Below are 72089 nucleotides of genomic sequence, written 5' to 3' on the forward strand. Positions count from 1 at the left end.
TCCCAGGATGACGTCGTGAGAGCATGCCGCAATTATGATGAACTCGACATCGTACAGAACATCCTGAATGACGAAGAGAGCAGTGCATACTGCTGTAGGATGAATACTCTGGAAAGCTCGCAGTACGGAGGGACATCCCAGAAAGTGGCGTCATCACTTTTCGAAGTAAGCGGCAAAGTTTTGCGTCCATCACGGATACAGCGGCTCCAGTGTCGATAAGGGCCGATGCGCGACCACCGTCCACAAACACGTCGATTACATTAGATGGACTTCGCTGAGGGCTTTCACAGTTCGATAGCGTCGCATTCCTTGCCTCCTGGACTGCGACGACTAGTTTTCCTGCTCTCGTGCGACCGAACGTGGCCGCATGGGTGACAGTGAGCGACGTCTTGGAGACGGAGAGCGGCGATTAGCTGGAGGTGGGCGTGACGTCGGCGACACAGGTGGAGGTGGGTCGTAGAATGCACGGCTTGACTGGCTGGTGACAGGTGACGCGACTCGAGGCGGCTGCACGCGTTGGCAATAACGTGCCACGTGACCGGCGTAACCGCAAGCGAAGCAGATGGGCCGGTTGTCGGGGGTGTGCCATCGGTTCGCCGGGGTAGGTCCCGCCCATGTCGCAGGACGCGATTGACGGGTCGGCTGCTCAAATGGCTGCATGGTGGGCTGCGGTAGGGGCCGAGGGATGGCGTCAGCATATGTAGCCGGCACACCTGCTTCAAAGAACAGAGACCTAGCGGCGGCATCGGCGTAACTCATTGGGGCAGCTGCAGGAATTACTTGGGGTGTGCTGGCGACAACTTGATCGTATTTCTGGGGCGCAGGAGCTGAAGGTTGCGGGTGGTACTCAGCAATAACCTCCGCCATTTCCTGCTCAATCGCTCGCCGGAGAGGAGGAAGAAGGGTGGTCGATGACTGTTGAACGTGCGGCGGGTGGGCAAAGGCCAGGAGAGAGAACTGGCGTGCAATTTCCTCGCGCACGAATGACTTGACTTCTGCCAGCAACGCGGCCTGGTCAGATATTGCCGCCAAGCAACCCATTACTATGTTCCAACGCCAAGCAACCCATTACTATGTCCCAAGGCTTCACTACAACGCCATCAATTCGCGGTAGAGGATAGACATCTATTTTTCTTCGTAACTGCGTTTAGACGCCTGTAATCCACGCAGAATCTACAGGAGCCATCTTTTTTCTGGACAAGGATTACTGGGCCTGCCCACGGGCTGGCGAACTCCTAAACGACACCTTTGTTCATCATGTCCTTTACTTGTTCGGCTATAACTTTGCGCTCGGAGGATGACACTCGGTAGGGCTTCTGGCGGATGGTGTGTGCTGAGCCGGTGTCTATTCTGTGGCGAGTGCGAAACGATTGTAGCTGAAGTGGCGTATATCCATGTTTAAAGTCGAATGCAGCAACATGCCGGGAAAGGACCTGTACCAGCGATTGCCGTTCCGTTGTACAGAGAGCCTTACTGATCATACCGAGCATTAGATCTTCATGATGACGATCATCGCAAGGAGAGGAAGCTGTGGTGAGGTCCGCACTTAGTGCTGCTATTGAGCTGCACGAGGATTCATTGAAGAAAGCGATCTTCATACCGCTAGGAAGCACAAGCGGCGTGGCAGAACAATATGTCTCGATATGTGAGTGGAGGGCCCACTTGATTTGAACTCTCTGCCCCGCCATGCCGGGCAGCTCGGTGGGCAATTTCTAGGGCGACCGCGTGAGCGTGGTCATTACCCGGCAATGAGTCATGGTCAGGAGATCAGACCAACTGGATACGTTGTGAGCTGGATGTGTCTATCATTGATGACCTGTGTTGGATGCAGTGAGCCGCCTTGGGTAAGCCGCGTCCCATCAAAAAGGCTCGGCATGCTTGCTGGGAATCGGTTAATATGCACACCTCTCCAGAAATCTGAAGAACGTGTCGTACAGCAAGCGCGACACCAAGGACTTCGCCGTCAGTAGGCATAGAACTCGGCAAAGAGGCGGCCGTAAGTAAAGTTTCAGCGCCGTCCAACACTACCGCTGAATACCCTTTGCAGCGACGTGCAGCATCGCTGTGTAGCAAATTTGTCTCAGGGATCTCACCGAGCATACGCTCGTGTTCCGGGGTAGCGGTACCCCAGGTAGCACAAAACGGATAATTGACGTTTTAGAAACGTTTATCCGAGACGATAAAAACGTTTAGAAAACGTCACGGAATAGAAGTGTCTAGAAAACGTTTTATATCTCGTCTAATGTCCGGCTAGAATCCGTTTTGAAGACCATCTAGAAAACGTCTTTAAGACCATCTAGAAAACGTCTTTAAGACGATCTAGAGAACGTTTTTAAGACGATCTAGAAAACGTTTTAAAAACGTTTTAAAAACGTCGCAAGAACTCCAATTTTTAAAACAGATTAAAATATCCTATTGCATCGTCTTTGAAAAGACGTTTTCTAAACGTTTTTAAGACGTCATGCAGGATCTCTTTTAGCTGTTTTGTTTTGGCGCATGCAATTATAATTGTGCACATTTTAGGAAGCCCTCTCTGTTAGAGTAATTACAGTTACTTTATTCTGTAAATACTATTACAGGGTGAGAGCTCAGTAGATTCACAGACAAAAGTGGTCATGTCATAATTTATTATGTAAAACAGCAACGATTCCTGTACAGCATAGAAACGTAAAAACTATACGACATGAGATATAGCATGCGACTATATAACATTATTCAGAAGCGGCAAAAGAACACAAAATATCGTGGTAATTAAAATGCAGCTACATAGTATCCAACCTTCAAGAACACTCTTTGTTGCACGATTCATCATTCGCAAAATTGTCAGACAACCAACAGCGAAATATGACAAAATTTATGATCTGGTACAGCCATTCTGCAATATGTAAGCGTTGTCTAATTAGCTTCACTTAATCAAACGCAAGAATGAAGTGAAGAGAAATTGTCGAAAAGGGAATGTCGCTGAAGCCAACAACACGACAAGGGGAATAGTTTCCGTCAGGCAGGGGCGTATTCAGAAATTTTTTTCGGGGGGAGGGGGAGGGGGTTCAACCATACTTTATGTATGTAGCAAAACTGAAAATTTTCGAGGGGGTTTGAACACCCCCGCCCCCTTGGCTACGACCCTGCTGTCAGGGCCCTGACGAAGACAAGCATTCATGATGAAACGTTTCCTCAACGCTCCATCTTCCGCTAAACTTTTTTCTTGTAGGAAGGAGAGAGAGAGAAGGAACAGAGCATAGGCAGGGAGGTTAACTAGCGTCCAGTTTGCTACCCTACTCATGGGAGGAGAATGAGGGAGTAAAAATAGAGAGAAAGAGACACATTTCACAACAAACACACAGAGGAGTGCATCACAGGTGGTCACTCAATTTTGTTGCCTTGAAGTACTGCAGGAGGGCTCGTGTGGTTTCCTGGGATGATGTGCTATGAAGACAGACTCCCAAGATCTTTCCTTTGGCAAAAGGCCGACCGTCAAGTCTCCTGAAGGCACAATGGCACACTGGAGAGTCCGGCGATGTGTTTGAAATAACATACAGCGGCACAAATGATGATCGATAGTCATTACGCAGTTGCAGTTATCGCACATTGATGAATCTGCCCTACCAATCCGATAGGTGAATGAGTTAGAAGACGCTACACCGAGCCACAGCCATCACAGCAACAAAACAAAAAGACGTGGACAGTAGAAGTGGACAGGACATCGCTTATACCTGTCCACTTCTACTGTCCACGTTTTTCTTTTTCATTGTGCTTCAACCTAATTTTCCAAGCATGAACGTAAACCAACAGGCCCAACTCGCCATCTTGCATCAACACAGCATTCTAAGCAGGAAAGGAGTGAGCGTCGTGTCCTTCCTGTTTCTTTTGTCCCCGTCCAAAGTGCGCTACCTAACCATATAGGTATAATAATCAGGAAAGGAGGCATGCATCAAGCACCTGGTGTGTGTCTCCCTTCGTTTGAAAACAATCGTTCAGTAGCGCTACTTAAAGACCACAGTTAGTGGAAACCGACTCCAATGTGTTGAAATCACTAATAACAAAACAAAACTGCAAAATAATATTTGGCCCACCCAGCCAAGAATGCGTAATGAAAAAAGAACGTACATTGCTTGCAAAATCACTGTTGCTGAAGTGTATTCACAAAATGAAACTTTTAGGAATGTTCTTACAATATGCCTCTGTTGGAACATTTCTCACTGAAAAAATGTTGGAAAAAACTCTGGCATCGTTACAGAAGTAAGACTAGACGTTGGGAACAAAAGGCGCCATTTTAGACGTTAGCTAAAATATTTGTGGATGCGGCATCCGTGTTTCAAACGGCGCCCACTAAAGAAGTAACGGTTTCAGGCTTCGAAATGCAGCGTACAAAACTTCACAGAAATTATGGTGTGACATCACTAGAGAGCACACAGTTAAGCTTAAATGTGCCATGCCTAGCAGAAAATATGAATACTGTAAATTACAGCAACATATCACAAAAAGTACAACTAAACCAACAGTAGCGCGAAAACAAAACGTATGAACAGAAAACTAATCGAAACGCCCACAAAAATTACAATGAATGAGCCACTTACTAAAACGAATAAATAAAAATAAGGAATGTGAAAATACCAGCCTGATAAAAAAACATCTTTCTTTTATGATGCCCAGTATTAGAAAATGTCAGGCTAAACGAACAAATTAATATAATGATAAGAGACATCACCTAAAGAAATTGGGACTCTTCCCCAATTTTTACTCGATAAGCACACAGCTGTAAACTCAGGATTGTCAGAGGCACATCAGGGTATTGCACTTAGTACATCACATTGCTCAGTGTCAAAATATCACAGTGTGTGGCAAGTCAGCCTGAACACATGGCTTCATGACAGGTACTCGATGGAAATCACTAGGCACATCCGGAAGTCTGCAAAGAACGCTACAAATAGCATACACACGAAAGTTGTTGTGCCATTAGCAGCATGGGGCAGCGTTCCACGTAAATTATATTTTAGCACAATAGCCCTTGTGTGGTTCCTTGAAGAGGCCGACAAACAAAGACGCTCAAAAAAAGTTAACTGCTTTACAAACTGTGACTTTTTGTTTTTGAAAGTTTCCAAGGAAAAGAGAAAAATGTCAATCTCTTGAAAACCATCCATCCATACTAAAACCTGTCAGTCAGCCCATCGAAAAGAAGAAAGTAATCATTTAGTTGGTGTAGCCTTTGTTTCTAAACATCTAGGGCAAGTACCATCTGCAATAAATAGTACAAAATATCATTTCATTATTTGTTATTATACCCACAGGACGGTGTTAAAAGTTGAAAACTCGATAACACCGTACGGCGACAGAGAGCGAGCCTGCTATGTTTAAATAACCAGGCACAAGAGACGCGCAAGAGAACATCTTGGTTCTGCTAAGAGCTGCAGGCTTTACCGAGAAAGGAGGAGGTTAACAGAGTAGGGGAAACATAAATCACAAGTCGGAAAGCGCATCAAGATAGTCAAGGCAGCACAGAAAAAATGCCGAACTCCTCCCCGTGAAACGCATCTTTTTTTTTTTTTTACTCTCATGCCCTCAGAAATTCGCAACTAACAGAAAAGCGTGCCCAGCCTCTCGTTAGTTGCAGCTAGTACTGTGGAAGAAACCATGAACCAGTACACTGTCGCTGCAAAGATTCTCTCATCCACAAACTTTAGTGACACAATAAAACAGAGGACACATGCCGTAACTTCCAACAATGCAGTTTTAAAATTGGGCGCGCGAAGCTTTGCGTTCGTTCATCGCCATTGCGCATGCATTGTAGGCTACGTACGCAACAAACGCTATCTGCGTATCCCATTGTAAAACTGGCTACTCCACATGCTTCATACGCCACCCTCTTGCGTACTCACGTTAAGCGCCGGAAATAGCATATGCGCCCAACGAACGCTATCTTTGCGTACCCTATTCTAAAACTGCTTCTTACGCGGCACACGTAGCTTAAGCTAATGTGTATCTTGAAACTACCTCATCAAGCGGCCAAGAAAAGACAGTCATTTTACTGAAATTAGGTTAACAATATAAATATGGTTTTCGCTCATGTTCGTTCTAGCATGAACGGAAACCATGACGTGCATTTACGTTTAGACAGCTTTATCATGTATGCTGAATAAATTCCGCAGTAACGTACTGCTGAAACATGTCGCACATGCAGCCCGTGATGCAATGGAACACGCTTTTTCATTTGCCATAGTTCTCAAATACTGAGTGCAAATGCAGTAAAAATGAACTTACCTTCAAAAATGACAGAAGCCCGTGGTTTGCAGTATCCGCTAATCCACATAAAACTAATCCCACGTCAAAGTAACCACACCCGTCCCTCGAGCATAGAAGAAAGGAAGTTGCGAGAGCGTCCCGCGCGCAAGCTGATGAGTGAATTTTTCTGCAGGGAATCTTACGGGACTCTAAGCGTCAGCCAGCGTAACAGTCGCTCCACAGAGGCATACTTGCATTCGTGTCCACAAGTTCAACACGCAGGGAAGTACAGTTTTTCACAGCTGCGTTTATAGCCCTCACGAACCACGACACAAGCTCGAAATATAGCAAAAGAGTGCATGACCGGTGAGCTCAACCGCCCGTGCGAAAGCATTGAGCTTAACTGACATTGCAGAACAACGGCCACGCGGATGGATACAGTCAGCGCTAAGGCCTTGGTGCGGAAGTTAGACGGTTATCGCTGCGAGTAAATTACAGTAAATTACGTAAAGTTAACTGGTTAACGAACTTTGAAGTCTTCATTATTGCTGATGCAATGTCGACACTATACGCCTTGATCCTTTTGCGCGTTACTTTCTTTATCGCAATGAGAGATGGCGTGCGCAGGCTCGAGTTCAAATTTCAATTCGCGGTGGTTCATGCATGCCAATGCATGCATGGGCCAAGGGGCGCGCGGTCCTCTGCTGGGCGACAAAACGTCTTGTAAAGTGCGTCCTCTAGACGTCACGAACAAGACGTTTTTAAAACGTCAAAATTGGTTTAGGATCGAACAAACGTCTTGAAATGTACGTTTCAGACCAAAATGGTCTTAAAAAATGCGTTTTCTAGACGTTATCAAAAACGGATATAATACGGCTTTTCTGTGACGTTTTTAAAACGTCGAAATTGGTTTAGAATCGAACAAACGTCTTGAAATATACGTTCCAGACCAAATGGTCTTAAAAAATACGTTTTCTAGACGTTATCAAAAACGGATATAATACGGATTTTCTGTGACGTTTTTAAAACGTCGAAATTGGTTTAGAATCGAACAAACGTCTTGAAATATACATTGCAGACCAAAATGGTCTTAAAAATGCATGTTCAAGACGTTATCAAAAACGGATATAATACGGATTTTCTGTGACGTTTTTAAAACGTCGAAATTGGTTTAGAATCGAACAAACGTCTTGAAATATACGTTCTAGACCAAAATGGTCTTAAAAAATACGTTTTCTAGACGTTATCAAGAACGGATATAATATGGATTTTCTGTGACGTTTTTATAACGTCGAAATTCCTTTAGAATCCGCTTTGTCCCATTTATCCCTAAGAAAACGTTTTCTAGACCATGTGTGCTACCAGGGGTGCACCTTTAAGGTTCTACGGACCCAAGGCGGGAGGGCGATGGCGGTGTCCTCGACGTCATTGGACAAGACTGGGTATCCCAGTCTCGAGAGCAGGTGCCGCCCAGTGGGTGTGAGCAGAAGGCGTTCTCTTTGGCTGCTCCACTGAGCTTCACAGAATGAAGGAAAGAAGATGGCGTTTTAAGGGCTCGTTTTTCTTTGTTAGACACAATATTAGTGAGAACTAGACGACAATAATGCCAAGGAAAGTATAGGAGATGTTATTTGAATAATTGGGATATAAACGTTAAGAATGTAAAGTGGACGAAAAGCTAACTTGCCGCCGGCAGGGACCGAACCTGCGACCTTCGAATAACGCGTTCGATCCTCTAACACTGAGCTACGGCGGCGGTCATCCTCCCGTTCACTTTATAGGGTATAGGTGTGCAATTAAACCTAGGAGTGCTAGTCAGAGCCGATCGCATAGCGGCGAGTGTGGAACACTCTTTTTCTGCCTGTTTAGCGTCACGTAGCAAGTGATTTTTTTTACGAGCTGGCAGCTGACCAAAAATCTCTCGCATACTACCTCAAGGCATCAAGTCTGCCAGAACGAGACCCTTGCTATGAATGAAGGAAAGAAGATGGCTTCTTAAAGGGACACTAAAGAGCAAAGCGATTTTTTGTCGCATTAGTAAAGTAGTCTTCCACGATACCAAAAACACCACGCTTTCTGCGCGAAGACGCTTAATAAGCGAGAAAACGCGCAAAAAGAAAATACAGGTGGCGACGCCACCTTGGAATTCCCGCACGATTTGCCGTGACGTCACATATTTTTGACGGCGCCTGCTTGGGCCTACGTCGTTCCTAATTGGTTCAATCGAAGTACATTGTCCTCTGAGGGGGCCAGACACTTGACATAACGAGTTTGTGGAAATTTCGTCGAGCCAGTGGCGCCAAAATACGTTAAATGATCTTTGAAGTCTTTACGTCACGAATTACAAAGTTCGGCGCGAAATTTAAAAATGACACTTTGAACTTGGTTTTCTCCTCTAATAATAAACCTATGGTGGTGAAATAAACTACACAAGAGTTCTCCCAGCACATTTTATCAATCTAAACCAATTCACTGTTCCTCTTTAGTGTCCCTTTAAGGGCTTGTTTTGTTTGTTAGACACAATATTAATGAGAACTACTTGACAATAATGCCAAGGAAAGTATAGGAGATGTTATTTGAATAATTGGGATATAAGATGTTAAGAAAGTAAAGTGGACAAAAATATAACTTGCCGCCGGCAGAGACTGAACCTGCGACCTTCGAATAACGCGTTCGATGCTCTACCACTGAGCTACGGCGGCAGTCATCCCCCCGTCCACTTTATAGGGTATATGTGTGCGTTTAAACCTAATAGTGTTAGTCAGCGCCGATCGCAGCCATGGCGGCAAGTGTGGAACACTCTTTTTCTGCCCTTTCGGCGTCACCAAACTTCAACGCTCCGCACACGAAAAGGGTGCGCCCAAGACGCCCAAATTCGATTAGGAGGCGATGAAATGAGAGTGTGCGAGCGGGGAGAACTGTAAACGTTTAGTATTATAGGCAACAACTTTTATTGCCTTGAGTAATTATTTGAAGGATTTGATTTAGGATATCGGTGCTTGTAGTGTGGGTGTTGCATGTGATGTTTTTTGATACTAGGGCTCCTACGAGTGGAGAGTTACCCGCAAAAGTGCTGAAGCCGGATAGAGTAGGCGAGCACATCGGCTCCTGTAGGAGAATTATATCTGGAACGTTCGTGGTCATAGCAACGTACTGCTGAGAGATCCCCTTTTTACAGCGAAAGCTGTTATGAGATCATTTCCACTGTCGTTTTTGGCGCCGTAGTTGTCCGCCGCCGCAGGAAACCACTATCGCACGAAAGAAGAAAAAAAGGAAATAAGAAAAATTTCCAGGATGGAACGAGGTTCGAACATGGGCCCCCTGCGTGGGAGCCCAGTGTTCTACCTCAGGGCCATGCCGGTGCTTGAGACTGCGGTGCAAAAAGACACTATACAAGCTTCATGTCGGGAAGGAACCACATTAACATATGTAATGTAGTGTGGTAGAAGAGTAAAATAACAACCAGGCGTCACACAAACGCGAATTCTGTAATCGGGCGTCGCACAATGCAAATTGCGCAACGAGTGGGTTGTTGAGTGCTTCCAACCCATTATAAAGGCCTCTACGATAATTCTTCATTGTCATCAACCACAGCATCAACAAAGTGCACATAATGCCTCACAGGTGTTTAGCGAGTACCACGGTTCTCCGCAGAATGACGAGAAATTGCATAGTGGCTGCTTCCCTACTTCACAAAAATTATGATGATTTATAGCGTAGTGGGTTCCTGGCAAGTGCACTTCTAATGGTTGTCAAGGAAGCCCATAAGGCTCCCATGATCCATTTCCTCAGGATCTCAATAAAGTTAATTCCTTCTCTCTCTCGCTTTCCGTTTCTCTGGTTAACGTATGTTATAAAGCGTGGTGGGACAGTTAAATAACGACCGGGCGTCAAACAATATGAATTACGTAACTAGTGGGTCATTTACAGCTTCCAACCCATTACCAAGGGCTCAGCCCTAATTCTTCATCGTCATCAACCACCGCAATAACAAAGTGCACATAATGCCTCACAGATGGTACCTCGCTTCTCCGCAGAATAACGGATAATGTCGTGGTAGGTGCTTCCCAACTTCCCAAAAATTATGATTTGTGGCGTAGTGGGTACGTTGCTAATGTACTTGTATTAGTAGCCACAAGAGAGTTTATAACGGGCTCTAGAAATGCGGCTCTTCCAGCTTTCGCTGTGACTGTGCTGCGCTTTCCCCGCAGGCCTGGCGTTTTTTGACGGTATCCCCGGCATTACCATTGCCTGATCACGATCTGTTGCTGGCTAAGGGACGCCATCATCATTGTGAGAGGAAGTGGTTGGGCGTGAGTATGGGTGCGTCCTCCTTGCACCTGTTAGTGGTGTCTGAGACCGCATGGCTTGGGGAGGGCATGGCATGGTAGGGGAGCGATGGAGTCTAAACGGGAGACGAAGAGGAAGTGTGTGTGCTCTTCTGATGCCTGTATTACAGCGATGATCTTCCGAAGCGCTAGAGATCCCTGCCGCACATTGTCTATAGCTGCCTGAATTCTATCGTTCGTACTCTCTATTGCAGCGTCCAGCTGCGCATGCATCTGAGCGTGACGCGCCACCATGTCACGGCGTAGCCGCGCAATTTCGGGGAAAGGATCGGTGTTGGTGTTCGGTGGAGGAGAGTGGTGGGATGTGTTATGGGGTGGAGGATTGGGGGGGGAGGGGAATGAGCTATACGGGACCTTGCTCAAAACGTACCTCCCGAGGTGCCGCCATGGTATTACTGTTATCCGAGACGCGTGGCTGCTGATGATCCGAGGTAGCTGTTGAAGTTGCCGGCTTGCCTAGTAGTGCCTTCTTGTAGGGCGATGGGGATGCCTGTGATACCGGAGTGGTAGGGCGCGCTGAAGGGCGCGCTCCTGGATGCGCACTGAAGTCGACTGGGAGCGGGATCGGGAACGGGATTTGGATTTTGTCCGTGTCCTGGACCGGGATCTGGACCGTGTCTTCGCACGAGACCACCCACTTTTCATGAGTGGTCGCTGATGAAGGAGCTGCACCGCTGGATAGCGTCATTTGCCGCCGTTCATCGTCGATGGCTTTTTTAACCCAGGATATGTTGAAGGGCTGTCGCTGACATCGCGGGCAGTTTTTGGTCAGTGGTGGCATAATCTCCTCCACAGGATTTGCACCGTGGAAAGCATGGATGCGACAGCACGGGATTATCGATGCCGCACGGCTCACAAATGTTGAGGTCCGGTGTGGGGCAGTGGTCGGCTCGGTGTCCGAATTTGAGGCACGTTTTGCAGACCGGCTGTCTGGGGCGGTGGGGGTAGCAGCGTAGCTCTGCTCCTAGAAAGCGGACGAAGCGTCGCACGCGAAGCACTTCGAAGGTGACCAGTGCAACGTTCGTCTGACCCATCATCCGAGCCTGCAGTATCTGAATGCCACTCGCTTACATTTCCTATACCAGCGTATGTGAGGTGGTCCCTCGTTCCACTCCCGGGACAATACCTTTGCACGAATCAGGGGGGGGGGCTGCCAGATATGCAGATACCGGGTATGTGCGTTGGCCGAGTGATAGCTCTTGGACCTCCAGCAGGGTTCTTACGACGTGTTCACGATCATTTGAAAAAAGAGAATCGAAACGGGAGCGCGTGCGAAAACACGTCCACACACTGTGGCACCTGGCGGAGTTGTCGATCAAATGAGAGTGCAGCACGCTTAGAAGAGAAAAAGTGAGGACAAGCTCGCGCGTCTTGAGCCACACTTTACTGGTTTGTTTTCTTTTCGGACTATTTGAGTTGACACCGACCATGCCGGATTTTGCTACTCAAGACGTACGTAATGCCTTTGCCTTAATACAGGAATTATGTGTAATTCCTGGGTGAAGTTATGTATAAATGTTTTATTGCGGTGTTTGTACCCACACAAGATAACGCTGCAGAGGCTAATACGAATCTTTCACAAATAGCACCGAACTTAAAACGGCGTCCGGACACATGCTGAATGACATCTCAATCAAATGTCTAGAGTAGTGCGAGAACTTTATGCCAAATAGGCACGCAGGGTTGAGAAATGCAATTCGTAACCAAGTGGCATGTACAGTGCTCAGCGATTGGCAATATACACAGTACAGATTGTGGCCCGAGTTTTTCTTGCGACTGGTTAGCGCTGGGGTGGTGATTGGGTGCATTTTTGTCTAAAATGAAAGCGCATATCTTTCTGATATATGTGAGTGCATTTAGCCCCCTGCGATCAACTAGCCGTTGTAAGCGTCACAGAAATATTACCAGACGATATGCGACCCAAGTATCGCGCTTCACTTGCTGAATACAGAGGGAATTGCAAGTCAAGCGAATGTGGCAGAGCGTTCAGAAATGTGACATGTGGAATGTTTCGCTGGTTGTTCATAAAATGTTCTTCACAAACATTCACAGGGCAAAAGAACATGAAACCATGTTTTCTTCTTTAGCAGTTTAGCCGGAACTTGAATTGTGCATGCAGACGAGATTTCTGTGCTAACCTCTCCAGGGACTGCTAATACAAGTGACTTCTAAGTATGCGCATCCGCTCTTTATTCACTGATGGTTTCGGCTGGAAGTGTCATAATCCTCTTTCGCTTATAGCTTAGTCGAGGAACAAGCCATCTGAGACCAGTTCGGCAAGAAATGATCATCTACATCGGAGACACTTTTATAGAGTGGGTGGAAGTCGTGTCGTGCGTATCGAGAGCTGGGAAAGACAAGCAGTTTCGCTATATGCAGACTTCATCAGGCTGCACTTATGTTTTGTTTTTGTATTATTTGTTCTGGTTTTATTTTTGTTTTTAAGAGGCGGAATTGGTTTAGTAGGTGGTCGCAGTGGAGCTGTTTTGATGACAACACGCCCTGTCTCGAAGCTAACGATTCCAATGTGGTCCGTTTTTTATTCTCTTTTTTTTAGATGCGAACTTGGTATTGATGGCAGTAAGGGTGGAGCAGTTTTGATGAAAACAGGATCTGATTCAAAGGTAACCGTAGTGTACAAGTACGACAATTATGACAAGTTATATTATGAAAAGGTAGGCCAGAATTATTATAATGGCCAACCTTTCATGTATAGATTTCGCGCAGCCTACGTCCCCAAAGATGACAAGGATGCCATTACGGTATGTATCTCATATTCTATGTTACTCTTTCATTAGTTATCTAGATCCTTCACAAAAATTTTAAGTAGCTTAGGCCTTGCACATGTTCATGCGGTAGAGTGCATACTCATTCTTGTACTCATTCTGGCGTGCAGTTGTGCTTCGGCAGCACGCCTGCGCATAATAAACAGCCAACTGAATTCAACGCGCAGCAAAGTTCACCGGTTTGCGCTTCGTGTTTCGTGTTTCGTGCGCCTGCCATTTCATTGTCTCAAAAGCCCCGTTTTTCACGAGGCACACCTAAGTTGCTTTCAAGAAACTCATCTCACTGAAAAAACGCCAGGCCTGCGCTGAAACCGCAGCACAGTTACAGCGAAAGCTGGAAGAGCGGCATTTCTAGAGCCCGTGGTAAGCTCTCTTGGGGCTACAATACAAGTACACTAGAAAGGTACCCACTACTTCATAAATCACAATTTTTGTGAAGTTGGGAAGCACCTACTAAGCCATTATTCGTCAATCTGCGGAGAAGCGAGGCGCCATCTACACGTCTGTAAAGCATTATGTGCACTTTGTTGACGCGACGACTGATGACGATGAAGAATTATGGCTCAGCCCTTTGTAATGGGTTGGAAGCTTTAAACGGCCCACCAGTTATGTAATTTGCATTGGGTGACGCCCGGTCGCTATTTCCCTCTCCCGTCATGCTGTATAACATACGTTGACGTGGGAGAGACACTGGGGGGGGGGGGTGAAGAACTTTACTGAGACCCCGAGGAAATGGATCATGCGCTTATGGGATTCCTTGGCAACCAATACAAGTGCACTTGCGAGGAACGCACTACGCTCTAAATCATTGCAATTTTACTGAGACCCCGAGGAAATGAATCATGCGCTTATGGGCTTCCTTGGCAACCAATACAAGTGCACTTGCGAGGAATCCACTACGCTATAAATCATTGTAATTTTTGAGAAGTAGGGCAGCAGGCACTGTGCCATTTTTCGTTATTCTACGGAGAGCCGTGGTACCTGCTAAGCGCATTTAAGCCATTATGCGCACTTTGTTGATGCTGTGCCTGATGACGACGAAGAATTATGGCAGAGCCATTTGTAATGGGTTGGAAGCATTCAACAACCTACTCGTTGCGCAATTCGCATTGTGTGACGCCTGGTTACAGAATTCGCGTTGTGCGACGCTTGGTGCTTATTTTACTCTTCTACCACGCTATATTGCATATGCTAATGTGGTTCCTTCCCGACATGAAGCCTGTATAGGACCTTTTTGCAAAGCAGTTTCAAGCACCGGCATGGCTCAGAGGTTGAATACTGGGCTCCCACGCAGAGGACCTAGGTTCGAACCTCGTTCCATCCTGGAATGTTTTTCTTATTTCGTTTTTTTTTTCTTATTTCGAGTGATACTGGTTACGGACACCGGCGGCGGCGGCGGACAACTACGGCGCCAAAAACGGCCGGTGAAATGATCTCATAACAGCTTTCGCTGTAAAACTTATTGACTTGCACACGCCTACTCAGAAAAATCTGACTGGAGTACACGCACCTTCATTAAGTAGATTTGTTTGGCCATAAAGGCTTAGGCGACGGCGACAAGAGAGCCTGAAAGAAAATCATCTCGACGACATCGCGACGTCTGTCTCACCTATTGTTCTGGCTTTCGCGCTTTTCACATGGCTTTGGGCATCTGCAGGCGCTTCTCGCTAGACGCAATCCGCTGTCCGCATCCTCACGTGAACGGCACACTCCTGCCTGTCTTCGCGGAGGGCAGAGCAATAGGCTCAGCGACTGCTGGTTGACAATCGGTTTTCACGAGATTACCAATAAAGATAAAAGAAACTTGGAGGACGCTTGAGCTTCGCCTTCAGGAGTAAAATGCGATTGCGCCATCGGACCCCCTTCTCAATTGCTAGCCTACTTCGGTTTTCGGTGCATGGCTTTACCGTGCAGCAAGCAAACAAACGTTTGTACGCGTAACATATGCCGTTTCAAACTATCCTGGAATGCCTGCTGCAAGTACAGTTGGACAGTGCCCACTACGCCATAATTTTACCTTTTGCGAATCATCGAAGGGCCCACTACGCGTTCGTAAGGCAACACGCGAACCTATCAGCTGTTACTGTGTTGATGCTTTTGCAGCTGATGATGATTAAATATGTCTGAGAGCTCTGTAATGAGTGGGCCTTCGAAACACCCACTCCTTGCGCAATTCGTATCTTTTGACGCCTGCAGCTATTCTAAGCATCTGCCACGCAATATTAGATGCGTTAGGGAGACCCCTCCCTCAACATGACATTCATATAGTGTTTTTTTCTGATGCAGTGGCAAGTAATGGCGTGGCTCTTTGGTAGAACACCTGTTTGCCACGCAGAAGGCCTGCGTCCGATTCTCACTCGACTTAAAGATATTTATTTTAAATGCGAAGCATTTCTTAGCGATTCTTAGGCACTTTGAGAGTTTCTATCTATCTATCTATCTATCTATCTATCTATCTATCTATCTATCTATCTATCTATCTATCTATCTATCTATCTATCTATCTATCTATCTAGCCACCTACGCCTGGGTGTTCTCATCATCGGCTCCTTAACTTGGTGTAGACCAAAATTGGCATGGGAGGGTAAGAGGATTTGTCGCGTACCTCGTCCAACCCTTTGCTCCAGGCACGTGTGGCACAAACCCGTTTACCACGGGCCGCGGTGTACGGGTATGCGCCACAGGTGACTGACGGTTTATATCTACGCAGAAACAACGAGAACAGGCACCTGTAATTTAAATGCGAGAGCGTTAAGAAAAACCGACATCGGCAGCGTTGACCAGACGAATGAAAATAATGAAAATTAGGATAGCAGCAGAATTAATCAAAAGGAAGAAATCTAAATTCCCCCTCATTTTTTTACTATAAATTATCTTTTTCGCATATTCCTTTTATTTTATTTTTTCACAAAGTCTACTGCCGCACGCTTCGTGGCCGATCCCACGTAGTGGGTTGAGCTATTCCCCTAAGGAACCAACCAACCACCCAACCAATGGAACACAAGCATTCTTCGTTGCAGTCAGCTATACTACAACAAAGCCAATGCAGGCGTGATGTCGGTGCAACGTCACTTGTGGTTGTGGTGCTGGCTATCTAATTTCATAAGAAAGCAATAAACACTACATATGTACTCCTACGATACAAGCGTCATGTCAGATTAACATCTGTGGTTCCAGTGTTGGCTCCGCTTTCATAGCGGTCTAATAAACGTTACATTTTTATTCCTATGATTCAGCAAGCTATATTGAAGCGTTGCTCGACCCCGCGGAGGAATACATTAACGAATGTTACGCATGATATTCACATCATTTCACCATAAAGTGCACTTCGTTTCGATAATACTGTCTTATGTGCTGTAACGTGAGTGCTGACGTTACGTCGCACCGTAAGTTACTTTTTAAACACCACTGTTGTTGACGTGCCTGGTAAGCCCACCATGTGGCCACAACTACTACACTTACAAAAACCAACGACGCCGATGCCGGAATTTCTGCGAAATGAGCTCCTTAACGCTATCTCGTTAATGATCACGACCGCGACTTGGGAAACATCAACGGCTGCACGAACGCCTGGAGAGCGCTTCCGTAAGGGTACGTACTCACTAGCGGCAAAAACGCGTGCGACACCCCGCGTGCGGCAAACGCGTTCGCGACAGGCGCGTGCGTTCGTGTTCCCATTAGCGTTTATGTGATTCGGCAGCGATGCCTGTAGTCTCGAATTGTCTCGATGCGTTCGATACTTTTCGTGACAACACGCACCCGCGCGCGGCCTTCGTTCAGCCGATTTCGTTTTCGCACGCACGTGTATTTTGCCGGAGGGTGTAAGTCGAAGGCTTTCGTCGGCTGTGCTTCTTTCCGGCCACGTTCAGCGATGTTGAATCCTGACGAGGAGCTACTGGTGACTGGTAATATTATAGTGCTCGTTTGTTCTTTGCTTCTGCGACGCCGACGTGCCCGAAGGCGGCAGAGAAGGTTTTGGGTGCGCCCGATCTGGCGGTACAGGGACAATGACGGCCAGGCTCAAGCTCTGCTTCCGTGCCTGCGCGTGGTTCAAAGGTTCCTTTTTCGCCGAACTGCGCTTTGCCCGGCACCCTGCTTCGCTCACCCGCTCGCGTCTCAGTGGTAGTTTCGGTATCGCGTACTGCCGCGGATGTTTTTCGCGCTCGTGAAAGTCGCTCCGACAGAAAGTTTGGCAAAATGCCACATGCATAGTTTCCTACAATACTTACTAGAGGGAACTCTGGCGCTAGTGTCTATGGGACCTGCAACGCATGACGCTTCAGCCAGCATGGGAATGATGGGTAGTACACAAATTTGTCTAAACTTCGTTCGTTCGGCTCCGTTTGGCTGCGCGTCGCAAAACAAAGTTCAGCAAAAGTCAGCAGTTCCACTTCACCACTTTAACGTTTTTAGGTTCGCCAAATCAAACCTGGTCACGAAGTTCGTAACGGTCCATTCTTTTATCCGAAACGAACGCCAAAACACAGCAATAAACAAAGCCACAAGTACGTTTGAAGCCGCAAGCATGAAGACTAGGCAAATTTGTGTACTACCCATCATTCCCATGGTAGAGTGACCTAGAATAGGGGGAGTGTCCAAAGCGCCGGCTCCCGCGTGGGCCTTTTGTGGTGAACTCCCGCGCCGCGCCGCTGCTGCGCCGGACCCGTGGGCTTTCCGCGCTCGGGAAGCGCGTGGAAAGCCAGGGGCGTCTGCTACACGCTGTAGTTTCTTGCGCTGAGTCTCCGCACAGGGCGCTTGAAGTCAACTTAACTTTAATAATGCGGTGCGGAATGGAGCTTATTCATCTTTAAGCGTTGTGCTAGTGCTGGGACAACAACAGAATGCAAAAAATCATTTGTCAAGTGGCATCAGCGTGGCCTAGTTCCGGTCACAGAGTTCGAGAACGTTGGTGCGTGCGTAAAAACGCGCAACACGGACACGCGCAAGCAAAGAACGAAAAAAAAGGTTATTCGCACGAGTAATCGGGCAATAGCATCACGCATGCAAGAATTAAGAGTAATAAAAAAAAGGTAAATTACAAGCGCAGTAAGCTGAAATACTTAAGCGCAGTGACCGCTTCACACTACTCATGGCCGCCAGTGGTTTGGTAGCCATATGTACACCGCTTTATTCGGCAATTTGTTAGCCGCGCCTAGCACTTTAATATGGACAAAACACTCTGGACATACGCGTAAGAGAAACAACAGAAAGAATAGAGATGGCCATACGACCGCAATGCTGTTGGCTTATTTTTGCTTCTGAGGTAGCGTACAACAACGTTCACCTTGCGCAAACATTTGAAAGAAAAGCAATGCCGGGTGAACTAACCTTATTCCACAAGATTTTTGCACAAAAGGCGTAATATAGAAAATGATTTACAAACATCCAGATATCATGAAATAAAGTTACAATTACACCCATTCTTGCTGTACAAGTTAAATAGCTGCCTGGACGACAATACGGTACGAAAGTTACAAATATTAAAGTGTAATCTCTCGTTCACTTCAGAAAATTGTGCAAATACAGAGATCTCTTATGTACATTGCCTGTAAAAATTCAGCATGCGACTATATATATATATATATATATATATATATATATATATATATATATATATATATATATATATATATATACTAGATGTTTCGGAGCCAGCTGTGGTCACTCATGCGTCGGTCTTGTTTCTATCTACAGAGATCGCTGAACGTCAGTATATGAAAACTTCGCGCGGAGATGCATGCATTGCTTCAAGCCTTCACCATACGAAATGAAAGCAGTTTTAAACAACTCATTCTCAACCTCAGATGTTTTCACGGTTCTCGGAGGTTAGCGTCCGCGCGGTTCAGATACTTTACAAAAAGATGTGGACGAGTAGTTACATAAAATAGAATTGTTTCCGCACCCGACCGCAATTCCCGCTTTTTCCTGATGAGCTGAATATAACGTCCACCACGCTTCCCTACTGAAGCTGCGGATTACCTAAACAGCGTGCCTGGTCATCTCTTTAATACATATAAACAGATGACCAGGCGGGTTAAGCAAGCCTCTTTCGTCCCGCAGACGCGTGCAATCAGCTGGTCTGAGCTGAGAATGACGTTTGTTTTCGGGCGATCGCTCGTAACATGAATTGAGACATATATACACGATGTTGCACTGTTACCATTTCATTTACTTTGGTTTGTCTTATTTTTTAAAAGGCAGAAGCCTTAGATGCCGCATCAAAATTGACCGAAAACTGACCGTCGGCGTCCCGCGTCACCAACACGAGTGATGCACAAAATCATCGCGTGATGACGTCACAGATCGACAAAATCTGTGACCCCACTATGACGTCATCGTGACGTCACTCAACGTGACGTCTTATAATTACGCCATCACATCATACGACCGCTTCGCATTGCCTCCGTGATCTGGGGCCGATCACGGAGGCAATGTAAAATCAGGCGACGTGCACAAAAGCTTGGAATGCCTTCGATCCTGTAGGCAATCCGAAACCACGGTATGTGCAGAAAGTTTTCGGAGAGGGGCGGGGGAGGATCAATGCATCGACTGACGAAAAAGAAGGAGATGGCTGTCGTTTTGGAGTCGTTTCAGGCGAATTGCATAAGGCGCCGTGTTTTTTTTTTCATGTATTTCTTTCGCATACACTTTGCTTATGCGGTATGTTCTTCAAAATGTATGGGTATGTCTTACATGTTGACATCGATATTGGTGACCACCGCGTCTTTATCACCTGACGGAGGCAAATCGTCAGACCAAACGTACATCGCCAGAATTATTTCTGGCCGAAGAAAGTGGGTTTGTGCGCCACACGCCGTAATATTATTGTTAGTCGTTACGGAAACGGCAAGCATGTCAAGTGTGTGGTGCCATGACATATCGATCATGTTAGACATACGGTCAGCTTTCGTCAGCTTTCGTATATACCATGTCAGCTTTCGTATATACCAAGTGAACGAGACGCGACTTACGTTAGTAATTTTTTTTACTTTTGGTACCGCGGCCACGCCGACGGACACATTAGGCTTCGCTTGAAAAAACTTGAAATAGCTGAGCGCGGGAAGGAGCATTGTAAAACGAATCGAACGCATGAACTAAAAGCATATGAAGGGTGCAAACGCATGAGCTACCCATTGACTACGTGCATATCTGCTACGTTCTCCTGGTTACTTCCATTTTATTCTCTCCTGCAGCAAGTTTACGTTCGTCATTCCTCACAAAAGTAAATTAAGCGCCTTCTCTCACGATGAAGTGCGCGCAGAATGCGGTCCTCTAACAGCCACATAAGTGTAGACCATTGCGGTGACAAATGAGCCGAAAGGAAAAATACAAAATCCCCGTTTCACAACGCCCAAACGCGTTCTCTGTGCGATGAGTCCCGGCAGTATTATGTTGCAGTGACGCAGTATTAAATATTGCCCAAATTCTCTCAATTTTGGTTAATTGCGGCCAAATTATCAGGCGCGTAGCAGACGCTCGCCGCTTTGGCGCGGCTTCCGCCGCGGAGAAAGTCCACGGGTCCGGCACGGCAGCGCCGCGGCGCGGAAGTTCACCGCAAAAGGTCCTCGCTCCTCCCATGTATTCGCGCGGCGCTTTGGACACTCCCCCTATTCTAGGTCACTCTACCCATGGTAGCTGAACGATCGCAGCGCCAGAGCCCCTGTAGTTAATTTTTGGAAACTCTATGGCCGCATGCATGTGATGTTGCCGGATGCCCGAATGGCGCACGCCGCCAGTGCACGCCACCGCGCAGTAAAGGCGGGCAACGTTGGGCAGGGCAGCAATGACGTGAGAAACACCACTTTCAGGCGGGTGATTTGAAGTGCGCTAACGCGATGCTGGCCACTAAAACGTGATTTTATTTCAAAATAAGCACTTCCTTGGCACAAACGTAGCACAACGAGGTTTCTGGACTGTTATTTCAACAATCAACGTCGACTTAATATTTGCCTTTAGTGTCCATTTAAGTAAGAGCCTTTTCTTTAAACAACGCTCTTTTCGTTTCTCAATCACATATTCAAGTACGTCCGAAATATGATGGATTTCCAGCATCAATGATAAGAATTTCCAGCTGTAATCGAAACAAATACAAATGAAAATTTGGGACCCCCAAGCTTCGCCTTTAGGAATTGAACGCCACAGCGACATCCTGTCCCTAGTGCGTACTTCAACCACTTAGTGCATACTTTTTATTGTATGATGTCACTCGAGATGCGTAAATTGTGGATTACTACTATGTAATAGATAAATTTGAAAGTGGCTTGTGTCAGTGAAGTGTCTTCTTCTAATCTCACGTGGTATGGATGAAGAATGGAATAATATTTAAATAACCCTTACGTATTTGTTTGTTTCGTATAATATATTTCCATTCCTAGCACAGCGGGTTCTTTGTATTTATAGTTTCTGGTATTTTTTCTTCCGGTGCTTGCTTACCACTCATTATTACTTTGAGTGACTACGTATTCACTCATGTCCTGTTTATGATTAAATACTCGTTCTTTGCTTCCATTATTTGCTATCCGTGTCTGATCTTCCGTTAATTATTCATCTGAACGTCGCTCGTGTACTTGCACGGATCGACCGAACCCTGCAGCGAAGTGTGGACGAACTGCCTTGTCAACGGCCTATTCGGTAGGCATGACTTCCGAGATTTTGCGGCGCACGTGTCGCTCTCCAGTCTCATTTTCGATGGAGGCGAAAATGCTTGAGGGCCGTGTGCTTAGATCAAGGTGCACTTTAAAGAAGACCAGATTGGCAAAATTTCGGGAGACCTCCACTATGGCCTCTCTCATAATCATATTGTGGTTTTCAGACGTGCATTATAATTATTTGCCATTCATTATAATCATTTGCTTGCAGACAGGTAGCGACTCGAATACACGGCTCACTTCTGATTGTTTCTCATTTTGCCGCATGCCACGAAAAATGGGCCTCGCACCCATTTGCGCATTTGCGGCGCGTTGCTGCCGCTTTTCGAGATTCCTGCCGCTCGCGACACCATCGCTCGCCGCGCGCGACGTGTCGCGCGTCTCTTTTCCGCAAGTGAGAACGTACCTTCAGCCAATTTCCTTGTCGCACGCGCGTGTCTTTTGTCGGAGCTGCTCCGCGCCTGCTCTTCCCTTAATCACTCCTCCTGAACATCGCTCGTGCAATTGCACGGGTCCACCGAACCCTGCAGCGGACCCTGCACCGAACCCTGCTGCCGTTTTTTGTGACTCCTGCCGCTCGCGACAGCATCCCTTGCTGCGCGCGGCGTGTCGCGAGCGTTTTTGCCGCTAGTGAGTACGTAACTTAACGCGCGCATCAGCGCGCGTTGTCACACTTCGCGATTATGTGTTGTTTAGTGCAGCTTTTCCATACTTTCTGCCAAAACCCTTTTCTCCTGCGCTTCCTCCGAGATTTCCCGACGCTTGTCATGCCTATCGCCCCTGCTTTCTTGTCCCCGCTGACTAAGCAAGCAGCAGGTGCACGCTCCCCTTGACGCTCACTTTCGCGTGACGGCCGAAGACTTTGGAGGAACATTGTAACATGCACGACTTGGCAGGCACAATCCCCATGCCCCTCTCAATGAGTGTCTTTACCGCTGAAGATGTGGAAGAGCACACGTGCATCGGCCACGAAGCCGCATCTATGCGGAAAAAAAGGCTGCAGTATGTTCCTCTACCTTGCAGGAAAAAGGCACTAGCGGGACTTTGGTTGACAGATGCACGCCAACCAGCGGTACGACTTCGTTTGACCAAGAAGAAGCTGCTTCGCTGTAGCTCCGGCGTCAGTGTCACGTTTTTTGAGTGTATGATCAGCACACGTTCGTGGTTCCCAAGAATCAGTAATCATCGTGGTCGTCTTGCGGCGGTGGGTCGATGGGTGCACGAGACAGGCAGTCCGTGTCAGGGCGCTTTCTTCCGGACTTGTAACGACGGTAATGCCAAATTCTCTAAGGCTCAGGCTCCACCGCTCAAGGCGGCCTGAAAGTTCCTTCAATTTAGCTAGTTAACACTAGACGTGGTGCTGCCTCAAAACTTTCATGGGCCTGCCGTAGAGGGGGGGGGGGGTGAAACTTGGATGCAGCCCAGACGATGGCAAGGCACTCCCTTTCTGTTGTGGAATACTTGGCATCCGCCGTAGATAGCGACCGGCTAGCATAACTGATAAAACGTTCCAGTTCGTCCGTCCTCTACACAATGACGGCGCTGAGTCCTATGCTGCTTGCGTCAGTGTGAACTTATGTTTGGGCGTATTCGTTGAAATGTGCAAGTATCGGAGGCGTCTGGAGGAGTCGTTTCCGATCTTGAAATGCTTCAGTTTCCCTCGTTTCCCACTTCAAATTCACGTCCGTCTGCGTGAGGTGAGTTAGTGACTCGTCGAGCTGTGAAAATTTGAGGAAGCGTCTGTAATAGACGCACTAGCCGAGGAATCGGCGTACGCCTTTCTTGTTGGTGGGCGGCAGGAAGGCAGCAATGGCAGCTGTTTTCCGCGGGTTGGGGACAACTCCACACTTGCTAACGACGTGGCCCGAAAAACGAGTTCCTCGCACGCGAAGCGGTACTTTTCTGGCTTCAAGGTGAGTCCGGAGATCCTGATTGCTTGAAGTACAGCTTCGAGGCGCCAGAGGTGTTCGTCGAAGTTTGCGACAAACACAAAGACGTCGTCCAAGTACACGAGGCAAGTCTGCCACTTCAAGCCGGCCAGTACTGGATCCATACCGTGTTGGAAAGTCGCATGGGCCGGGTAAAGACCGAAGGGCATGACCTTGACGTCGAGTAGGCCGTCTGGTGTTATAAAGACAGTCTTTCGCGGTCTGTCTCGTCGACGTCTATTTCCCTGTAGCCGGACTTGAGGTCCATCAATGAAAAATACTTCGCGTTGAGTAATTGATACACGTCCTTCTTCGTGATTCCCTTCAGACGACGGTAGTCGACGCAGGAACGTAGGGTTCCATCCTTCTTCTTCGCTAACACCATGGGAGACGCCCGCGGACTCTTGGACGGCTGGATGGTGTCGTCGTTGTCTTGTTTTAACACGAAAGTGTTTTATGCCGGGGTCCACCAAGTACATCCGTCACGGATATGACGTTGATAAAATGGATGCCAACGGGTGAGAAAGAAAAAAACCAAGAAAAAGATACCCCGCTGGGAATCGAACCCACGACGTTGCGGCCGCGACGGTAAGCGCCCGACGCCCTACCGAGTAAGCTAACTCGGGAGATGCTAGACACGGCGCGAACGCGCCTTATATCTTTCACACATTCTCTTTCGCGGCGCGCGGAGCGGGGCGGTGCCGCCGTCTGTGAGGCGTGAAAAGAAGTAATGCTTCACGCTCGACACTTACTAACGCTTCCTCCGAGATTGCACGCGATATCGGAGGTAATGGTTAAAGCGTCTCGATACCAGAGAGGTAGACTGGCCGCGCTGGCGTCGCCGAGGCAGCCTTGACGCAGTTACGTTCTTTGCCTTTGGCTTCGTGTTAGCGTGCGTCGGCTCATCGGAGTAGTGCAGCTTCCACGTGCACCAACGGGATTTCTCCGCGGCCGACTGCTTCAATTGCGAGAGCACCGACTAACAAAACTGCTGCAATATGCGTTGCAGAAAGGACGCGATTTCGACGGGCGAATGTCGTGCCTTGGTGGAGCGAGAGCAGCGCCTGCGAGACAGAGGCCAGAGGGACGCACGCGTTTGCGGCTCAGGCTACGAATCTCTACCTCCCTTGTTGTTGAAGCGCAGTGTGTGTTATGTATGCATGAGCAAGGCGTCGGTTACCCATTACTAGAAAGCGCGCACCGTGCGTTTCTCTCCTTATTGGACAACGCTTTGAAGAAGTGCCTACCGGGTACCAATGTTGATTATGAGCTTGTTGATATCATCCTTACGCGGGATTCACGACTCGCTGTGTCCAAATATATGTTCATCCCATCAGCTACCACAACGGTTTAATCATGATCATGGGCGTTAGTAGTCGCGATAGAGACATGCTGTAAACATGGGTGCATCCACGTCAAACGGTGCTATAGCTGCCAAACACGAATAGACATTGTACAAGCTCTCAGATATTTATTTATTTATTTATTTATTTAAAGATTCCTTACAGGCCTCGTTAGAGGCATTGGGTAAGGGGGGCATCACAAAAAATAAATGATCACATATAATGAATACATATCATACAGGATGAGATGGTTCAAAGCACACATGTCCTTTTTTCACTACACAATAAGCACTACTTCTGTGGAGACACGTTTCACTTTCGTGTTATACTGATTCCTATGACGGAGGGATCAGCCATGTTTTTTTTATGGCCTCTCGTTCTCGGCTCGAAACTTCATACGGGATCTGACGGATTGGTCCGGCACTTTCTTTGTTGTGATGCGGTCTTTCTCGGCTGGAGTCTGTCGGATGCATGACGACGACGAGAAGGAATCCTTGAATTGCAAGATCAGGGCTTTGAGCTGGTTTTGCTTGTGCTTCGGAAGGCTCGGATTGACATCGAAATCTTCTTGCGGACCCCGATCCGTCGAAGCAGCTTCAGTAGTATCGAAGTGGGCGAAAGCATTGCTGGCGTCCACGAATTGATTTCTATTGGCGACTGTCGTGCCAATGTCGAGGTGCCTGTATTCGTGGCTCAGGATTGTCAGCATTACCTTCGCTTTGCCATCACGCAGCTCGGCAATGGCTCTTGCGACGCAAATCTGACGGTTCAGAAGCAAGTGCTAGTCGACCTCGATGACGCCTTTTAAGTCTCTGGGTTTACGGTGCAGACAAAAATAATGACGCTGGAGAAAGGCGGAACGCTGACCTGCTCTTCCATCACATTTAAAGCATGGTGACTGATTTTGCTATCCGGCGGGATGGCGTTGCCCACAGAAAGCGTTATGGACTGGGCCCATAAGTCGATTACTGCGCTTTGTTGATTTATGAAATCCATTCCTTGAATGACGTCCCTCTAACGGTGCTGTAGGATCAGAAAGGTCGCCGAAAAATCACATGGTCCCTTGTGCATTCACCTGAGACGACTCGAAGGCAAAATGCATCTTTTGCTTCTCAGTCAATTGAATAGGGAACCTATAAGAACGGCCGGTCATGTAGGCTTGCTAGATTTAGTTATCCTGCCCCACCACCCTCCGAAAGCTTTGTGCACCTAGCGTGATTTCGCACTACCGCCAGGACTGGAGGCACCTGATCTGGTTTTCCAGTGTCTCTGTGAACAGCCCACCTTTGACCAAGCGACGATGTCATGTGATGACGGTGTTATGGACGACGGTTCTTTGCCCCAGGAGAGAAGAAACGCGACGGCTGAACCAGAATCGACGCCAGCAGGAAACACGAGCCGTGGCTTCACGTGCCAGTGCGAAGCACCGTTTTTATTTTCTTCTCTAGGGGTCGCGCGCTCAGCGGTTTTGCTGACTGCCCAAAGGTAGGCGCTACAATGTCATTATGCGGCGTTACGTCAGATGACTGCATGCTAGAGTTTGTGACGTCATGATGACGCCATATGGTGACGTCATCACGTGATGATGATCTTTTGTACCACTCGTTTCCGACACCGCAGGACGCGAGACGCGGGACACTGACGGTCAAATTTGGCGCTATTAGGTGGCCTCCACCTGTCCAGATTTCGCGTCCATACCGAGCGGTCTTTACTTCAGCTTAGGGGCGGACCGGCCACTAACGACGGAATATTCGGGTCCGCTGCCGACCAAAGCGGTGACATTGTGGTAATCGATAAGAACGTCGAGATCGGTGGTTTGTCGTCTTGCGTTACGGTTTCATCGTGGCGTCGGATCACGGCTGCATCGACTTGCTCCGATGCTGTTCCGTCGGGTCGTCAGGTCTTGTTTCGACGGGGAAGTCGTCTCGTGAAGGCGCTATGTGGTAGGCGACGAGCTGGTATCTGATTTCTCGAATTGTCGTCGTCGTCGACAGAGGATCTTCGGTATTTCGTCGTACAGCAACCGCATCTCCATCAGTTGCTGCCTTTAGTTTCCGGATAAGAGCTCGCAGATCGGCCCCGAGTAAGGCCCGTGTACTGCTGGCGTTGCGGTGAGATGTAGCGGCCTAGCAACGGCGAACGGGACGGTCATCGGGACGTCCACTGGGCTCCTGCGATTTAGTGTGCTATGTCGCGTGGTCGTTCACCTCACTGCGGCCGTGGCGCGTTCACGGCGAAACCAAGCAGTCGCATCTCACGGTACTGACAGCGGTGGTACGTGTGGCCGGCTTTTCCGCACTGGTGGCATAATAGGCGTCGGGCTTCCTGGGCGTGTAGCGCTGGCTGACAGTCGGGCGATATTGCGTTGGTGACGGCGGCGGGAGCTGGTGAGGGAACTGCCGTGGTGCGGCGTCTTGGCGCTGTCGCGGGGGTGGGTAGCGAAAGCGGACAGCAGCAGCGTAGGCTTCGGGCTGAGGCTGCGCTGTCTTAGGAGCCCCAAGTGACTGCTGGATTTATTCCCGTATGATTTCTGCAGTCGAGTCCACTTGAGGATGGGGTGAGGGTAACACCTTGCGCAGCTCCTCCAGCACAATCGCTCGGATCACTTCACGCAGGTCATCGGTGCCGACGGCGTGAACAGCTGCGCTGTGTTGAATCGATCGGCGATTGTAGTGGCGGGTGCGCCACTACCGAAGCAGGTGTACCTCTTACCGCCGCAAAAAACTAGGCATGCCGGGAGCGTAGGTAATCAGAAAACTGGGGTGCTATGCAGCATGGCCCGAGTTTGGCGAAACTCGGTATCTTTCTGAGCTCAGTTGACACCCCCTTTTGAACGAGGTAATAGTACGGAAAACAATATGTATATGTATTTTTGAATCAGAAATTATTATGCCTAAGGGCAGACTTTCGAAAAAAAACCGTACGAAAACGTCAAATCCATCCCTCAGCGCACGCTGCGTTCCACTGTTTACGTTTAAATGCGGCGTCACGTCAAGGGCGGTCGACAATGTTGGGTGGTGTCCTCAAACCAAAGGCATCTTCTTTCATTTGTTTGGCATTCCACGTAGTGCTGAAGTGCACGCATGCAAGAAAAGTGTGGGAAGCTTTTACTAACAGTATTTTTTAGAGGCACGGGTTGTTTGAATTCCTTTTCAAGCGTTTAATGTCTGCACTAAGGACCTTTTAGAATAATGAGAACCGCGGGCTCTGAAATTAGCTCCAGACGAGCGCCTTAAAACACCGCGGCCGGAGCTAGTCTCCGAGACCACGTTTGTAGCATCATGGTCGGCCTGCGCATTCAAGCGCGTTGCTCGGCCGGCACGCACCCTCTTCGTGCTCTTATTCATCGTCTGCTCGCTCCCCAAGAACAGGCGCCCGACTGGTTAGCTACCTGGCTGGGCGGTATACCCAGCTAATAAGTCAGGACATGCTATGACCACGCTTTATAAGCGAAGTTATGCAAAGACCGAGCTAATTTGGCCACAGCCTACTGAGATCATGCTAATGAAGCCGTGTAAAGCTAGAACTGAGCTAACAGAGACCATGCTAATTTACGCGACGCTAATCAGAAGCGCGCTAGTTAATACCAAGCTAACTACGACCCCACTCACTAAGGTCGTGCTAATTCGGATGGCGCTAATTAGGATTATGCTATTTATTCCCGTGTTCATTAGCATTTGTCTAATTAAAAACCGAGTAGTTTGTGTCGTGATAATTAAAACATTACCACTAAAGACAACTATTTCATATCGAGTTGTCAGTGTCGGAGCACTGCCGCTCCATGTGTGTGCCTTCTATTGGTTTCTCGCCGCCCGTCGGGCTGTGTTTGTGTCGCCCGTGTGACGCATCAAATCACTGCCGAAAGAAGTGCGTTCAAACTCACGTGTTATCTACCAGTGTATACTACCTGCTCACTGCCTCCAGTTTTGTGATCCCCGTGTGGACTCAAAGTTTATCTCGACCGGATGCCACGACCCGATGCCGCCTGGCAAGTGAGCTCCGAGGCACGATCTCGAACGGATCGCTAGGCAGCCGAATGAACGTCATGTAGCGTTTTGTTGTGTTTTCCTCTTAATAGAGTTGGTTTTAAATCATAAAATTGTATTATTCAGCATTTCCCTGACATGGTGCAGTCGACATACTAAGAACAGTTAAATTCACGGCATTCTGCAACTACGTCATTTGCTGCTGAAATCACCATTGCCCAAACCACCGAAGATGCAGCCAAAGCCTACTCAACGACCACATCGGAGGACTTGCTTTTGTGCGAAGACAGACGAGCCCTCAGCGTACTCAAGAAGACGGAGCTTGCCAACGAACTCAAGCTAGGCCGCATTCCTCACACGGGCAGAATAGATCAACTTGTCACGAGACTCATCGAGGACAACGAACGGCGACGAGTCAGCGGCACGCTGGATCCTCCAACGACGAAACGCCCTACTAGCAACGAAGAGCTAGCAAGCATTCGGAATCTCTCTGCTGGCAACGCAAAGCTGCAAGCAGAAATCGAGGCCCTAAGGAGTCAAATTCGCCTTCTGAATACCACCAACGAACAACGAGAGCAACACGACAGCCAACGCCGAAACGAGTGAGTCACTAATGAACTTATTCGAGCATGCACACAGTGAAGCTGGCAATTCACGACAACTGGAATACCGCGAAATCACTCGATTACTGTCAATAATGGCCGACTTCCAAGCGAAATTGACAGAATGTGTACCCCGAGACCGAGAACCAATACAAGTTCATTCGACCAACGACATGTCAGCTGCGAGTCCATTGTACGACGGCTCCGTTATATCCGACGTTCACACCTGGATCATAGGGACTGAACGAATCGCATCACTCGCTCACTCGTCACCGTTGCTGAAATTCGTCAACGCCATCACCCGCTTACGAGGTCCTGCGCGCGACTGGCATGCAAGCTACGGAAAACTACTGACAACTTGGCAATTGTGGAACCAAGCAATTTCGGACCGCTTCAAACGATAAATGACTATGCAGGAATTTCTGATATTTCAAGTAAAGCGCACGCGCTTCAGCGGTAAGAAGCCATTAGTGACTACATTTACTCAAAGAACGCGATCCTGGAAAATTCACCGTACTTCATGGTGCCGAAGAACGGATCTCCCTGATATTGGCAGGCATCGAAGACGATAAATCGGCCAATCCGCTAGCCGCGCAATGTTGCAACTCTATTCTAGAGCTCATCGAAAGAGTTGCAATGCTTAACTGCCGACGATCAACGGCAACGGCGGCGGAGACGCATTCAAAATACGCAGGCTTCCAAGAAAAGAAGTCTGAACGCAAAATCTCAGGTGCTGTCACGTCTCTCCTATTCAGGAAGCCATCTGCGCAGAGATGCTTTAACTGCAACAAAACCGGACATATCTCGCGAGAGTGCACGAAGCCGAAGTCAAGAGCAACGCAACGAGCTGAACAAAAGCGCCGAGCGTAGCCGAGGGGTGACAACGCCTCCGAGACTTCCTTCGAACAGGTCAACTGTTTTCTGGAGTCTACTGGTGGAACGTTACCGGATGTCATAGGCCTCCTGAACGCAAGCTCTCCTGTCAAGGTCTGCATCGACAAAGGCGCCAACGTATCGCCAATCTCTCTGCAAGCGCTTCATCAGAAAACTATATATACTTACAGCATGGACATCAGGCAACCACATCGAAATTTTTGACAAAACAATAAAACGGCAAAAGTCCGCCGAAATCGACATAATGATCGGAACAACACGGACCAGACCATCCAATGTTGTAGTATGTCCGCTACAGAAGCCTATTAATGTCATTCTTGGTTCTGACTGGCGACAGAAAGTAAACGTTCAAGTCATATTTCATCCGACGAATGACGTAACCTTGGTGAACGTGAGTAAAGAGGACGCTACTGAATTACCAGCTCTCACCGTAGGTGATCAGAAGTCAAGCACAAATGCAAACGGGATGACTGCAGACATTCTTATTGCATCGTTCTGCCGTCAACAACAAATGACACAATCGAGTTTGTGCGAATCGCACCAAAAGGACCTGAACCTGATGCAATGCTGTGCCAAGAAATAAAAAAAATCAGTTTCTTCAATGACGTCAGACGCGAGCCCGGAAGAACAAAGCATGCTATGCACGATATTACTCAAGAACTGCTGAATATTCGCAACGAAGTCTGACACGCTTGGACTGTGTCCGGACGTTGAGCATGAGATTGAGCTTTGAGATAACATACCTGCCACATCACGGCCTTGATGCTCTCCCGCAGAACATGAGTTCATCAAACGTCAAGTTGATGACTACCTAGCGAAGGGTATCGTTCGTCCAAGTCACGGTGAGTACACTGCACCAACGATTGTGGTTGACCAGCCGAACAACCCGAGAACGGCTCGACGAATGGTGCACGATTACCGAAAACTCAACGCAAAGATGGTAAACCCATCTCACCCGATGCCAATCATCGAAAATGTGATATCAGACATCAAAAGAGACGAATGGAAGTACTTCACCGTTATGGACGTTAAGGCCGCTTTCCTAACAATTCGACTGAAGGAAAACGACATCCACAAAACTGCATTTGTATGAGAACTGCATTGAACTGCATTGAATATATGAGAATGGCCTTCGGTTTCTGCAAAGCGCCACAAATAATGCAGAAACTGATGCGCCACACCAGCGCGTCCTCTGTTTCTCTGTGCCTGGGCGAATGCCAGGCACAGAGAGCAATGGGAACCGACAGTCGGCGTTGGTGCGGCTTCTAGCCGCCGAACGCCGCCACCATAGTAGACTCGCCGTCGCCTCGTCGATCGCGGAAACGAATGCCGTGGCTGCATTCCAAGCTGCTACTATATGGCTGGGTTTTTAACGCGATAGCGTTAGAGAGCTGGTGTCGCAGAAATTCCGGTGTCGGCGTGCGGTCTTGGCGTCGCTACCGACACTTGTGAGCGAAAAATTGTCCGCAGGGAAAAATCGAGAAACATGCAAATAAAATAAACAATAAAAATCTTCGGTCCCATTGAGGATCGAACCCGGGCCGTGTGCGTGGCAAGCAGATCTACCACAAAGTCACAATGTTTTTTTCTTTATTGCCTTCTTGACTACAGCTGATTCGGAAAAAAACACTACATTAGAGCCATGAAGTGGAAGGAGTCTCCTTAACGCATTTCGTTCGGCAGGTGTACGATTTGTAGGCGCATTGGCGAGGCCATCAAACTACGTTTTTTGCACGACGCCATGCCTCGAAAAAGGCCGGGATAGTGCAGCCATCGCCGCTAAAGACACACACGAAATTTCAAGCAGCTCTAAAAATGGACAACTATGTCAATATAGCGGAAAACATATCAAGCCAACGCCTGCTTTCTAGAGGAGGCGTTGATCAAGCAAACAGCAAACGCTAGATAATGTGCTGCCATCTGTGAGGCATTGTGAGAAATATGTCTCGACTCTTCATGGCCTCCGAGATGGCGGGCGCGCGGCGTGTATCTTGGAGGTCATGCGACTCTTGCAAAGGGAAGTGCTTTAGATCGAAAACCTGTACCATTACTATAGATACATCGCGTGCGCGCGTGTGTGTGTCTGTGTGCGCTGTGTGTGTAACAATACACATTATTCAGCATGCACTTAGTGCTTGAAGTGCGCCCCAGGGGCCGGATTTCGCTATCGCGTTCAACTCTTAAAGGCGAAGTTTAGGGGCCCCGAATTTTCGGCTGTATTCGCGTTGTTTAGTGTATAACGAAAACTTGTAATCTGGAATCATGAAGCACTTGTCATTCAGGGCAACCATCCCATTTCGAAGGCATGTGTATTTTGTGGATATTTGATCGAGACGCTCGTGCATCGTCTGCTAGCCCGATACCAGAGAGCGCATGCCAGTGATGCGCGGAAAATTGTTTTGTCACCGTTACGTTCGCATGACTGAGAGTCTGTTTTTGACTGGCTGAAAGTCGATTTTCCAAAGAAGTATTTGCCAAGAGCTAATACTGAAAGCGTGGGCGCTTAAAGTTCCCCGATGCGTGCTACCGTCTACTGGTGTAGCGCACTATACACAAGCCTGAAGTTCATGCGCTAAATAGCATGAAATGTCACTTGACTGCTTCCAGGGATATACGTGATCACCCGTTCCCTTCGAGAATTACATTTGTTGCCACCGGGAGAAACCGACAGCTGGTGCCAGAAAAAGAGGAACTATGCCATGTGATTCCATCATTTCAAAGCCTAAAGCAGTTAAATCGTGGTGGTACAAAAAAAAAAGCTGCAGATGCCGCGCGTTTCCTGCAACACTGACCGATGTGTGTGAACAGACGCTGTCGTTCATGTATAAAGTCGTAGTGCCGCCTCTCAACTTGAGCCAATGTGAAAGGCGTGAAAAATGGCGCGGCCTGTTGTCAGTTGCTGAGCTCGTCTTTGTAGATGTCGCAGGATCGTTGTAGCCTCAGTATCTGGCTCCTCAGGTGTCTTTCATTTCTCTTTCATTTGCCCTTTTCGGTAGTGAGCAAAGTATAGAGACCAAATGGCTTTCGACCTGGACGCTTTTGTCGCATGGGGCAGCCTGCTCAGCCTTGTCCACTCATTTATTGTGACACTGTACATAATGATTGTCGGTTGTTTCGACAGTAGCGCATGTGGTGTCCATGGGCTCCGATTCTTTAGCTTCGGGACCAAATGTCAGCGCTGCATGCACATGGCGGCGATCGCGAGGCAGCCTTGCTACTCGTACTACATGCATTCGTTGACTGTTCGGACGCAACACGGTCACGTTTCGGGATACTTGCCATGCTTGGTTCAGTTGCTACCTTGGGCTGCAGACGTGAAGGATAGTATGCAAAGAGTGACGCGCTACTGCATCCTTCTTAAGCAGCCGCTTTCTATATTCTATGAAATCTTCACGTCGTAAACGACGGCTGCCTCTTGTAGTGTAGTTCGAAGGTTTATTAGGAGACCAATTATCCCGCCTAATTACTGCTAGCCACCTCTACCGAACACCAGCGGCAGCTGGAATTTCATGGAACGACAGCCGCACATTGTAGTATTAAAGGGGCCCTGCGACACAAATTAAGCATGTCGTTTTCAACGCTTGTTCAGGTACTGTGGACATCGTTGCGCAAGTGGCAATGCCCAAAACACAGCCGTTGTAATTTTATTTTACCTGATAAACGACGTTGATTTCCGACTTCAGCGACACTCATCGGCTATTTTTGTTATGGGAAGCGACGTTTCATGTGACAGTGACGACAACGGCCGTGCGTTTTGATTGGCTTGATGCGACAAGTACCATGTAATATTTATACGGTGGTAGCGAGACCGTATTACGGAACCCTAAAAGGAACAAAGCCCCTTTTTATGCTTTCTCAGAAACAAATCATTCCTGTTTGTAACTGAAGTATTTTCACAACAACGAACACGACGCTAGGTGCGGTGTGGAACTGGTGGGAATAAAGTCCCTGAAAAAAATTGGACCATCTCCCCGAAGGGAACGCTGATGGGATGCGAAGCAGCAGCGTTGCGCACGGGTGGCGTCACGGGTTGAACGGCGCTAACGCGGGTGCTGCAGTGAGCGCTGGAAGATTCGTTTGAAGCGAAACTCCGTGTAGCGTTTACTGGTGTAAACGTTTGTTTGAAACGCAGACACGGGAGGCGAGCGGGCGTTGGAGCCGGCAGCTGCGCGCTCCGGCGGGTGAGGGAGAGAGGGACGTACGCGCGCACCTGCGAGGGAAGCGTGCGAGGGGTGCGTGACGTCAGCGCCCAGTTGCGGCGTGACCTACTTGGCACCACTCCAACACCTGCGCCGAGGGAAGCGCGTTGCCTCGCGTTTGTGCGGACGGACAGCGTTACACAGGCTAGTCAAAGAGCTGCTAGGCATCTAATAAGTAAAGTAGCGCCATTCGTGTCAGTGTACAGGCACCCCCCTCTCCCGTGCGCTTTGTAGATTGCAGTTGAAGTTAGTTGAGCTGCGAAGGTCGTAGAGGCTAGCTCTTGGCCGCAAAAAAAAAAGGCTTGTGCAATTCTTCCGCTAGAGCGCCCGAGGGCGCTGCAGTTCTAAGTGACGCAGTTGGAAAAGTCCGTGAAATAAAGGGAATGAAAAAAAATGACGCCATATCCACGAAGTGAATGATGATTGAGGAGCTGGCTCGGAGATCAGGAAAACCCGTGAATCTTCCGTACAACTCCTCTACCATCATATGAGGACGTGACGCATGTTGCTATATATACACAATGTTTTATGAATTTACAATTCTGATGAACTATATACACAATTTACAATAATATACATATTGATGAAGTATGTATACAAGAAATATCTAAGAGCGCCTGATTCTCCATTGTCGACACTTGCAGACGCAACGCTCCTAATGTTCTTTTAATTTGAAAACTGCCCCTCGAGACGTGCTCGACAAAGTGGCCCTAACGATAGCTGTCGGACGCTCGCCTGGCTGTCGACTGCGTTCCCCGCTCGCCCTGTGAGAATCACCGGCCACGCTAGATGGAAGACACGACGCGCGTAGCGTTCCTCTTCGCGTTCCACGACGCTTTCAATGGATGGATGCAGGTTACGGCGCTGGACTTCGCCCCTGCTTAAGAACCTGGCGAGCCAGCTCCTAATAGCGACAAATACAGCAATGTAATGTATACCGAAGCAAGTGGCGTCTTTTCATGGTGTCCGACAGCATAAAATTGTATGGTACATAATCATTTAGTACGTAAAAGTGCTCGCTCCTGATGGCAGCGCCACCGCAAACTCGGCGGCGCAAAGAAATTGCTAGAGTTGCCCACTAGCTTTTTAGAAGGTCGTCCGGCCGCCATTTGTTCGTCCTCGTCTGGATTGTGTACTTGATCGGTGCACAGTGCCTGGTCGACCGCGCTTGAGTGAGTTCGTACAGTGGTTCTGGATGTTTCAGGACACCGACCTGCTGTGCCAGTGGCACCAACCACCGGTACAACAGCAGAAAGAAGGAGTTTTCACTACAGCGGGTAAAATCCGTAGCGTCCCAGAGGACACCCTAGAGGAGTTGCTGCAGCTGCTAGGAGAGGAGGCAGAGGCGAAGGGACGCAGTTGGCGCTACTTTATATTTCTCAGGGACTTGAGGTGGGAATGGTAATCAAACGATACTCTTCCTCGTTTTGCCTTTCGCGGCATCGAGCGACACCGGCCACACCGGCACCTGCGAAACACGCAACGCTCAGTTCGGCAGGATGCTGTCAACGAAAAAAAACTCAAAACGCTTACTGGCCGACGCCTTCCATGTCATCGGGCGTTAGCGTTTCGTCTCGGCCCACGGAGCCATCCTCGCGTTGCGCGGGGTTCAGCGACGCACTTTCAATTAGCAATGGCGTGCACGACATCCAAACCATCGCTGCATCGCAAGAGCTCGCGCTCGAGGTCTGTTAGGTCTTCCAGACTCATTGTGCGCACTACACGACAAACCATGGGAGCGTCCACTAGCTGACGCACGTGGTTTGTCGTAACCATGGTAACAACGCCGTCAAAAAAAGCGGTAGCAAAGTACTGGGTGAAGGCCACCATGAGGTGACATTTCCGGTATGTCTTTATAAGACGCGCGCGGTGATTGGAACCGGCCTTTGATGTCAGCGGGAGAGTGAAATGCACCACTTTTCGTGCACCAATTTGCACAATTCTTTTTGCGTTCGTCTCGGCAATCATTACTACACGCATTTGCGGTGCTAAATAAGGCAGTCGCAAAAGTGTCGCAGGGCCCCTTTAAGGCGAAAACCTTAGATGCCTTATCAAACGCGAAAATTGCCCGTGGGCGTCGTCAGCACGAGTGATGCAAAAAATAATTACGTGATGACGTCATCATATGACTTCACAGATCATGAAATTATGGGACATCATCGTGACGTCACATAACGTGACGGCGTCATATTACATCTTTGCTTCGTCAAAATGGGCCGATCACGGAGGCAGTGCATGCCTCCGCTGATGTACAGAAAGCTTCCACTGCCTCCGATCCTTGAGGCTGCAAGAAAACCACGTTCGGCGCAGAAATATCTCGGAGGGAGGCAGGGAATGTTCAATATATTGACTGGAAGAAAAAGAAGATGGCTTTCGCCTTTTAGTTGTCTTAGATGAATGCATAAGGGACCCTGTGCGATTTTTTTTTTCTTATCAATAAAGGGAAATAAAAAAATGACAATCGTGATTTTTTCAGTTCCATTTGCAGAGTGGAACACAACAGTATAGCATGCTAAGGCATTGGGGCGGTTGCAATAGCCTGAAATAGAAAGCAAAACGCGAATACTATCAAACTCGAGTGCAAGTATCGAACCGGCAGCACGGCCTGACAGTCTGCCTGCGGAATACTTACAGCCGGGATGGAAAGACACGCGAACATGCGGGATCTGCATTTATTGCTGTTTCGCATTTATTTTCAAGTGGTTATACGCCTAGTGGAGGGATGCTATGAGCGTCCCCTTTATAACGGGGCGGTGACAAGTGTGCCACCAGGCTCGACAAAAAAAACCCTTTACTCTTCTTTTTCTTAGCGTTGGCCTAGTGTCTTTACTTCAATTCAAACTATTTTACTCCAGAAAAAAAACTCATGTTTTCAGCTCCGTTCTCTGCCCTTTACGGCAGAATGTCATTTTTTTTTCCAATATTTATTTTTGTCCTTTCTCTCTAGTTTTCTGCCACCAATACTCTAACCGTCTCTTACTTATTTCAATCGCGGGTGTGTTCAGCTTTCCATTGTCTCTAAAACCCAAGGCGTCATGTAGGCTCGTGCCCAAACGTACACCTGGGTGCATGTTTCTGCATTCAATCAGAACATGCTCCGCCCTTTCCTTATCTTCCCCGCAGCACGTGCATTGTTCTTCTTCTTTACTGAATCTCGCTTTATAACTACCCGTTCTAAGGCAAACCGATCTCGCTTCAAACAGTAAAGCGCTTCCCATTGAATTGTCGTAAAATGCCTCCCTCCTTATTTCATTTTTGCCCTTTCGGTAGTTACTCAAAGCCGGTTTTTTCTCCATAGCTGCCGTCCAGTAAATCCTCTCCGCCTCTCTAACTTGTCGCTTAACGCTCTTTGTTGACATACTGCTTACACCACTAGCCGTATATTTGCTAGTGAGCCTCCTAGTTCTTTTTCTCCACTGTTGTCCACGCTCTTCCTATACAAGTAACGGAACACCTTCTCTGCCCATCTACTCTCCTTCATACTCCTGAGCCTTTCTTCGAACCTTATTTTGCTCTGAGCCTTCCTCGCCTCAAAACCTGCCCATCCCTATCGCCCTTTACAGCCTCATTTGTCGTCTTCCCGTGAGCACCCAACGCGAGGCGTCCCACAGTCCTTTGATTTATATCCATTCCCGATTGCACCTCTGCCCTCATGCACACCATTGAGTTCCCAAATGTAAGCCCCGGAACCATTGCACCTTTCCACAGACCTTAAGCACCTCGTACCTATTGTATCCCCACAATGCTCTGTGCTTCATTATTGCAGCATTCCTCTTTCCTTTTGCTGCCGAGGCTTTTTCCTGTACCTCCATGTACCTGTCACCCTCGTTTATCCATACTCCGAGGTACTTGTATTCGCTCACCCTCGGTATTTCTTGGCCCTGTGTTGACACGGCCTGATCACAAGGATCATTGAATGCCATCAATCCACATTTTGTTACACTAAATCGTAGTCCTAGAGCTTCCCCTTCCCTTCCGCATATATCTGCCAGGTGCTGTATATCCTCTCGACTGTCAGCAAATAAGACAATATCGTCCGCATAAAATAAACCTGGAAGCTTCTGCTCAATCATCACGCCGCCCTGTTTGTGTGACAGATTAAAACCAAATTTGCTACCTTCTAGCGCTTTTTCCATATTCACCATGTACAGCATGAATAACAGCGGCGACAAAGGACATCCCTGTCTCAGCCCCTTGCTAATCTCAACGTTTTCTTTGCTACTCATTGCTTCCCATTCTATGCAAACTGTATTTTCTCGGTATATCTCCCTCAAAAGCTGTATACTGTCGTCGCCTCTGCCCATTCCTTTCAATATATCCCACAAAATTTCCTGATTAACGTTGTCGTACGCCCCAGTGATGCCTACAAAAGCCATGTACAAGGGCCTATTTTCTATTTTAGATATTTCTTTACACTGAGTGAGAAAAAAACAGCTTATCGTCTAACCGCCTGTCGACTCAAAATCTATTCTGGAGTTCTCCCAAAATATCGTAGTGTTCTGCCCAATTTCTATTTTTATTTTTACTGCTTGCATCGCGAACCTGTATAGTACCGATGTAATGATTAATGGTCTATACGAGCGAATGTTATCCTTTTCTCCCTTGCCTTTATAGATTAAGTTTATTCTAACTTTTCGCCAACTATCCGGTATTTCCCTGTCCTTTAAGCATTTTTCTACAGCTTTCAGCAGTGCCTCTTTAGTGCTATTTCCTAGTTCGTTAATGAGGCTAACGGGAATCCCATCTAAACCCGCGGCAGTGCGCTTTGGAATTTTTCCATCAGCCTTTTTCCAGTTGAAATTCTCCAGTACTAGCTCTTCCTCGGTTGCTCTCTCGGCCACATTTTTACTCACCGGGAAAATCCCCTGGACGCTCTTTTTAAACGAATCGGCTGTTACCTTTCGGATGTAACCTAACGCTTCGTACCTTTCCAATTGATTTCCTCCTTCATCTAGAATATGTTGTTGCGTTCTGACAGACTTCCTACCTAGTGCCTTTATGTGTCTCCAAAATGTCCTAGGTGCGGCCTCCTTTTTTTCGTGAATCTCTGTCACCCAGCGTTCGCTTTCGCCTTTAATTTTTGCCGCGACCAATTTCTGTACAATGGATTTTTTCTCTAGATATATTTCCCATATTTCGTTGACTTCGTCTTGCGGTCGCTTGTCCTTTTTTGTCCTTCTATGATTCCGTGATGCTTCACGCCGCTTCTCGATCGCTTCCCAGATTGCCTTGTTCCACCAACTTTTTGGCTTCCTCTTTCCTTTCCAGCAAATAGTTTTCTTCCCTCTCCCTATCTATTTCGTCATTAGGTCTAATAGCTCACTGTACTCCCGGTACTTGCCTGGTATTTTGCCTACCTCTTCCTCGACTCTTGTGGCTATATTTATTATTTGTTCGTCATTTAAATACGAGTTGCCAGACTTTGATTCTACGCTCTCATTTACAGTTTTATATCCCATTTTTAATGTTATTCGTTTATGATCACTACCCAAGCTTTTAATTCCTTTCTCGTCTATTCTCATTTCTCGCAATTTGTGATAAACTCCTTCAGACATGAGACAATAATCAATACATGCCTGTTTGTTTCAGACTTTCCACGTGAACTGGCCGTCACATTTAGTCCCCGTGTTAACTATCTCCAGAGTATGTTGCTCGCAGAGATCTAGTAATACCTTCCTATTGGTGTCTGAATATCCGTCAAGGTCGTGCATGTGGGCATTCATGTCCCCTAGAAGGATGATTTCCGCCCCATTACCAAATTCTTTAATATCCTCACTCATGCAATCCACTATCTCCTGATACTTTTCTCTGCAGTTATTTCCCGTCCACAAGTTGGCAACCCCTAGCCACGTTTTCTTTCCACCTACTGTGCCCAAAACCCAGAGGTGCTCTGAACACGTCTGTTTCACTCTAACCCATTTGGCGCCGTGGTGAATTAGCATTACTACACCCCCACCTTTCCTTTCTGATATGATCCTATTGCACCTTTCCCACACATAGGTTTCAATATGTGGTGGCTCTTGCAAGTCTCTAAGGTGTGTTTCTGTAACCGCATAAATGCCCGTTCTTTGCTTAACTGCTCCTCAATCTCTAACCATTTTGCCTTTTTTGCCACCCTGCATGTTTATGTAACTAATTGCAACACGCACCTTATCCCTTTTTCTTTTATCTTTTTCTGGTTTTTCGCAATACTACCTGTCAAAGAGTCCTGGTTGTTTTCCCTGTTACTAGCTACCCCGGACTCCGAAGGGCCCGCGTGCCCCCCAGAAAAGCTACTGCACGTCCTGCAGCCGCCAGCCCACCTCATGTCCAAGCCTCTTATCGAAGTGAATTCTGTCTCTTTGGAAACCGCCCCACCTGTGCACCTCCCTGTTTATATCCACTACCTCGAAACCCTTCTCTCGACTGATTCGCCATATCTCTTTGTTTGCGTCGACAACCGCTCTTTACAAGTTGATATTGCGCACTGGTACTTCGGGTATTGTGCATACTACAATTTGCACCTGGGGGGACACGGTACGCATGTTATCGACCCCTCTCACCAAGGTCGTCGCTAGTCCTGACGATTCTTCATTCAACACGTCATTTAGCGCTGCCGTAATTACCACGAGGTTACGCCTGTGAGCTTTAGCTGCGAGTTGTTCACTCGCTTGCCTCATGACTGTCCCCGGCGTATGTCCTGGGAATGTCCCTATCGAGACTCTCTTATCTCCTTTCACCCTTTCTTTGATTGCCTCTGCGCATCGGACTAAATTTGAGTCAAGGGCAATAATGACCTGCTCAGGCATTCCTTCTGTATCCTGCATCTGGCTGCTGTCTGGGTGACTAGCGTCAGTCACGGCGGCGGTTTTGTTCCCTCCCTCCCTCAAAACTACTTCTCGGAAGCTGGGCCCTGTGACCACTGCCCCTGCATTTGTCATGCCTGATGTTCCCTTCACCTCTCCCGCACGGAGGTTCGTCGCCCTAATGCTTCCACCATCACCTGCGTCTTCTTTGTTCCCTTTGGCGACCTTCGATAGGCCCTCCTCGGCTAACCTGAGCCTTTCTCTCATGGCCTTCGTCTTTTCTCGCTCTGTCGCCAACGCATTCTCCAGCTCCGAGATTCTCGCCATGAACCCACTCTGGACAGCCATCATGTTCTCCATTTTCTCCTCGAATTCGCATTGTCTACACTTGGCGTCAGCTTCTTCTGCCTTCTCGTCCGCACAAACTTCCATCTTCCAACCTACCCCGCACCCTGAACACTTTACGGTCTTTTTGACTATCGCTAGATCTGTTCACCGATGCTCACGTATTAGAAAACTGTCACAAATAATCACGGCGTACTAAATACACTGCCCTAAGTCAAAAGGAGCCACAAAATCAATGAGCACGCTACGCTTCAAGGCACCTGTGCATGCACGTGCTCAGTCTACGCGCGGATCTCAGCCACGTGGTCGCAGAAAAAAAAAACAACCACAGTAGAAAGTAATACACAAAAAATATACAAAGTAATAAACAAAAGTAATAAACCTGTCGGAGCTAACGCGAGAAAGATCCAGCCCTGACAGCGTTCAGTTTTCGAACTGATTTTTTATTATCGCGCTGCACCCGCCGCGCGGCCGAATGCCAACTTCTTCTTCTTTGACGAGCGCCGCATTCTGAGGCGCTACAGGGCTCCCCCCCCGTAGAACGAAAGCCATAGGGGTCGCCCAGTGGACATTCTTGGATGTGGGCATCCAGGCTGAAGATTGAAGCCCCGCGGACGCGAGAGCGGCGATATACGCAGGTTTCAGTCGATCGGCAGCCACGACGTCTTCACGGCCATTGATGTCCAGCGTGAACGTCTTAGGTGTACGATGGAGGACGCGGAATGGGCCATCATAGGTTGGTGTGAGTGGTGGCCGTATTTGGTCACGCCGAACGAAGACGTGACTGCAGTCATGCAGATCCTGGCTGACGAAGACAGACTGGGGGTGTTGGTCGGCAGGAATCACAGGAGCAAGGTCCCGAAACGTGGTGCGCAGCTCTCGAATGTACGTGGAGGCATCGTGAGCGGAAGGTGGCGATGATGGCTCGAAGAATTCTCCTGGAAGACGCAGGGAAACGCCATAGACTAGTTCGGCTGATGAGCAGCCGAGATCCGCTTTCAATGCTGATCGGATGCCCAGAAGTACGAAGGGGAGGTGGTCGAGCCAACGTTCCCTTGGCTGGTGAGCAGTGAGGGCAGCTTTCAGTTGTCGATGAAGCCGTTCGACCATGCCATTGGCGGAAGGATGGTAGGCAGTTGTGTGAATGTGTCGAATGCCCAGGATATTGGCAAGTGCGGTGAAAAGGGCCGATTGAAATTGACGACCGCGATCAGTGGTGACGACAGAAGGGCATCCAAAGCGCGACACCCAGCCGTTTGCGAAAGCCTTAGCAACTGTTGGTGCTGTAATGTCGGAAATGGGAAAGGCTTCCGGCCATCTGGTGAAGCGATCCACACATGTCAGCAGGTAACAGGCTCCTTGCGATGACGGAAGAGGGCCGACGATGTCGAGATGGACGTGAGAAAACCTTGCGTCTGGAGGCCGAAAGGGGGATGTTGCCGTGACAGTGTGGCGGTGAACTTTAACCCGCTGGCACTCAAGGCAGGTTCGCGCCCAGCGTCGGACATCAGCATTGATGCTTGGCCAAAGGAAACGAGATGTGACCAGCTTCTGGGTCGCACGAATACCAGGATGGCTCATGTTGTGCAATTGATCAAAAATTGCACGACGAAAAGCTGAAGGCACGAAGGGCCGAGGGACACCAGTAGACGTTTCGCACGTTATTAATGAGGTAGAAAATGGAAGCGGGCACTCCGTGAACGATAGAGACGTGGATGAAGAATGAAGACGATGCAGCTCAGGATCGTTGCTTTGGGCAGCTGCTAGCTCTTCCATGTCTAGTGGTGGCTGGGTCGACAAGGCATCGATGCGGGATAGTGCATCAGCAGCAGCATTTTCCGGCCCATGGACGTGTCTGAGATCCACAGTGAATTCGGAAATGAAGCATAGTTTACGGATCTCCCGTGCAGTGTAATTGCTGTGATTGCGATGGAAGGCAAACGTCAGGGGCTTGTGGTCTGTAACGACGTCAAAGTCCCGGCCCTCCAATAAATGACGAAAATGTTTGATGGCAAGGTATCCGCGAGGAGTTCTCGGGCAAATGTACTGTATTTTGCTTCCGGTGGCTTCAGTTTTTGCGAGAAAAAACCAAGGGGCTGCCAACCGGATACGTGCTGCTCGAGAACGGCGCCAACTGCCACACTTGATGCATCGGTGATGAGACGAATTGGGGCATCAGGGACGGGATGTATGAGCATGGTGGCGTCTGCCAGAGCCTTCTTGGCAGTGCCGAAGGCAGATGCAGCGTCCTCGGTCCACTCCAGTGGCACAGCCGGGTCTTTCTTTTTAGCCAATAGGTCGGTCAAGGGCTTTAGGAATGTGGCACACTTTGGAAGAAAGCGGCGATGGAAGTTTAGTAGGCCCAGAAATTCTCGGAGTCGCTTCAGTGAAGTCGGGGGTGGAAAGTCTTGAATAGCTTTCACTTTGCTGGCGAGTGGTTGGATACCCTGTGGAGTGACAAGTTGGCCTAGGAACTCTATTGTAGCGACGCCGAAGAGGCACTTATTGGGATTAATTACGAGGCCGTAATCATCCAGGCGGTGGAACAGGGTGCGCAGGTGGGCTTCATGCTCAGGGCCGGATGAGCTTGCTACAAGGAGATCATCAAGGTAGGCAAATACGAAATCGAGACCTCGCGTGACCTCGTTGATAGTGCGCTGAAAGGTCTGTGCAGCGTTGCGCAATCCAAAGGGCATCCTCACATATTCAAACAGACCGAATGGGGTGGTGATGGCCGTCTTCGGAATGTCGGCCGGTTCTACAGGAATCTGATGGTAAGCCTTCACTAAGTCAATCTTAGAGAAGATTGTGCACCCAGCCAAATTGGATGTGAAATCCTGTATGTGAGGAAGTGGATAGCGGTCTGGTAAGGTGTGGGCATTGAGAGCGCGGTAATCCCCACATGGTCTCCAGTCGCCAGGATCTTTCTTCGGCACCATGTGGAGTGGCGACGCCCAGTTTGTTGAGGAAGGCCGCACAATGCCGAGTTGAAGCATGTGCTCAAACTCACGGCGGGCGATGGCGAGGCGTTCTCCAGATAGTCGACGGGGTCGTGTATAAACGGGAGGTCCAGTGGTCACAATGTGGTGAGTGATGGAATGCTTCACCGGTGACTCTCTGGTGTGCGGCTTCGTGATGTTGGGAAAGTCGGCGAGTATTTTTGCATACGGCGAAGAAGGTGTGAGAGCTCGCAGTCCCGTTGACGAGGAAGTACAGAGTACACCGTTGATGGAGAGGCGGGTGTTGAGATCAATGAGGCGATGAGCATGCATGTCCACAGCAAGGTTGAAAAAACTGAGGAAGTCAGCTCCAAGAACAGCTTGCGAGACGTCAGCGAGGATGAAAATCCAGCGGAAAGTACGGCGTAGTCCAAGGTCAAGTGTAAGAGAGCGTTGGCCGTATGTGGGAATGGCGGAATTGTTGATCGCTTGGAGTGGGCAGGTCTGTTCGTTGCGACGGCGATCTGCACACGAGGCCGGTATGACGCTAACCTGGGCTCCTGTGTCGACTAGGAAGCAAGCGCCAGTGACCTTATCAGAAACATAGAAAAGGCGGCATGACTTTCGACCAGTACCACTTGCCGCCGTCAGTGGCCGGTCGTCGCATTTCCCGACCAGGAGCACGGGCGAGTGCACTTGCGAGCAGAGGCACCGAATCGGCGGTGGTACCAGCACACGGTTGAGGATGAGACGTCCCGCGGCGCGTCGGTTGGCCGAAGTTCCGGAGAACGTGGGGGCGTCGACGAGCGACTGTGTATCTGGAACCTGGATGACGGTCGACGATGCGCAGGTACAAAGCCATCGAGGCGCCTGACAAGGGCGTCCAAACGGTTCTCGATGCTCGCGAGTGCCGGGTCTGCAGCGGTGGCCGGTGGCGGTGTGGTAACGGCGTTGAGGCTATGTGCCCGCGAGTAGTCCGCCACTCGGTCAGCCATTTCAGCGAGTGTGTCTACTGGGACATCTCCTGCAGCCACGAGGACCGGTACCATGCTCTGCGGTAAGCGCTGGAGGAACAACTCACGCAACAGCTTCTCCTCTTGAGGGGTGGAGGGGCCGCCAAGGAGCTGGCGCATGCGTCGCAGGAGCTGTGATGGGCGACGGTCACCGAGCTCTGTGGCCGTTATGAGCTGTTGGAGTCTGCTGTGTTCGGACTCAGACTTGCGGGAAATGATAGCTGCCTTCAACGTGTCGTAGGGATGGCTCGGGTGCGGCGACGCTAAAATATCAGCTAAGTCGTCGGCTACGTCCGGAGGTAAGCAGGACACCAGATGCCAGTACCTGGTCTGTTGGCCGGTGATTTGCCGTATACGGAAGTGCGCCTCGACCTGCAGAAACCATGTGCTGGGGCTGTTCGGCCGGAATGATGGCAGGTTGACATGTTGGAGCGCAGCGACCGCAGCACCGCTAGGTCTGGCGTCTTCTTGGGCGTCAGGACCGGTAGGATTGGTGGCAGAGCCGGCGGGATCCATGCGGGATGATCGGGGCTGAGTGTTCTTTATCGGGTCACCATTAACTGTCGGAGCTAACGCGAGAAAGATCCAGCCCTGACAGCGTTCAGTTTTCGAACTGATTTTTTATTATCGCGCTGCACCCGCCGCGCGGCCGAATGCCAACTTCTTCTTCTTTGACGAGCGCCGCATTCTGAGGCGCTACAAACCCATTGAGGCTTTACGCTAACGCCTACAGCCAGAGGCAAGCTACAGACAGAGGCAAGCTCAAATCATGCAAATACACTTATCTCTCGCTGTCGTTCCGGAGCTCTCGAAAAACACGTCCATCCTGCCTGACAGCCGCGCTCTACTGCCATTGCGCGGCTGTCGCTCTACTGCCAGTGCTAGTGCGCGTCGACGGAAGCACCATAGGCGGCGAACTCGGTCATTACCATCGGGAAAGCAAGCACACGGCCGCCGTGGTTTCCTACGTCGTTGTACGTGTGTTTTCGCGTTGTTCACGTTTCCGTAGTGAAATAATCACCGTTCGTCGTATGTGTGGTGGCCGAAGCTTCAAGGGATGTCGAATAACAATTGCTGTGGAGTGCAGTGCTCAAACACCTACAAAAACGCGCCCGGAACACGGTTTTACTCACCGCAAGGCCTCCTGAGCAAGAGCGACGGAAGCAATGGATCGCCGCTGTTCGTTGGCAAATGCGAGCCGCTTCGTCGTTGTGCGAGTTAAGACATCGCTTCTTGCTCTAATGCTTTCGTTGTGCCATATCGGTGCTCACTGGATGCACTCGATCATGTTGACACTGGTAGACGATCAAAGTTATCAGCTTGAGCATGTGTTGGTTCGGTTCGACCGCCGTGCCCCGAAGGGCACTTCGCTCAAACGTTCTATATTTCAGAGGTGTTGTAGTTCGGGCGAGTTGGTCATCCATGAACTTAGCTTGTTCTAGCGCGGTACATGTATCGCGCTAATACAAGCTAAGCTCTATACTTATTATTTACAGAAACAGAAGTGAAGCAATGGTTGACTTCAGAAAGAACAAGAAGTGATTGAGACGTCACCTTTGTAAACAAAACAAAGCGGATGCTCACCACGAGCTGCACCTCATAGCTGGGTCTTGTTACACTGGTCTGCGCGACGCACCCTTCATAATCACCGACATGACGATTCACTCCACGCGGACGTTCGTTCTCCTCCGCAGTCGGTCATCACATGTCTCCTCGGCGACCCTCTTCAAAACTTGTCACTGTTCCCGCGGCGTCATCTCTTGATACTTTACTCACAGCACTAGATCATCAAACAACACTTCTTCTGCGGTCGAGCGAACGATGCTATCACTAGAACAACATAACTTCTTCGCTGACTGACTCCTCACTGACTCTCTCTTCGTCAGCGCGCGCTTGCATTGCCTGTATCGGCTCGCGCCTGGGCAGAGAACATCTACCACATTAGAGAACGGAAACTGTACCTTTGACTGTAGTGCGGAAATAAGGGTAGCGGCGGCGTACTGAACTGCAATAGAGCGAGGCGAGATGGCGCTGCAAGTACTATCATCATCATTAGACAAAAGCGTTTTTGCGGCTTGTTCGCCCTGGTCGCGCTACTGCGCTTTTTGCTCCCTGTGGTATTTTGTTCTTTGTCGTTGCTAAATCGCGGCTCCCGTGTGTAATAGTTATCGCCAGGTGACCAAACTGGCCTCGACTGGCAAAAACAACGTAAATCAAGTCAGGTTTGCATCGTTTATTGTGAGTGCCCAAGCTGGTACAAGCAATGTATACAGTCAGGTCCAAGCAAAACAAGTCACTCATACACGTCGAAAGCTTTCAACCCATACCTGTGTAATCAGTACGAAAGCTGACAAATATGTACATTTAACTGAACACCGAGATCGCTGAAAGAACGTTGCTCTCATTGTGTAGCGGCGTCCGAGTAACAGCATAGCTTTAGGGCAAGGGTCTTATCCTTCCGTTAGTTATGCGGCGCTTGCCAGGTTGTGTTGATCTTTGAGTGCATGGCGTGGAGTCGAAACGAAACGTGCGCTACGCCGACAGATAGTTGGCGCAGTGAGAGCAATGCTTTTTAATTAATCTTTTACGTAAACAATCGCGGTTGCGTACAGTTCTGTATTTTTCTCGCTTTGCGATGTCACCTTGAATGCGTTACAAATAAGGAATATCGCGTTCTGTCTACAAGGCAGGCACGAGTTTCTCGGCGATATTATCGGCCGTGAAGCCATACCATAGGTATTACGTATTCAGGCAATAGGTGGAAGAAAATATTACAGGCTCGTTTTGTTCCTCGATATAGTTCAGTTACACAGTTTCTACAGCTAGAATTTCTTGGCGCTAGCAGTAATCGGACTGCTGAGTATGCAGCGTAGATGAATGCGAAAGAAACGGAGATATAAGGCGAGTGCTTACAGATTCTAGAAGCACAATTCTAAGAAAATAAGCTTAGGCATGCAGTGTACATCTTTGTTGGTGTTCGCACAGAACACTAAACAACTGCTCAGCCATAAGCACAATCTCTGTATCACATAGACATGTCGATAGAACTTGAGCACTCTATTGCAAGCAAACACTCACAAAATCAAACTGTGGGGCATGATGTGAACCTGTGCCAATGGTGGATAAATAAAGGTCATATATATATTGCATACTTATTATTGTGTTATTTACGTTTTCAATATATTTGTCCTTGGAAGCTCAAGTATGTATTCTCCCTGCTACTTTTAGAAGCTCCGGCTTGAAATACTGCCACACGCACTCCTTTTTTTCTATGTTTTATGTTACTGCTTTGCGTAGTTACTGCTTTGCGCAAACCGTGCCAGAATGTCTGGGAACATTCCAGATTATTTTAGGATCTTTTTTAGGCTGGAGCGCGCGATCGCGAATAGCTCAGGTCATTCTCGAACTAACGCAGCCACCAGCGATAAGGCTCGAATGTTCGATGCCAAAGGTATAAATGCCGACGCGTCTTGCCGCGGATCAGTTTATTGACGGCCAACGCTCTGTTCGCCGCTGTCAGTGTGCAGTTTGTATTGCTGTAGTTTGACTTTTCGTTTCCCGGACACAAGTTCGGTCAAATGAGAAGTTTCATCTTGGACACACCGACTGCGGCCTTCGTCGATGTCACAACCCTGTGACAATACGTAAAATCTTCTAGTGCATAGGAATGGCAGACACCTCCAGATGCGACTCGTTCAATAGCGACGAAACGATAGAGCATCTACTGTGTTTCTGTGAACGCTTTATGAATAAACGCAACGTTCTGCGCAATGCGCTGAACAAGCTAGACGAGAGAAGATCCTCGGATCGTGGCCCTACGCATCACAGGCCAACAAAGCGACGCGAGCATTGCTACTATTTTTAAGATCGACTGGTTTAAGCGACCGCTTGTAGGCATCCCCAGGTTAAAGAACCCCAGGTGGTCGAAATTTCCTGAGCCCTCCACTACGGCGTCCCTCATAATCATATCGTGGTTTTGGGACGTTAAACCCCAGATATTATTAGATGTTGGAAAGACTATAAATTCCCCTCACTGCCATGATGTTCGTTTTGTAATGTGATTTATAATAAAAAAAACTGAGCCTACATTTCTAGGCCCGTTCGGGCTGTAAGTTTTTTTTAAATTAAGAACACTAATGACTAAACGTGGCTGGAGAGTCTTTTTATTCTTATAATCTTGCCCAGCCAGACAGATTTCTCTCGAATATGTTTACTTTTAAATCACTAATTTCTGATGATTCACATGCAAACCATGATATGATTATGAGTCATACAGAAGTGGGCAACTCTACATTGATTCTAACTGCCTGGAGTTAAACAAACGCAGTTGTAGCCTTGAAGGAGACAAGACCACTTGTCGAAACATTTCCTCCAGCGAAACCTCTTGTTCACAAGTTTTTTGTCGCTTCAAGCTTTCGTTTTTTCCTGAACTTCAGACGCGAATCTGAGCACACGAGGGTCATTGCATTTCGCCCCCAATGAAATATGACCACCGTGGCTGGGTATAAAACCTGCGTCGTTGAGCTCAGCAGTGTCACGTAATGTAACTAATGCACGGAGCTAGTGTACAATTTCAACGCTATTGTGGTGTAGATTGCATGACACATGACACAGTAGACAGCTAATGCTTGTGGACGATTGTAAGCAGCCCTCCATGAGATACCTGGTAAACCATTCACAAATAAAAGATTGCAAGCGTAAGGTTCAAGATGACCTGTTGCAGCAGACATTCACATGTTTCAACGCACTTGCAGAGTGGACATTCGGGGGTAGTCATCCTGTCGTGCCTGGCAATCCTGGAAAAACAAGTAACGACATCACCAGATATTGATAAGCATATTCAATGAATATTAAACTTTGCATAAGTAAACATATTGCCACGTGCGTTCCTTATTATCACTTTTGTTGCATTCTGTTTTCGCCCACAAAGACTGCCAGCAACGCTCATCGCAAACCGCGCCTCATTGTTCGAGAAGCTTCGCGATTATTGCAGATCGTTTTGTTAAGATTGCGCGCAGGCCGCGAACAGCCTAGATTATTCCAGAGCTTGCGCGACCACCAGTGATAACACTGGAATATTTGACGGCACATGTATAAATGCCGACGCACTTCACCACTTGTCAGTTGATCGACGGTCGACGCTCTGTTCGCCGCTATCAGTGCATACAGTGTGTATTGCTGTAAATTACCTTTTCGTTTCAAGGCCACAAGTTCGGCCAAATAAATACTTGCATCTCGGACACGTCGCCTGCTGTCTTCGTCCACGTTACGACCCCGTGACATCTGGTGGAGGTGCTTTTCTGTCATGTTCCGGACGCCCCCGTCAAGCCGTGAACCCAGTCGAAGTCGCAAAGAAGAAGTCATCGCCAACCCCGACCAGCGAGCCAGCCGCAGACAACGAGGTCTAGCACCAGAGTACGGGCTTCTACCTGATGAGACCCGGAAGACACAGGCCATGACCACGACGGCGGCAACGATGACAACCCCTGTGCCATCGCCCGCGGAAGTCGTACTACAACAACGCAGGGAGCCGCCAACCTTCCGCGGACCGTCATTTGAAGACCCGGAAAGCTGGCTAGAAGCGTACGACCGCGTCGCCGTCTTCAATAAATGGACCAGTGAGGACAAGCTACGGCACGTATACTTCGCCTTGGAAGACGCCGCGCGGACCTGGTTTGAGAACAAAGAGCGAACCCTGAAAACGTGGGACACTTTTCGCACCAGGATCCTCGCCACATTTACAAGCGTCGTCCGCAAGGAGAGGGCCAAAACTCTATTGGAAACCCGTGTCCAGCTCCCAAACGAAAACGTGGTGCTCTTCACAGAAGAAATGACCAGACTCTTCCGCCACGCCGACCCCGAAATGCCGGAAGACAAGAAAGTTCGCTTCCTCATGCGAGGAGTAAAGCAGGAGCTGTTCGCGGGTCTGATGCGGAACCCACCGAGGACTGTCCAGGAATTCATCTCCGAAGCGACGACGATTGAAAAGACGCTGGAGATGCGCACCCGAGAATACAATCGCCGCTCGACGCCAGCGTACGCAGACGTTCAACCACTTTGCTCCGACGACCTGCGTGAAACGATACGAGCCATCGTGCGAGAGGAGATGCGAAAGCTCGCACCTTTGGCACCGCCCGAAGTGACGTCGATGGCTGACGTTGTTCGCGAGGAGATCCAACAGTCACTGGGTGTTCCTCAGCCGTCACCGCCGCAGCTCCAAGCAGTGAGCTATGCTGCTGCAGCCCGAAGCAACGCCCCCCCCCCCCCTCCTCGCCCACGTCAAGACGCTGCATCGCCACAGCAGTTCCGCCACCAGGCACCACCGCCGCCAGCACCGACGTCATACCGCCCGCAGCCGGCCAGCGATACACGCCGAGGAAGACCGACGTTTGGCGCGCCCCTGACAACCGCCCGCTCTGCTACCACTGCGGGGAGGCCGGCGATACGTACCGCCGCTCTCAGTACCGACAGATGGGGCTTCGAGGATTCGCCGTCAACGCGCCGCGCCCGCAGCCAGGCGAACGGCCTCGCGACATCGACGACTACCTCACCGGAACACATTGGCAAGAACGACGACCTTCCCGCTCGCCTTCGCCGGGCCGCTACATGTCACCGCACCGCCGGCAGTACACTGGCCCAAACCGGGGCCGGTCGCCTAGCCCGTATCCGGGAAACTAAGGGCAGCAACCGACGGAGGTGCGGTTGCTGTACGACGAAATGCCGAAGATCCTCCGCGGCCGCCGCCGACGACAACGCGACGAGACCTGCAGAACACGACGGGAAGCAGACGAAGCCCTGCCGACGAAACCTCGTGGACCGAAAAAAACCCGACGATGCAACATGGAAGCAGCGGAACGTACCGACGCAGCCGTGACCCGACGCCGCGACCCAACCGCAACGCAAGACGACGAACTAGCGACCTCGAGGGTCTCATCGACGGCCAAAACGTCACCGCTCTCGTCGACACTGGGGCCGACTATTCCGTCGTCAGTGGGCCATTCGCCACCAAGCTGAAGAAAGTAAAGACCGCTTGGAGTGGACCCGAAATCCGGGCAGCTGAAGGCCACCTGATAACGCCGATTGGTGTCTGCACGGCGAGAGTCACCATCAATAACCGGGCTTATCCTGCGAGGTTTGTAATCCTACAAAACTGCTCCAGGGATGTGATACAACGGCACCGTCATCGACCTAAGGTCTGAGTCGATAACACTAACCTCAGACAAAACGCTCCCGCCCCGCGCGACGCCAGGGAACCATGCATTGAATGTGATAAAAGAGCAGGTGACCATTCCGCCGCGTTCCAGCGTCATTATTTCCTTCGGCACCGAAAAACCTGCGTACATTGAAGGCGTCATCGAGGGCGATCAGCACCTACTCCTGAACCGTCAAATTTGCGTCGCACGAGGTATAGCCGAGCTGCGTGACGGTAAAGCAGAGGTAGTGCTGACAAACTTCAGCCAAGAATATAGGCACCTCAACATTGGTACGACGGTCGCCTACATCGAAGAATGTGTAGCCGCCAGCGATGCTTTCGCCCTCTTCGATGCTGCCGAACCTGCTTCGACTGGTCGAGGTCTGGAACCAGATTTCGACGTCAACCCGAGCCTTCCGAAGGTCAAGCAAGACCAGCTCAAAACCCTGCTCCTGCAATACAAGGGCTGCTTTTCATCGTCGTCCAGACTTCGGCAGACACCGATCGCAAGACATCGCATCATAACAGAAGAAAGTACCAGGCCACTTCGTCAGAGCCCGTACAGAGTTTCGACGCGAGAACGTGAGCCATAAAGAAACAAGTCGACGAAATGCTACGCGACGACATCATCCAGCCTTCAAAGAGTCCGTGGGCGTCACCCCGTGGTGTTAGTGAAGAAGAAGGATGGGACCCTACGTTTCTGCGTCGATTATCGTCGCCTGAACGAAATCACGAAAAATGACGTGTACCCTCTCCCACGTATAGACGACGCCCTAGATCGACTCCACAACGCGAAGTACTTTTCTTCGATGGACCTCAAGACCGGCTACTGGCAAATCGGAGTCGACGAGAGAGATCGAGAAAAGACTGCCTTCATAACACCAGACGGCCGCTTCGAGTTCAAGGTCAGGGCCTTTAGGTCTTTCCTCGGCACCTGCGACTTTCCAACGAGTCATGGATACTGTATTAGCTGGCTTGAAATGGCAGACTTGCGTTGTTTACTTGGACGACATCATTGTGTTTTCCTCCACCTTCGACGAACACCTCCAGAGACTTCAATCCGTACATCAAGCAATGAAGAACTCCGGGCTCACCCTGAAGCCAGAAAAGTGCCGCTTCGCGTACCAGGAGCTCTTGTTTTTGGGTCGCGTGATCAGCAAGACTGGAGTGCTCCCAGACCCGCAGAAGACAGCTGCCATCGCCGCTTTCCCGCCACCCACCGACAAGAAGGCCGTACGCCGATTTCGCGGCTTGTGCGCCTATTACAGACGCCTTGTCAAAGACTTTTCACTGATAGCCGAGCCACTAACGCAGCTCACGAAGACCGACGTCGAATTCAGGTGGCAAACAGCGCAAGTCGAAGCATTTCATGAACTCAAAGGACGCCTGCAGACACCTCCGATACTTGCGCAGTTCGACGAATACGCCGATACGGAGATTCACACCGATGCAAGCAGCGTAGGACTCGGCGCCGTACTTGTACAGCGGACGGGTGGACTGGAAAGGGTTATCAGTTATGCTAGCCGGTCGCTGTCTAAGGCAGAGGCCAACTATTCCACAACAGAAAAGGAGTGCCTCGCGATCATCTGGGCTACGTCAAAGTTTCGTCCCTACCTCTACGGCAGGCCCTTCAAAGTTGTGAGCGACCATCACGCCTTGTGTTGGCTAGCTAACTTGAAGGACCCTTCAGGTCGCCTCGCACGGTGGAGCCTAAGACTTCAAGAGTTTGACATTACTGTCGTGTACAAGTCCGGAAGGAAACACTCCGACGCCGACTGCCTGTCTCGTGGCCCCGTCGACCCACCACCGCCCGACGACCCGGATGATGACAGCTTCTTGGGAGCCATAAGTGCTGACGACTTCGCCGAACGACAGCGAGCCGACCCGGAACTGAAGGGCCTTGTGGATTACCTCGAGGGCAGGACCACCGTTGTTCCGAAGGTATTTACGCGGGGACTGACGTCGTTTTTCTTGCGCAACGGTGTTCTCCTAAAGAAGAACTTCTCACCGCTTCGAGCCGATTGCCTTCCTGTGGTACCCACGACATTGCGGCCAGAGGTCCTCCAGGCTCTCCACGACGGCCCGACCTCTGGACACCTGGGTGTTTCTCGCACGCTAGCAAGAATACAGGAGAAGTACTACTGGCCGCGCCTTTCCGCCGACGTCACCCGTTACGTAAAGACCTGCCGGGACTGTCAGCGACGCAAGACACCGCCCACTAGGCCAGCCGGACTTCTGCAGCCTATCGAGCCACCTCGACGGCCGTTCCAGCCTTACTGGACTTTCTGGGGCCGTTCCCGACGTCCATTAGCGGAAACAAATCGATCGTCGTGGCAACTGACTACCTCTCCCGCTACGCCGAGACAAAGGCCTTGCCCAAAGGCAGTGCCGCCAAGGTAGCCAGGTTCTTCGTGGAGCACATCGTCTTGCGTCATGGCACCCCAGAGGTCCTCATCACAGACAGAGGTACCGCCTTCACTGCGGACCTAACTCAGGTGATCTTCAAATACAGCGAGACGAGCCACCGCCGCACCACCGCCTACCACCCGCAGACCAATGGCCTCACCGAGCGTCTAAATAAGACCATCGCCGACATGCTGGCCATGTACGTCGACGTCGAACACAAGACATGGGATGCCATCCTTCCGTACGTGACCTTCGCGAGCAACACGGCCGTACAAGAAACGACACAGATGACGCCAGACAAGTTGGTCTACGGACGAAGCCCGGCAGCGACGCTCGACGCCATGTTACCAAACGTGACCGACGAGGAAAACATCGACGTGACCACCTACCTACAGCGCGCCGAAGGAGCACGACAGCTCGCCCGCCTACGGATAAAGAACCAGCAGACGACTGACAGCCGCCGCTACAACCTTCGACGACGCCACATGGAATACCAGCCCGGTGACCGTGTATGGGTATGGACGCCAATACGCCGACAGGGACTTAGTGAGGAGCTTCTTCGACGATACTTCGGACCGTACAGGGTATTTCGACGCCTCGGCGCACTCGACTACGAGGTTGTCCCTGACGGCATTACGAACTCTCAGCGGCGCCGTGCGCGACCTGAAGTCGTCCATGTCGTGCGCATCAAGCCGTATTACGCGCGTTAGTGCTTCTGAAGGCTGTACTTTTCCTTTATTATTGCACTTTCTTGCTTGCGATAATTGTTCATCGTACTTTTTTTAACACGAAAGTGTTTTATGCCGGGGTCCACCAAGTACATCCGTCACGGATATGACGTTGATAAAATGGACGCCAACGGGTGAGAAAGAAAAAACCAAGAAAAAGATACCCCGCTGGGAATCGAACCCACGACGTTGCGGCCGCGACGGCAAGCGCCCGACGCTCTACCGACTAAGCCAACTCGGGAGATGCGAAGCACGGCGCGAACGCGCCTTATATCTTTCACACCTTCTCTTTCGCGGCGGGCGGAGCGGGGCGGTGCCGCCGTCTGTGAGAGGTGAAAAGAAGTAATGCTTCACGATCGACACTTACTAGCGCTTACTCCGAGATTGCACGTGATATCGGAGGTCATGGTTAAAGCGTCTCAATACCAGAGAGGTAGACTGGCCGCGCTGGCGTCGCCGAGGCACCCTTGACGCACTTACATTCTTTGCCTTTGGATTCGTGTTAGCGTGCGTCGGCTCATCGGAGTAGTGCAGCTTCCACGTGCACGAACGGGATTTCTCTGCCGCCGACTGCTTCAATTGCGAGAGCACCGACTAACAAAACTGCTGCAATATGCGTTGCAGAAAGGACGCGATTTCGACGGGCGAATGTCGTGCCTTGGTGGAGCGAGAGCAGCGCCTGCGAGACAGAGGCCAGCGGGACGCACGCGTTTGCGGCTCAGGCTACGAACCTCTACCTCCCGCGTTGCTGAAGCGCAGTGTGTGTTAGTGTATGCATGAGCACAGGCGTCGGCTACCCATTACTAGAAAGCGCACACCGTGCCGTTTCTCTCCTTAATTGACGACGCTTTGAAGAAGTGCATACCGGGTACCAATGTTGATTATGAGCTTGTTGATATCATCCTTACGCGGGATTCACGATTCGCTGTGTCCAAATATATGTTCGCACCGTCAGCTACCACAGTGGTTTAATCATGATCATGGGCGTTAGTCGTCGCGATAGAGACATGCTGTCAACATGGGTGCATCTACGTCAAACGGTTCTATAGCTGCCAAACACGAATAGACATTGTACAAGCTCTCATATATCATAAGCACTACTTCTGTGAAGACACGTTTCACTTTCGTGTTATACCGATTCCTATGACGGAGGGATCAGCCATGTTTTTTTATTGTTGTTGCATGCATTGACCATAGCCCCCCCCCCATGTTCTGTTTTAAGCATCGGGACGATGCTTTTTCAGAGGGGGGCATCGCCACGTGCGTTCCTTATTATCACTTTTGTTGTACTCTGCAACGCTACCAGCAACGCTCAGCGCAAACCGCGGCTCATTGTGCGAGAAGCTTCGCGATTATTGTCGATCGTTTTTGTTAAGATTGCGCGCAGGCCGCCAACAGCCGAGATTATTCCAGAGCTTGCGCGACCACCAGTGATAACAGTGGAATATTCGACGGCACATGTATAAATGCCGACGCACTTCACCACTTGTCAGTTGATCAACGGTCGACGCTCTGTTCGCCGCTATCAGTGCATAGAGTGTGTATTGCTGTAAATTACCTTTCCGTTTCTCGGCCACAAGTTCGGCCAAATAAAGACTTGCATCTCGGACACGTCGCCTGCGGTCTTCGTCCACGTCACGACCCCATGACAATATAAACATAGTGAACAAAAACAGCGGTTTGTTATACATATATATAAACGTACCTTATAATGCATAAAACGGCAGGAAGTGGAAGATGGAAGCTGCGATGAAAAAATCCGTAAAACAGGGGGTGGGTGCTCGAGCCAACGTTTCGACAAGTGGACTTGTCTTCTTCAAGGCTGGAACTGATTTCCTTAGCTATCGTGTGTATATGCTGTATATGCTGTTGTTCTGCAAATCGTTTACCAGAGTCTTTAGGGCCTCCACAGTGACGTCGCCGTTGTTGTGTGTACAGTCGTTGTGTGTACAGACGCAAAACTCACCCTCACAACAGTTCTGCCTAGGATCGCAAACAAACACCGATCTCTCATTGCACAATCACGCACACTCCTAGCTCATGCACGAGGATCACGTAAAGTTAACGAATTTCTTCAGGACATTGAACACGCCCACAAAAACGTTGATGTCATCCATCACGCGGAAATTCATCAGGACCCTGACATTATGCTTGCTCGGGACGGACTACACCCTAACTTTTCAGGCGTCAATGTAATTTGCAGGAACATCAAGTACAGAATCAGGAATGAATTTAAACAGACGCAGCCAATGACACAATCTAATGGACCGTCCCACAAACCCGAACAAGGCGCTCCACATGCTACAAGCACTAGCTGCAACTCACGCCCCACCGTAGCTAAGACACAAGAAGCATCTACTCAGACGGTGGACGTGATAATAACACCAGTAACAGAACCCACACAAAAAGCAGAGGCAACAAGTTCACGCGCTCCCCTAACAGAGACATCTGCGAACGCTAGCAAACAAACAGATACAGAAACACGCATCGGGTCAGACCTCACCACTAACACAAAGAGTAGTAAGAAAACACCCCCTGAAAATGTGCCCCGGAGGTCTGCCCGACTCCAACAGAAATGACTAACAAACACCATGGACAGGAAAAGCAACCGCAAATCTCCGTCTTTTCTCCAATCCCGTAAACTCGCCGCAAAACAAACAAACTACAGAATGCATTTGAAGAAATACTCTAGCTACGTTAAAGAAAAGAAAATTCCGAAAGGCCTTAAAATTAAGGTCAGATGTGCTCTTGGTACCCTACCGCCTAAACTATTAGCGAAATGGAACAGCATTCTAGAAAGCGCGTCTTTGTCATTAATAGGTATTTTAAAAGAACATTGAGGAAATCAACTTGCTTTAATCAACAACCAACTTAATAGCGTTAACCTATCTGAAGAGGAAACTGAAGAACTTGCCCAGTTTGTAGAACGTAGACAAGATAAATTGCTGATCAAGGAAAAGCGCAAAGAAAATCATGCTACGAACTCTGCCCTCAATATTTCGATGAACACGGTAGAAAGCCCCGCAATCCCAGCCCAACACCCAGAACGCCACAGCGAAGTGGTAGACATATCACAAAGCTTAAGTCCAGTTGATATAGATCTGCTCAAGCGCGGCCTTACATTTTGTCCGACAAACAATGCAATGAACGAGTACGAGCTCCACAAAGATATAACTGAGTTTTCAAGACGTTTGCGCATCAAGGAATTCTTTTTTGATAAGGCGGATATGGAAGACGTAAGCAATGACTCTTTGCGTCCGCCAAGCACTTGGACACCAGATGCAGAACAATGTCAAGAGTTAGATCAATATATAAAACTAGTCTCAAGTTAAATTCTGAGCACAGCTAAACGGAGTCGAAAGCCGAAGAACTTAACCTACGCAGAACACGAGGTCTTGAAACAACTTTCAAACAGAAAAGACATTGTGATAAAACCAGCGGATAAAGGAGGTAGTAATGTAATCTGGCCTATAGAAAAATATAAAAACGAAGCTATCAGACAACTCAGCAACAACATGCACTATCGAAAATTAGCCACGGACCCGACTCAAGAATATAGTAATAGCATACAACATACGATCACGGATTTTCTAGCTAGGGAATTAGTCACTCACTCTGGGCACCGCTTCCTGATGCCTAAAAACAAGCAAGCAGGCCGCTTCTACCTTCTTCCGAAGATCCATAAGGTATCCATAGATGAACTGCTTATCGCGCAAAGCCCGGGCAGGCCTATAGTATCTAACAACAATACACCTACTGAGTCGCTATCAACATTTCTATATCATCATTTATCTAAAATACCATCTAACCTACCGTCTTTTGTTCAAGATACACCTCATTTCCTTCGAATATTAGATTGTATTAACGAAACACAAACACTCTCGGATCAGGCCATTCTGGTAACATTAGATGTCTGCCGCTTGTATACGAATATACCTATCGCTGAAGGGATTGAAGCGGTCTCAAAATCACTCATAGAAAGCAAGTAAGCACATAATGCTGAAGTTTACCTATCGTTACTTAAACTAGTCCTGACGCTAAATTATTTTGAATTTGATTCGTCCTACTACCTGCAAACTTTCGGCACTAGCATGGGAACCCCTTTTGCGCCAACATACGCCAACATTTTTATGGGACACTTAGAATCGGAGCTGTTGGAGTCATGTCCAGTGAAGCCTTCCACCTATCTCCGTTACATAGACGACATATTTATCATATGGGAACATGGCGTAAGTACACTAAACGCATTCATTGACCACTGTAACAAGTTTCACTCTAGTATTAAATTCACCGCGCACCATTCTTCCAGTGAAATTAACTTCCTAGACACGACGGTATCTATTGAAGCAGGAAAATTAAAGACGACGCTTTACAGAAAACCAACAGACAGCCAGCAATACCTAGATTACACTAGTCATCACCCGCGACACTGCAAACAAGGGATATTTGTAGGACAGGCGAGGCGTATAAGAAGGATCTGTAGCGATGACAACGACTAGGTTCACCACTTAAGCAACCTAAAGGAAATATTAGTTAAAAGAAATTACCCGCATGATGCTCTAAACAAGGTCTTCAACGAAGCATGTCAACTAGATAGGAAATCATCACTAGCTCAAAGGGCCCCCGTAGCACAGCCTAACCAGCCGCCAGCATTTATAACCAAATACTCAAATGCGCTACCAAACATAAATAATATCCTCCAGAAGTATTACCCAATACTGGCAAGCAACGAGCGCCTTAGAAAAGCGTTTCCCGGAGTACCAAAGGTCGTGTATCGCCGCAATAAAAATTTTAAGGACATGTTAGTGCACGCAAAAGTAAACCCTCATTCTACAGCCCACATAACACCTTGTTCTCGTCCAAGATGTAAGACTTGTAAGCACCTTCAAGATGACGTTATAGTTAAAAGCACCGGAAGTGATTACGTCCATCATATAAAATCTAGTTTTACCTGCACTAGTTCAAACGTTATCTACATGATCGAATGTTCATATTGTCAAAAACGGTACATTGGCGAAACGGGACAACCTGTTAATGTTAGATTAAACGGGCATCGCGCGGACACAGCGAAAAAGTTGCCCAAAGCAGTGGCACAGCATTTCAATGTAGCAGGTCACAACTTCGAAGATCTCAAACTTTACATACTTCAGTCAAACTTCCGGTCCCCAAGAGACAGAAAATATACAGAGTCATACCTTATTCACAAGTTCAATACACTCCAGCCAGCAGGCATTAACGTTTCTAAGGGGGCTCTCGAATCTATTCGATATGTAACATGCACAACGAAAACGAATGAGAGTTAATCCCTTCTTCTAGGCATTTCGAACCTACTATTGTTAAAATGCCACGTGCTTCCATTGAGAATCATTCAGTGAAACCTACACCCTGCCGTCCCCCCCCCCCCGCCTTTTTTTTCGTTCCTTATGACTCACCCAGTCGTCGCGGTGGCCTCCCCCCCCCCTTCCCACCCCTTCTCCCCTCTTTTGGAGAGGGCACGAAGCATATACACACGATAGCTAAGGAAATCAGTTCCAGCCTTGAAGAAGACATGTCCACTTGTCGAAACGTTGGCTCGAGCACCCACCCCCTATTTTACGGATTTTTTCATCTTATAATGCATGTTCTTTCGCTCGGGCTAGCTTCTTTACAGGGGTGTCATGTAACAGGTGCCTTGCTCATTGCACACAGCTGTTTCCTTGTCAGGCCAAGAGGCTATGGCAGAAAAAAAACAAACAAGAATATTTTTGATTATTGTGACGGTTTCTTTATCAGAATAAAGTGAAAGTGCACTCACAATTATGTCAAGCTTTCGTTGCACTAAATGTGTTGTAAAAATAACCTAAATTGACAACAGGTGAAATGAGACCTCTAAACCTGGCTTCTCAAAAGCGACTGCGGCAAAATATAACTGGTATCTTTTTTGCACTGATATACGGGCTAGTTACTAAGATACATGCGAGGCGTTGGTGATGCGGTTGCCTTTCTTTATAGCAGCGGCCTGGTTAATGTGAACCGAACGATCAACTCAGCAACTTGCTCCCACTTGAAGCCAAGCCGCAAGGAACGCACGTTTTCTCATCGACAGAGTTTGACACGTTGAAAATTTTAATAGTGCAGTGCGTCGCCTCCGTGTGACACCCACACAGTCATTGGTAAAAAGCTGAAGCAGTGGGTTTTTATACTCACCGGTTCGTATATTCTCGGGCTTGAAACGAGTGTTCATCCGGTGAACGCTTCAACGGTCCCTTCGTTCTCCCGAAGTCTGCTGAATGCGCTTCGCGAAAGCATTTCAACGAGTCAAAACAAACAGAACGAAAGCGAGTGTCTCGGCCGGAAGTGGCTCGAAACCTTACAGCGAAACGAAAGAGCGCGAGATCCATTCGAATGCACCGTGAACCGTTACCTGCCGTTGCACCGCCTATGCCGCCGTAGATTTTGAAATGAACGTAATGATGGCGATATGCTGCTGACAACTACGAGTCAGCTGGAGCAAAAACTATTACAAAAGATTGATGCCGCCGTTCCTGTCAAGGCAAGGCCACTTGGTATAAATAGCAATTTGGTTTATTGAAGTGTAGCATAGATGTAGCCTTCGGTTATTTGAAGAATATTTTTAATTGATAATTGGCTCCGACGAGAGCGCCCCTACAAGAAAGTGCAATACAGCGAATGGCGGCGCCCATGCGACCCTAAGACAAAAGTTAGTAGATCCGCTCCCGGTGTTTGAAGCCGGAACGCGCCGTGGTTGATTTTTTCGCCCTCTGCGGCGGTTTCTAGAACTTGAGAGTTTGCGGGCCCTGACCTGGGTTCGGGAGCGTGCGTATCATTCGTCTGTGCGTAGCACAGCGAAAGCTAGGGAAAGGGCTAGATCCCCTCCCCGATTCGTCTGCGGAATCAGACGGCGCCGCTGGCGCTGCTTTGCTTTCTCGAATATCCCGATCTTTCGCGTGCGTTGGCAGTGTCGGTGGCGTCTTCTGCGGAGAGGGCAAGGAGCGCGCTTTCGGCGCCTTTTTATACTTGTTTTTTCGATGCGCGCCCTGTGTCGCGCACGAACCGTCGGCGCCTGGCTTTCATGCCGTCGTTCTAAATCGGCGACGTGCGCTTCGTTAAGCGCTCGTTTGTGACAAACATCGTACACAAGTCCACCTTCGTAGAGGCCCGTGCCTTTCCTGCAGCTGCCAGCGCAGAATTAGTAGTCTGACACCCGCACGAAGGGGAAATAGCAGCCGCGAACTTCATCCATCACCTCACAGTAAAGCTGTGCAAAGCGCTGTCGTCTGCTCGGCTTCCCGCACGTGCTGTCGGCGGCACCCGCTAGGTGGCTATCAGTGGCGCCTCTATAGGCGGTGCACAAGGCGGATAGCCTGGATGGTTGATGAAAAGACGACGTCATCCATGACACAATAAAAGACCATCTAGCACTTTTTTATTGCCGCCACGGTTAGAGCGTGATGTAAACAGCGCGCCGCTATGTTCGCCTTTCTTTTCATCCCCCGTAACCTGTGAAAGCCTGCAAGATGCACAAATGCTATTAAACTCGGATGCAAACACGAATTCGCGAGCTTCGTGATACGCGCGGCCGTTCAGCGCCAGCTTCCCGTAGTCTATTTGTGCAGCGCAACCACGCGGACGCGGAGCGCACGCTCGACGGCCCGAGGAGAGCGTTCGCCCAGGCACTGAAAAAATAGAGGAGGCGCTGGCTACACATTCGACGGCTTGCCACGAACCGCTACGTACATGGACGATGTCGGCCAAGGAGCCTCCACAATTTCTGAATCGCTGAAGCTCTTGGAAGAAGCTTTGAACAGAGTTAAGCTTAACGGCTTAAGGATGGACATTCGAGAGTGTCAGTTCATACGTTAAAAGGTGACTTTCCTCGGCTACGTAATCACAAATGAAGGTCGCACACCAGATGGCTCGCGCATTTGAACCATTGACAAGTTCGAGCCACAAGCCAGCTGGAAAATGTACTCGTTCTCGCAATTTGTGAATCACTATCGCAACTTCGTCCCAAACTTCTACGAAAAAATGTTGCAGTGGCTGAGCTCGGTTATGCCAGTATAACGTAGCGTTAGCAAAGGATGAGCTGATTGTTCTTAGTTTTTCTGATGGTCTAAGATTAGCTTGATTATCATGCTTACTGCTGCTCTAATGACACACACATGGTATACGTATAATGTGGCATATGTATATTTATTTTGCCAGGCAACTACTTCGGGATCCGATGAGCTAAGCTTCTCCGCTCTTCTGCGCCGTTGAGCAGCATTTGAGCTCTCTTTCTCTATGGTTTAACCACACTAGCAAACGCCAGTCAGAGGCGCTATCAAGCGGCTCCAGCGCAGTGTTAGACGGCGACTGCACAGCGAAGGCGAATAACTGCGCACGCGCCGGCGCCGGTACGTCTACGTCGGCTACGACGCCACTCCTCTGGAAAGCGCAGAGCGGCGGCAGCGAGTCACGCGCGGCAGCGGCGGAGCGTGCGGGAGGTGCCATCTGCGATGCGCCAGCTGTGTGGCATCACTGATCCTCGCGCCTGCGCAGCACGGCTCTTGAGGAGCCACGCGAAACTGGTTCGGCTAGGCCAGTGCAGCTAACGCTACAAAACACGCCCACAGAAAGACCTAGTGTCTAAAAAGACGTAGTTTTAGTGGACATTTGAACACCTAGCTATCGCCGACAACCTCAAAAGTAGGCTCAAGACTCCCCCTGATTTGGCGGCATTTCATCCCGAATGCCCGACACAACTCTACGTCGACGCCTGTGAAACCGGAATAGGAGCCGTACTTTCGCGAACACAAGACGACAAGGAGAAGGTGATTATATCTAAATAAAGTCAAATGGTTTCAACACACACTAAAAAAACACAACAGAATTCACACCACTTTCATTATGCAACCGTATATTGGAAAGAAGTCGAGAGAACTCTAGCTCTAGAAGAAAAAAAGTCACAGTTTCGCCGCAACGGCGAAGCAATGAATGCGATAGCAATAAATTGGAATGTAACGCGAAAAATGATAAGCAGCTCGAAATTGCCAGCGCATCGCTCGAGCCCAAAGGACGCATGAAAAGAACGCACACAGGACGAGCGCGAACTATCATTGGTCACAGCTCGACACTTGAAGCGCACTGCTCAAACATAAAGCAGGACGCACGAAACGAACAGGTACACACACGACGAGCGCGAACTGTCACCGTTGTTACTTATTTCTGTTTGAACAGCGCGCTCCTTTCGCAAACGCGGCCGCTGCGAAGTGACCTTCGTACGCTCTGTGGCTTCAGCGCAGACATCGCGGGGAAAGCACAAGCCATACAACCGCCCGCTCCACCTCCCCCGCCCCGCGCCCGCCCCCTTCTTTCCTCGAGATAAACGCACGAAGGTGGCCACACCCTGTTGGGCGAAGACCAACGGCGATCGCGGGAGCGGGGCGATGACGTTTAAAGCGTGCAACGCGCGCACATCGCGCCATCTATGTGGCGAATAAGAAAGCATGCTGAAGGAAATGGTGCATATAAATAGCTCGCCGTTAGCAGACTGAAAGGCGGTACTTTTGATGGCGTAACCGTATACCGCCGCTCGCTGGAAAGCGAGAGGTCGCCCGTTCGATTCCACGCGTCGGAAAGTTTTTGTGAATTATTTTTATTTGTGGCTTATATATATTGCAAGGAAGAAGAGAACAGAGACAGCACCCTTGCTGCGGGCCGGCTGGTCTCATTCTGACCGTTCGTCCTCTTCTTTGCACTACCCGATTCAGCGCGTGCGAACGCCCAAACCACGGTGCCCTTTTTCTTCATTGCACTCGGTCATGACTGCGAGCGGCCGCAGCTGCCCACTGTGTCTCTCGTGGGGGGCACTGGCTGCATCTTGGTGGTCGGTCCCGGCCACGCTTTGACTTGGTTCGGGGATCTGCCAGTGTGTTCTCTGGCGGGCGGAATTGGTTCTGTCGCTGTGGTCGATCTTGTCCATAGTGCGACGTCTTCTGAAAAGTTGTCCGCGACGTCGCTGGTGGGCGGACCCGACTGTTTCCGGATTGCCACAGGTCCACTTGACGCTGGTCGCGCCGCATATCTATGAACCGGGCAACACAATGCGTATTCGCAACTCTTGAATGTCGGATCGTGTGGAGTTGGTCGCGCTGTTCGCGGTGGGTCGAGCTGGGTCGCTGTGCTCTCCTACCCATGTGGGACGAAGTGCGAGCGAGTTTCCGAGCTGATTCTTGATGCAGCTCATGCTCTTGTGGTTGTATTGCCGTCATGTTGCCCGAGGTGCTCGAGGTGACTGGCCTTGCCAAAGGGTCGCAAACATTTGAGCCGTACTGGTCCGAAGCCGTGTCATTAGCTTGAGACATGTCCTGAACTGGCAAGTCTTTGGCGTCAACGAACCCAGCTGGGATAAGCACCTCAGCTTGCTTTAGGGAATCGGTACTTGGATGGGGGCGAGCGTCCGCACACTCGGCCAATGACTGCGGTGATGGTCGGTAACGATGTTGCTCCTGACTGTGGGCCCAACCGGGAGTGGTGGTTAGTGTTTCGTCACTGGCTGGTTGCGATGGAGCTGACGTCGACACACGACTGACGTCGCCCGATGCCTCCTCGCACTCTAGCGCTGGACAGCTTGGAGGCCGGCTCGTCGGCTGCTGTGGCTCGCAGACGGTCTTAGTCTTTGTCAAGGATGGTCCTGTGGTGGGTACCGACACGAAGTCGGACATCTGTAGGGAGAAGTAAACCTCTCGGCTAGTGTCAACGACTGCCGCAGGGCACTCCGCGAAGCTGTCCGTGGGGCAGCTAGCGGACACAGCTGCGCCGTGCCCTTCACGATCTCGGTCACCGTGAGAGGGCAGGGGGGTGGGGGCCCGAGCTGCAGCGTCGGGATTCTGCGTCTCACAGCTCCCATCCGCGGTAGACAGTGGGTCGGTAGGCAGGGGGTCGCAGACATCAAAAAGTGGGCGAAAGAGACTCGTCAACTTCGCACACCACTCCGACCAGGATCGCTGCCGGACGCCTTCGTACGCATGCCATGCCTTGGCGGCATCGCGAAGGCGGTCGACAGCAATGAGCCATTTTTGATGGTCCGACCAGGCGTGGTGGGTGCTGAGCGAGTTGATAGTCTCAACCCACCCGAAGACGTCGTCTTCGAAGCCCCGGAATACCGGCACTGCCCAAACGGCCGACGATGGTGAAGCGGCAGGCAATAACCCGGAGTTCACGACAGAGGTCCGTGAGGACGCGTAAGAGTTACGCACCGTTGTCGGTTGAGGCGCCCGACGAGCCATGGGCGGTGTCCACGGTGTACGTTGCGGTCCCGGTCCTCACAGCGGATGAATGCATCGTCAAGGACGCGTGGACGGTGTGGGCAAATGTGGGCGCAGGCTACAGCCAGATGTGCACACAGATCACCCAAGGACAAAAAGACACCACTTTATGTACAATTCGACACACACGGGACTAGAATACATAAACACAAACTTATGCGCGTTCGCGGCCTTATGCGGATTAGCTTTAAAGTTTGTCCACTCACACCGCGATGTGGTCCGCTTTGGTGCGTCGATCGGTGTGGTCGACCCGGCCGCTCTCAGTCAGGGTGAAGAGGCGGGGCGCGTCGTGCTCCCCTGAGTCAGTACCGGGGCGTAGCCCGGCCTAGCGGTAAATGCCAGGAAGCCTCCTAGCACGGCAGTCGACGCTTGGAATCACGCCTGGAGCGACGCCGGGAACCGAGACAGGAACAGCAGCAGTCAGCCCGAGGGACTCCGCTGAAGACAGGATCCGGGGACAGGTGGGAAGACGCCCAGCCTGGAAGGACCCCGAGATTGTAGAAGCCGGGACGAGGCCCGGACCAGCAGGGCAGGACCGTGATGTCGGGGCGTGGCCCGATGAACGATCCCGATCCGTCTCTGTCGCTCGCCGAGCTGTCCCCGTCGCTCGTGAGATCCCCTCGAGCCCGCGCACGAACACGAGCATAGTCGCGCTTCTTCGTTCTTCCGCTATCACCATCACGGCGACTCCCGCGCACTTCAAATCCAGAATCGGCCCCGCACACCGATCACAAATCGAGAATCCGCCTCGCACACCGACCACAAATATACGTCAATGTCGACATACACTCCCTAGGTCAATGTTTTACCACAACGGCGTCCCTGCTCGTGAAAAGGTATCACGGCGTCGGTGAAACGGTGCGGAGCCGTCAAGGAGGCCTAGACGCCGTCCCAGAACGGTGGTGGCACTGGCGGCAGGTGAGCAGGTGCCGAGGAGGCCTGGACGCCGTCCTCAACCCACGCTTACTGCGGCCGTGCGTTGGCGGATGCCATGGACGAAGGTGCGGGTACGCTTACAGTTCGAATCCTGTCGGCTGCGCCATTGTAAGGAAGAAGAGAACAGAGACAGCACCCTTGCTGCGGGCCGGCTGGTCTCATTCTGACCCTCCGTCCTTCTCTTCTTTGCACTACCCGATTCAGCGCGTGCGAGCGCCCAAACCACGGTGCCCTTCTCCGTCATTACAATACACTTATACGGTGATTGACGGCGGCCGGCGACGGCAAAAATCAGCCGAGACTGTCCATATGAGTGCTATCGCAATAAAAAAACATGGCTGATCACTCCGTCATAGGGATCGGTATAACACGACAGTGAAACGAGTCTTCACAGAGGTAGTTGAGCGTTTTAGCATTTATTGTGCATTGTCTGCAATGAATGCGATAAGAACAAATTGGAATGCCACGCGAAGAATGGCAAGCAGCTCGGAACTCGGAGCGTGCTGCGTGCAAAGCAGCACGCTGCAAGTGCCGCGCGTCCTTTGCAGCGTGCAAAGAACGCTTGAAAATAAAACAAGGATAATAATAATTATAATATTATTATCTGGAGTTTAACGTCCCAAAACCACGATATTGTCACGTGGTCGTGACGTCGATGAAGACAGCAATCAGCACTTCCGAGATGAAACTGTTTATTTGGCCGAACTTGTGGCCGGGAAACTTAAAGTCAAATTACAGCAATACACTGATAGCGGCGAACAGAGCATCGACCGTCGATCAACTAACTAACGGTCAAGCGCGTCGGCTTTTATACAGGCGCTTTCCAGCGATATCGCTGGTGGCGGCATTATCTCTCGACAAAGCTGAAACATTCGCGTGCGGCGCGCAATCTTAACAAAACGATTTACTACAATCGCGAAAAACGGCTTAAGGCGCACGTCGTGGACGACTTCAGGTCGTGCGCGGCGTCGCTGGGAGTTCGTAATGCCGTCCGGGATGACCTCGTAGTCAAGAGCGCCGTGACGTCGAAGCACCTTGTATGGGCCGAAGTATCGCCGAAGAAGTTTTTCGCTGAGCCCACGTCGGCGTATCGGCGTCCAGACCCACACACGGTCACCGGGTTGGTACTCCATGTGGCGTCGTCGAAGAATATAGTGACGGCTGTCGACCCTCTGCTGGTTTTTGATGCGCAGGCGGACGACCTGCCGAGCTTCTTCGGCGCGTTGCAAATAGGCGGCAACGTCGAGATCGTCTTCGTCGGTGGCGGTTGGTAGCATTGCGTCGAGCGTCGTTGCCGGGCTCCTTCCGTAGACTAGCTTGTACGGCATCATTTGCGTCGTTTCTCGCATGGCCGTGTTGTATGCGAAGGTCACATACGGATGGATGGCATCCCACGTCTTGTGTTTGACGTCGACATACATGGCCAGCATGTCGGCGATGGTCTTGTTTAGCCGCTCGGTGAGGCCATTGGCCTGTGGGTGGTACGCTGTGGTCCGGCGGTGGCTTGTTTGGCTGTATCTCAGTATTGCCTGAGTTAGGTCAGCGGTAAACGCCGTACCTCTGTCGGTGATGAGGACCTCTGGGGCGCCATGACGCAGGAGGATGTTCTCAACGAAGAACTTCGCTACCTCGGCGGCACTGCCTCTGGGTAGGGCCCTTGTCTCGGCGTAGCGGGTGAGGTAGTCGGTAGCTACGACGAACCACTTGTTTCCGGTATTGGACGTCGGGAACGGCCCCAGTAAGCCCATCCCAATTTGCTGGAACGGCCGTCGAGGTGGCTCGATAGGCTGCAGAAGTCCGGCTAGCCTAGTTGGCGGTGTCTTGCGTCGCTGACAGTCCCGGCAGGTCTTGACGTAGCGAGTTACGTCGGCGACAAGGCGCGGCCAGTAGTACTTTTCCTGTATTCTTGCGAGCGTGCGAGAAACAGCCAGGTGTCCAGACGTCGGGTCGTCATGCAGAGCCTGGAGGACCTCTGGTCGCAATGTTGAGGGCACTACGAGAAGGGAATCGGCTCGAAGCGGCGAGAAGTTCTTCTTAAGGAGAACACCGTTGCGCAAGAAAAACGACGTCAGTCCTCGCGTGAATACCTTGGGAACAACGGTGGTCCTGCCCTCGAGGTATTCCACAAGACCCCTGAGTTCTGGGTCCACTCGCTGTCGTTCGGCGAAGTCTTCGGCACTTATGGTTCCCAAGAAGCAGTCATCCTCCATGTCGTCCTGCGGCGGTGGGTCGACGGGGGCGCGGGACAGGCAGTCAGCGTCGGAGTGTTTTCTTCCGGACTTGTAAACGACGGTTATGTCAAATTCTTGAAGACGTAGGCTCCACCGTGCGAGGCGACCTGAAGGGTCCTTCAAGTTAGCTAGCCAACACAAGGCGTGGTGGTCGCTCACAACTTTGAAGGGCCGGCCGTAGATGTAGGGGCGAAACTTCGATGTAGCCCAGATGATGGCCAGACATTCCTTTTCTTTTGTGGAGTAGTTGATTTCTGCCTTTGATAGCGACCGGCTAGCATAACTGATGACCCGTTCGAATCCGTCGGTCTTTTGCACAAGGACGGCGCCGAGTCCTACGCTGCTTGCGTCGGTGTGGATTTCCGTATCGGCGTATTCGTCGAAATGCGCAAGTATGAGAGGCGTCTGCAGGCGTCGTTTCAATTCTTGAAATGCTTGAACTTGCGACGTTTCCCACGTGAATTCGACGTCGGCCTTCGTGAGTTGCGTCAGTGGCTCGGCGATCCGTGAAAATACCTTGACGAAACGTCTGTAATAGGCGCACAAGCCGAGAAAACGGCGTACGGCCTTCTTGTCGGTGGGCGTCGGGAAGTCAGCGATGGCAGCTGTTTTCCGCGGGTCCGGGCGAACACCATCCTTGCTGATCACGTGACCCAAGAACAAGAGCTCCTCGTACGCGAAGCGGCACTTTTCAGGCTTCAAGGTGAGTCCGGAGGTCTTGATTGCTTGAAGTACAATTTCAAGGCGCCGAAGGTGTTCGTCGAAGTTTGAGGAAAACACAACGACGTCGTCCTAGTACACGAGGCACTTCTGCCACTTCAAGCCGGCCAGTACTGTATCCATAACCCGTTGAAAAGTCGCAGGTGCCGAGCAAAGACCAAAGGGCATCACCTTGAACTCGAACAGGCCGTCTGGTGTTATAAAAGCAGTCTTTTCTCGGTCTCTCTCGTCGACTTCTATTTGCCAGTAAGCGGTCTTGAGGTCCATCGACGAAAAGTACTTTGCGTTGTGTAATCGATCCAGGGTGTCGTCTATCCGGGGAAGGGGATACACGTCCTTCTTCGTGACTTTGTTCAGGCGACGATAATCCACGCAAAAACGTAGAGTCCCATCCTTCTTCTTCACTAGCACCACCGGGGATGCCCACGGACTCTTCGAAGGCTGGATGATGTCGTCGCGTAGCATTTCGTCGACCTGTTTCTTCACGGCCTCGCGTTCTCGCGTCGAAACTCTGTACGGGCTCTGACGGAG

Source organism: Rhipicephalus sanguineus, chromosome 2, assembly GCF_013339695.2.
Source record: "Rhipicephalus sanguineus isolate Rsan-2018 chromosome 2, BIME_Rsan_1.4, whole genome shotgun sequence".
Lineage (NCBI taxonomy): Eukaryota > Metazoa > Arthropoda > Arachnida > Ixodida > Ixodidae > Rhipicephalus > Rhipicephalus sanguineus.